Source organism: Apium graveolens, chromosome 10 (assembly GCF_009905375.1).
Source record: "Apium graveolens cultivar Ventura chromosome 10, ASM990537v1, whole genome shotgun sequence".
Classification (NCBI taxonomy): Eukaryota; Viridiplantae; Streptophyta; class Magnoliopsida; order Apiales; family Apiaceae; genus Apium; species Apium graveolens.
In genome coordinates, this window is record NC_133656.1 from 139,320,458 (window position 1) to 139,392,546 (window position 72,089).

At 36.7% G+C, this 72,089-nt stretch overlaps 1 protein-coding gene and 1 pseudogene across 1 annotated transcript; one reads left to right on the forward strand and one right to left on the reverse strand.

The window, feature by feature from the left end:
- Positions 1 to 14,042: 14,042 nt before the first annotated feature.
- On the reverse strand, positions 14,043 to 27,657 carry LOC141691063 (xanthotoxin 5-hydroxylase CYP82C4-like; annotated as a pseudogene).
- An 801-nt stretch (positions 27,658 to 28,458) lies between these two features.
- LOC141693051 (uncharacterized) lies at positions 28,459 to 30,339 on the forward strand. Its single transcript, XM_074498041.1, has 6 exons — positions 28,459 to 28,957; positions 29,042 to 29,241; positions 29,459 to 29,599; positions 29,686 to 29,766; positions 29,848 to 29,975; positions 30,100 to 30,339. Exons 1-6 carry the CDS (start codon positions 28,729 to 28,731, stop codon positions 30,146 to 30,148), a joined length of 828 nt encoding a protein of 275 aa, XP_074354142.1. The 5' UTR covers positions 28,459 to 28,728; the 3' UTR covers positions 30,149 to 30,339.
- The last annotated feature ends 41,750 nt before the right edge of the window (positions 30,340 to 72,089 follow it).

Below are 72,089 nucleotides of genomic sequence, written 5' to 3' on the forward strand. Positions count from 1 at the left end.
TCTAGATATTTTATAAAAAAATTTGTTTCGCAAAAAATGACTTTTTCGGGCCCCTTTGAGTGTTAAAAGCCCCACAAAAATCACATTTTTATTTTTATAACATTATGGGACTTTCAATCATTCCATTTCTTTGCATTTTTGAATTATTCACAATTTTTGGTAATTTTTGGCATATATATTGCACATATAAAATATTTAAAAATTAAAAATTAATACTCGAAAATTATAAAATTAGGGTCCAATTAATTTTAATAGATGTATAATTAGGGCCTTAATTTTAATTAGGTCAAGTTTCAAAAAAAACATGAACAATGGACCCAAATGTCACTAAATGAGTGAATAATGCCCAAATTGTCAGTATTGGATATTAAGACCCAAATTGTCACTTCATAACGACATATAATGTACCCTTTTTATTTTATAGTAAAACGGAAGTTCGTTTACCTTTTTATATTTTTCATTTAAAAAAATAAAACTCAAACGGAGAACCATCTACCGTTTTATGTTTTTTATTTTTACATTTAAAGGTGCAAAACGTTAGATGAACTAACATTTTTTGTTTATATTTTTTTCTTATTTGAGCTGCTTTTGGTGTATTATTTAGGGGCCCGGAAATATCACTTAATGTTATGTTTTTCGATATTTTTTTATTTAATATTTTTAAAATTTAAGATTATACCGAAATTTAACAATTTTTAACATTTAGGGTTCAACAATCCCCATTTGGGTTTTAGAAATATTAAAAAATAATAATAAATATTATACCGATTTAGGGTTTAGGGTTTAGGGCCTTGGGCCTTTTGGCCCTAAACCCTATGAACCAAAAATGTAAATTTTAAATTAAACAATTTTAAATTTAAAAGTGTAACTTGATTTTAATAATTTTTAACATTTTAGGGTTCACCAATCCCCTTTTGGGTTTTAGAAACAATTTAAATAATTTTTTTAGTATTTTAGGAATTAATAATTTTTTATTTGAGGTTAAAAATATTTTTTATTAAAAAAATGATATGTGTAAAACGCTAGATAAAGTGGTGTTTTGGGGTCAAAACGCTACATGATGTAGTGTTAGGAACCAAAACTCAACTTTAAGTAACGTTTTGCCACCTTTTTAAAAAAATCAATGTAAATATTTCTCGAAGGGACGTTTTAGGTTTAAAAAAAACAAGAACGTTACACGATTGTCCGTTATGAGGTGACACATAGGGCCTCAATTTTCAAAGGTGACAATTTGGACCATTAATTTACACATGGTTGGTAAATGCAGTAAAAAATTTCTCCGTGCAGTAATCAGTAACTACTATTATGTCCCTCATCTTTTTCAAATCAGTTAAACATTAAATCACAAATTGTTCAAAGTTAGACCACGATGGAGAGGACAGACCCAGCAGTAGTGATAGACTTCATCTTCAGCAACAAAGATCTAGTAGATGAACAAGTTCTAGGAAGAGTTGTGCAAGGATCGGACAGGAACACCACGGAAGCACTTTGGCAGATCCATCACCGGAGTCTACCTAGGAAAGACAAAAAGGTAATGGATATGGAGGAAGAAGTTAGGGATGGTGATCACCTTGCTAAGCTTCTAGGAGATCAATACAGGATCACTTTGCCTACTAAGGAGAATCAATGGTATGTAGCAGGAAAGAAAGGTCATAAATCAAAACTAGGCCCGGGGGTAAGTCCAGTTATCATCCCCCCATGCAAGGTCTCATATGATCAAGGTAAGTCCAATTACTTACAACAACTCAAAAGTAAGGAACTACCAGCTAGAAGATAAGTTGGGGGCTTTCAGATCTTATGCAGAGGTGGTTAACGGGGCTCCATCACCTAGGACGGAATACCAGCCTAATTAGAGTCCTTACCCAAACAGGAGCAGTCAGCACTCTAGCTTGCCCTCAATTTTCATTCATAAACTTCCGCCCAGGGCCTCGGTTATAGAGGTTAGAGCCTTCTTCTCAAGAAAATCTCACTTCAAGGATTTAGTGCTACCTCACAAAAGGGACAAACTCAACAAGAGATATGGATTCCTGATACTTTCTAAAAAGGAGGAAGTGGAACGTAATTTACAACTCTTTAATAGAGTTATTTTCATGGGCTACAAACTAACACTTCAAATAGCGAAGAATAAACAGGAGGTGAAGAACCTTCCTTCAACCAAGAAAGTCAAGGATTTGGTGAAGCAGGAGATTAAATACAAGGCCCAAGTTCCCCAAGCAAAGGATCCCAAATATGCTCCTTTAGATCAAACGAAGGTTAACAATGAAACCTCACTATTCACTGATAAAAAAGAGCATCTAAACCACAGAGTCCTCCGTCTAGCAGTAGAAGAGGAGGCGCTATCTGAAATGCAGGATAGCCTCATTGCATTCACAAGGCAAGAGGAGTCAACACCATCCCTGCTCAGGAAGATGCAAAAAGAAAATATTCATAATATTAAGGTTAATAGGCTGGGTGCTTAGAAATTTCTGCTTAGATTCCCATCAAGAGAAGCAAAATCAAAAATGGATCTGGGTTGGCGAGACCCATGGTTTTCATCCTTTCTAGAAGTTAACCACAAAGAGCTAATAGTTCCGAGGAAAGCATGGGTACATTGTGATGGTCTCCCTATCAGTCTATGGAACAAGATAAATAGGGAAAAGATAGCTAAGGAATGGGGTTCCTTTTTTCATATTGAAGAAGCAGATGTTTGGGAGGATTCAATAACTCACCCCTTAATCTGTATCCACACTCATCAAGTAAAAGAGATCAAAGAAATTTTCAAGGTTCTAATTGGGGATGAAAGTTTCTGGGTAATAATGAAGGAGGTGAGTTACTGTTGCTCGCATTAAGTGAAAACAAAGGGTAGTAAGGATATTGTTTCTAATAGACCTCAAGAAGACCTATGTTATCCAAAAGAAAACTCATCCAAAGGAAGCCCACCCAAGAAGGGAGATTCAAATGAATCAAATCATCTGTCTCACATCTCAGAGTCCAAACAGGAAGTAAATGATCTTGACCCAAAGGTTTGGCTCACAAGAGACAGAGATGATTCAAAATCATTTTCTAGTGTCAACAGTCTAAAGCTAAAGGAGAATCTTAATAAGTCTCTTGAAACTAGCTCACTCCCGGATTTTAATGAAGGGGATTATGGTTCTAACAATGAGCTTGACATTGACATTAATAAGATAAAGCTGGGAAGGAAAATGGGTAGACCAAGGAAACATCCCAAGGTTTCCAAATTCTTTGATTTCAGGGGCAAGCTTAAAAGTAAAAACATGAAGCCCAGGAAGAAAGCTCCAATGCTAGCTCAAGATAACAAGACCGACAACTCTTTGACCATTGTTCCTAGTAACAATACGGTTTTCATCTCACCAGGTGAGCAACAATGTTTGGTTGATCAAATAGTGGAAGCAGGTGAGCTCATGGGACTCATTAAAGCTGGAGAAAGAGAGCATGCAACTGCAATTATCTCTAAGAGTTTATCTGGATAATTTTCTAGGTATGTTTTCAGAACTGTACTTAATTATAGACTAAGTCTCAATTTTAAATTGGAATATTATAGGAGCAGGGAATTATTCAGCAAGGAAAAATCTCAGTGAATTGATCTGAAAATATCATCTAAGTATGATAACAATTCAAGAAACTAAGCTGGCAACTTGGAATGATACAATGAAAGATGCTATTTGGCCAATCTTGGGTCATGATTGGATCACTACAGCCTCTATCAGTCTTTCAGGAGGACTAGCAACTTATTGGAACAAAAGTATAATATCCAAGATCGAAGATTTCTCTACTGCTAGATGGATTTGGATTAAAGCAAAATTCATCACTCAAGGGAATATTTTTAATATAATAGATGTTTAAGCTGCTCACGGTTTATCAGATAAAAAGTTGGTTTGGCAACAGATCAAAACCTTGATGAACTTTAGGCCGGGTGAACCCTTTTACCTCATTGGTGATTTTAACTGCATCGGTAATGAGCAGGAAAGAGTTGCATGCACCTACAAGAAAATTGACTCAAAATTCTTCAACAGGTTCTTAGAGGAAGTGGGTGTCTGGGAAGTTCCCTTGGTTAAAATCAATTTCACTTGGCATGGTCCAACAGGTAAGAAAAGTGGATTGGACAGGGCTTTTGTCAACAATGATTCGCCAAATGGTGCAAGGTGGAGGTTAGAACGAGTTAGCAGGAAATCTTCTGACCATAATCCGATCATACTCAACAATAATCATATTAACTGGGGTCTGGTTCCTTTCAAAGCATTCAATTTCTGGCTAGAGGATGAGGGTTTCAAACAATGGATCCAAGAAAAATGTTGAATCATAGAGGTGCTAATAACAATGGCAATGTTGCTTGGAGAATTGTGAGAGACTGGTTTAAGGAATGGAGTGCTCTCAATAAGATGGACATAAGTCACCAGATTAGTATATTGGAAAGTAATCTTGAGGAAGCTGAGTTAGAAGATAGTTTAGTTGAGGAAAAAATGACTCTTCACAAGGAACTATTGATCAAGTACAGGCTCAGGGACTCAATGTCTAAGCAAAAGGCTAGATGGAAGTGGAGTTTAGGAGGAGAAGTCAACACCAAATTTTTTCACAAATGTGTTGAATTCAGGAGAAGGAAAAATACAATTCAAGGTTTATTTCACAATAACAGGTGGATTGTACAACCTCAAGAACTGAAGAACCATCTTCAACAACACTTTGAAAACATTTTCACGCCTAAATTTCAAATTTTGAAAGTACATCTAGATGCAGTGGAACCTCAAAAACTCAATGTAGACCCTGCAAAGGCTTTAATCTCTCCATTACTGTCAAGGAAATAGAGGATGCACTTAAACTTATGGATAACTCCAAAGCCCCGGGGCCTGATGGATTGATGGTGCTTTCATTAAAAATTGTTGGAGTTGCATTAAAGATGATTTCATAAAGATGATGGATAAATTCCACTCTGATGGAGTGCTGCCTAAGGGACTCAACTCTTCTTTCATTATCTTGATCCCTAAGACTGAAGATCCTAAAATGGCTGATGATTTTAGACCAATCAGTCTAATAAATTTTACCATGAAAATTCTCCTAAAGTTGTTAGCACTTAGACTGAAGCCTTGCACAAAAACATTGATTTCAGATCATCGGTCAGCTTTCATTGGAGGAAGATCTATTGCAGATAGCATTCTGGGTGCTAATGAGGTAGCACATAGTATTTTGACCAAGAAAAGCAAGGGTATCATTCTAAAAATAGATTTCGCTAAAGCTTTTGATTCCATTAACTGGGAATTCTTACAGGATTTTTTGAGAAGTATGAAGTTTCAGGATAAGTGGATTCCTGGATTAAAGCAATCATTTGCTCGGCAAGGCCTTCGGTGCTAGTTAATGGCTCTCCATCCAAAGAATTCTCAATGAAGCAGGGATTAAGGCAAGGAGATCCCCTATCCCCTATGTTATTCAATATAATAGGAGAGATGTTCCACCTATTTTTGGTTAAAGGTCACAATCTGGGCACTTTCCAAGGTGTTGACATTAGTGAAAATAGTGTTATCACTCACCTTCAATTTGCAGATGATACTATTCTATTTTTGAAAGATAATTCACACTCGATCAAGGGGATAAGGACAATTCTTAAATTGTTTGTGTTGGTGTCAGGGCTTAAGATAAACTATAGCAAAAGCTTTATCTATGGGACTGTAGAAAATACTATTAGGTTAAGGGAATGGGCTTCATTTCTAGATTACAAGGTAGGGGCCTAGCCCTTGCAATATCTGGGTGCAGGATTGGTGAATCAGCTTTAAAAATTAGCTTATGGGATCCGTTGTTGGCCAAGTTCCATAACAAGTTAAAGAAATGGAGAAACTTGAACTTGTCAATATCAGGGAGGCTAGTAATTCTGAAAGCAGTGCTCTATAGTCTACCAACTTACTGGCTCAACTTGTATAGAATTCCAAAAATGGTGATCCATAAAATAGACAAGATTAGAAGAGATTTTATGTGGAATGGGACCTCCATGGAATCATCAAAAATGCACTTGATTAATTGGAAAACTCTATGCATGGCAAAAAACAAAGGTGGTCTAGGTGTTTCTACTATTCAAAGCAAAAACCTAGGCTTGCTAAATGGTGGTGGAGGCATTGGTCTGAGCCAAAAAGCTTTTGGAATAAAATATTAACAAGCAAGTACGGTGACTGGTCTTTGATGCTCAACAATTCTCGTAGAATTGTAGTCTCCCCGGTTATGAATAGCATCATCTCTTCAGCAAAATTCAATGATCTAAATCTTTTCAACAGGGACTAGTTTAAATGGGTTTTGGGCAATGGCTTGAAGGTAAAGCTATGGTTAGATAACTGGATAAATGATCAAATCTTTAAGTATACATATCCAAGACTATTCGAACTTTGCTTGATCAAGGAGATCTCAGTAGCTGATTTTTTGGAGAAACTAGAAACGGATAGAAACTTCATTAACACTATTTGGAGAAGACAACTCAGAAATTGGGAACATGAGGATTTTCTCAACTTCCTTGCTTTTTTTTCCAACATATCACTTAGAGCTTGTGAAGATCAACTAGTTTGGAAGGTCAACAATAAGCAATATAAAGCCTCAGAAGGAATTAAAATCATTTCATCTAATGAAGGCAGAGATGATGAATGTTGGAAACTCATTTGGAGATGTAATGTGCCTCCTTCAATCAAATTTTTCCTATGGAAGGTGCAACACAAAATTTTACCTACTAAAGAATTCCTAAGTCTTAGAGGAATGCATGTCAATCAGATTTGTTCTTGGTGTGGACAAGCTAATGAGGACATGGATCATTTATTTTGGAGATATATTCTCGCTAAAGAATACTGGTCACTACTCAGCTTATGGTCCAGTACCAAAAAAGTGTCAATGCCTAATGACACCTTCAGTTTATTAGTGGCTTTAAATTCGGGAGTACCAAAGACAGCACCAAGCATTGGCATGTGATGATTGCAGCAGTTTTATGGGCAACTTGGAGAACAAGAAATACATGCACCTTTAACATGCATAAATGGAATGCTAAAACTAAAGAATTCTTCTTGAAATCTTTAGTTTATAACTGGATGTTAACCAAAGGTTGGATTTAGTTATAATTCAAGAGGGCTATACAACATATGGTTCAATAATCCATGGGGCTTCATTAAACTCCAAAATATTATTAAGAAAGACTCTCTCAAGATAATTTTGAGCAACAACTATGACTGGATAGCTTACATAGACGGGGCTTGGTTCAAGGATCAATCAGGTTTTGTCAAGGATGGAATATGGGCATTCTTTTCAACAAAAATCGAGACAAATCTTTTATTTTCTCTGGCCCAGCAAAGGTTGATACTCCTTCTGATGCTGAAAAAATGGGTTTTCAATTTTTATTGGAAGTCATTAGGAAAAACAATATGCTGAGCAATAAAATTATTATATGCACAGACTCCTTTCTAGGGATGGCAAAATAATCCAATCTGACGGATACCGATCCGAAACCCGAAATTTTGGATTTACCAAACCTAATTTTTTGGATTTGGATTTGGATATGGATTTAATTTTTAAACCCGAATTTTTTTGGATTTGGAAATTAGGTACACCGATCCGAAACCCGATCCGAAATCCGAAACTCTATCTGAACCCGATCCGAACCCGAAATCTGAAAAAACCCGATTTATTATATACATTAATTATATATATATAATTTTATAATTTTATATATTACACATTATAATATTACATGTATATATTATATAATATACATTATACATATTATTATATAATTTTTAGAACATTTATTTTTATATTTATGTTAAAATTAACTAATTATAAAGTTTAATGAAATATATTTATTCAATCATTTAAACAGGTGAAAAGGTTTATAATGTTAACAAAACATCTTTAGTGATAAATCTAAAAAATTGGATGTCAATTGAGTTGAATTTTAAAATATTAGCTATACATATAATAATACAATTAATGATGTGGTGAAGTGGTTGAAGATGACACATTAAAACACTTTCTATGCAAGTCGCGTGTTCGATCCCAAGCACTTGTATTATCAATAATTATATAAATTTTCAGATTTCGGTTTCGGGTTTCGGGTTCGGGTATGAATATCCAATTTAAAAAAAATCGGATTTTGGGTATACCCGAATCCGATATGAAAACCGATGGATCAGGTTCGGGTATTCATTTTCGGGTATTTTTTGGGTTCGGGTCGTGTTCAGGTATGGATATAATTTTCGGGTTTGGATATGGATTCTGCAATACCCGACACGATTGACATCCCTACTCCTTTCAGCTTCAAGAGGAGTTCTTTCTTTGGAAGCATCAAGATAGCAAGTTGACAGAAATTTATGTTCTTCATTGTGTTAGAGAGATTAATCTGGAAGCTGATTTCCTAGCCTCTAAGGGATCAAATCTGTTAAACATATTAACAGAATGGAGATAGTACTTATGCAACAAATCTTGTGATTATCTCACTCGTTTATCCCCCCGATGTTGTCCCCTGCATGTTAACCTCATTTTATAGCCTAATTATAGCTACTTTCTCCATCATTAGAGTTATTCTCTCTCCCTGTCAGGTTTTTAGCCGCCTTAACATGCAAATGAGGATTCCTAGGCTTCAAGCATGCTCTCTTTATTCTAAGTAATTAGGATCTCCAGGCCACTCTCTCTACAATCACTTGATCTTCCCAGTGTTGTGGGTGTATATACCCTTGTAATGCTTTCCACATTAGCATCTCCCCTAGCCTTTCTTGTTTTAGCTTTTATTATGTAGTCATGCAATACCATTGGGTTCTACCTCCTCAAGGCACAGTCAAAATCAATGTGCATGGTGCCACCCCTTTCATCCCTTTTTTCAATGGTAATCTGCATGGGCTAGGCATAATAATGCGAGATTGTGAGGGAGATCTCATCAAACTACTTCTAGGCTATGTCCCGGCTTCATCAGCTCTAGAAAACAAGCTCAACGCTATATTGTTGGGTCTTAAAAAGGGTTTTGAGTACAACTACAAGAGTATCATCCTTGAGACAGACAATCTTGATGCCTTCAAGATAATCAAAAACTTTCCCCATGGAGTGCCTCAAGAAGTAGCCGAAGTTGCTAAACAGATTCATATCAGGCTTAACGATAAAATGTGGTTTTGTGCTATTGCTTTTGTTTTCTCTGAGCGTAACCAACTAGCAATCTACCATGCTCGTCTTGGAGGAGACAAACATATATAAATGCTCAAAATAAGTAAGAGGTGAATGAGAAATGATGTTCCAAAGTTTTACCTTTTAATATAAAAAGTGGTTTTGTACCATATCGAGAGTAGCACAAACCTATTCCTTAGTTTTTCTTATAAATACCATGTACCACATCGAAAAGAAATATAAGTCCTTTCAAGCCTCTCTTTATAAATAGAGTCTTAGGGCACCAGTTTTATTAAGTCGAGGAAATAAGAGTCATCTCTTTCATTCTCGGTCTTTTTAGTCTTAAATTTTTCCAATATTCCTGTAATAGTTCTCGGGCCCAGTTCAAGTTCGCTGAGAGTATATTCGATCTATCGATTATACTAGTATCTCGTTTTATCCTGGGAAGCAGGTCGCTAAACAAGGATGGTGCAGGGCGAAACTGCTTTAAGGAGACAGTTTTCTGGACTCGAGATTAAATACAATCTCTGTTTGTTTTCTCAAACCCTTCTCCTAATTTAATTATTAATTCTTATATGCTTATGTGATTTAAGAATTAGCAATGTTCTTGTGAATTAGTTATATATTCAATATATATATATAGATAATAATGTCTTTATCGTACAAAATTGATAACAGGTTCTTGTATGGGCTCTTTTGTTTCCTTTCCAGACTTCTCAATCTCCATGATGTAATGGGTCATGCCTTTTTATATTAAATGAATTTGGCTTTTCAAAAAAAAAGTTATACATTAAATACATACATGTAACTTATCAATTCCCAATTTCACATACACGTCCTTCTATGTTTGTATAAGTACTTCTTCGATTTTATTTTTTATAAGACATTTTCACTTTTGTACATATATTAATATTTTAATATATTTTGAGTGATTAGTTAAAAATATAATTTTTAAACAATATTTAATAAATTAAATTATATACATATTGTCTATTTTATTTACAAAAAAATACTAATAATATTTTTAATTATTCAATAAAAAATATTAAAATACGTGCAAAAATCAAAACTCATATAAAAAATGTTTTGTTTTTATCTACTCAAGGTAGTTCAATCTTTTTTACCTTCTTCCTCTTTTTTTAAGTATATATTTTTACTTTCTATAAGCAATTTTTTCTATTATTTTATTCCGATTACAAACATAGTTTACTAAATTTTGTGACCTCACTTTTATATGTTCAATTTTTATTTTATAATTATTATTATTATTTGAATTAAGTATAAATATTTTTTTAATTCAATAATAGTATTTCCATATTTTTTTAAATAATTTTATTACATTAAATTATTATTTTATCAAAAATTTAGTCAATAAGACAATTTCAGTTAACAAATCAGTGCAATTTGATTAGTTTTGGTTAATAAAAGATTACAAGATTAGTAATTAACTTTAAAAAAGCAAAACATATGTCCTCATTACCGGCCTATTTAATGTTTGCAAGATTACAAGAATGCTATTTAATGTTGGGAGGATTAGAGGTGAGGGAATTGAATCCCTGCTGGAGCCTGCAAGTGCTAGTGGGACTGGCAGTTGCCTTACAGCATGTACAAGTAACATCCAAAATTGTTAGTTATAATATGATTAGCTAAAATTTTATTTAACTTGTAAGCATTTTTGCTCAGCTAGCATTAGCTATAATCATTAATTATATTAGCTATATTGGTTATATATATTCATTAATATTATTTTTTACTATTTTCAGATAGTTAAAATAAATTTAGTTTATATTAATTAAATATAAGTAAAAATAAAATATATTTATTAAAATAGTGATTTTAAAATATATTACAATTGAAATATAATAATATATTTATATATGACCAAACACAATTAACAAACATTACTTATATATCTACTATAAAATATATAATTATATTAAAGTATATTTATATAAATTTTTAATGTATATTAAAATAATTATTAAAGTTACAAATATAAAATATAAAATAAAAGATTTAAAACATATATATATTAAATGTAATATAAGTATCAGTATGTATTAATGTGTAATCACATTTAGGTTTAAATTAGGCAAAAGCTGACGTGGATATTTTAGCTAATAGTTAGAGGATCAATAAATATAAAAGACTTATAGATGATATGTAAAAATATTGCTAATAGATGCCATGGTTGAAGGGACATATTTTTTAGCTAATATATATATGATACAAAGTAAGTATCGATTCTTGTCCATAAAAATTGATTGATACGGGAAGCACACAAGTTGAGCAACATGAGTTCATATAAAAGTTACGACTAAATATATGAAAAAGTAATTCAAAGAGGACTCAGAAAATGTATGAATATAATTTGTACCACCAGTGTTGCCTTGACAACATCTCTACTTTTCCTCTGTCGCCTGACCTTAGATACCCCTCGACTTGATTATGCTAATCGAGACAAGAACATATAACAAAGTACAACTCCTTTGCCGTTCTCTTCATGACCTGCTGATGGGTTTTGAAGGTATAAAACGCAGCGGATAAACGTAAATAAAATAAAAATTTAGAAATCCAAAAACAGGATCCATGTATAATTATGACAGATTATGGAGATAATGAATCATATCTTTCAAGAGCTTAACTTTCACGAACTCAACGGAGATCCTAGCTATCACGTTTTGTGTCTACCTCTCGGAGAAACACCTCTATGGTATCCACACGAGCACCTTCAAGAACGTCTCACGAACTTGACTACGGAATGGATGTAATAGCCTCCTTCTTGACGATCTGAATTGCCTCTGCCTCTCTTTACTACTAGGGTTTTCTCCAAAACGTACACGCCTCTTTAACCTATCATTATATATTTATAATGGCTGATTTAAAAGGCCCATAACAGCAAAGCCCAACCCTAGTAGGTATTGGATTAAATAATAAAAACGAATTTCTATTATTTAATTAATAACTAAGTCATACTTAATTATTATGGGCAAAAATATTCCTTTTAATTCGAATTTATATTATCTCAATTAAGTCTTACTTAATTATAATAAAATTCAAATAATCATCAATTAATTTAAATCCATAATTTAAATTAACTATTCCATTAAGTGCTCTATTTGTGTGACCCTATAGGCTATTATTTAATTGGCAATAATTTTATTCTCTAATAAAATTGTAAATAATGAGCGGTATGTAGTAATACATCATTGTTACCCAATTAAACAATAATTAAATCGTGATTAGGTAAAACCTTTCGTAATTAATGTTTTTCGTGTAATATAATCCCTTTAACCATACATATTATAGATTAAACTCGAGGCATGTATTTAGTCATCGTCTTCAACATTTAATCCGGGTTTACTTGATCCATGAGTAGATTATCAAGACAAATCATTATTTGAGCATGGTCATGCTTTTATAATTTCACTCAATCAAGAGGCCAATAATATCTCTCCTAATTATAGGAGGGTTAAATCATTTATCTATCATTCATATTTCTCGTATGACTCATGATATACCCGATGTCCACTTTTATCATCACCCGATCAAAAGTAACTTTTAATGTAGTCAAAGTATATTAATCCTCGTATAGAAATATAATGATTTCAAGTCAAAGGATCGTTACACCATTATCACTGTGAGTCTTTCTTATGACTTTATTAAACATGAAGAATCTCACTGTGGGTCTGTCCAGTACCATGTACTCTCACATGTACCTATGTATTGACTTTAGTATCCCCATACTTATAACCAATGAGATGTGGTTATCTTGTCAAACAATATACTAGTCTATCTATATATTATTATTGTCCTATATAATAATACTCGACTAGGGACCTTTAAGAATATGATATATTATATAATCTCAAGTTCAAGTCATGTACTTAAACTATACAATTTGTATCATGATTCTAAGGACATTTATTATGCTAACAAAATATCGCATTAATTAAGGTCATAATAAATACATTTATTGAATGATCAACTGATATAAAGATTTAAAAGAATAATGTATTGCCTCTAGGGCACCTACACTAACACCTGCAATGTCCTTGCATCTCTTGCCTCCATAAACTTAAATATGCCCATGTTCGTGCCTATAATAGCAAATCCAATCTCCATTAACTCTAAGGCTGTATATGGATGGGGGTTGGGAGGGGTGGGGTGGGCTGGGACGGGGTCAAAATAATCATGTTTGGGAAAGTTTGTCAAAGTAGGGGTTGAGTTTTGTGAGGGTTCATCAATGATTGAAAGGGGTTAATTTGCAATACAAAAATTAAACTTTTCCAACACCCCAATTTGGGGTGTTAGCAGCTTACTTTTTTTTATTCATGCTCTCTCTCTCACTTTCTCACTCACTCTCTCACTCACTCTTTCTCTTTTTCTCTCTCTTTCTTTCTATTAAAGTTTTTTCATTTTTTTCTTTTTGAAATTTTTTTAATAAAAAATATTTTAAAATTTAGTTAAAATTTGTAGATAAATTTAATTCACTAGTTTTTCAATATATAATTTATATATGATAAAAACCAACCTTACTCCAACCCCAAACCAATAATGTCAAGGGTTCAACCCCTACTCACACTACACATACATCCAAATGAGTTAAGAGTTCAACCTAACCTAACTCAACCTAACCTAACCCAACCCAACCTAGCTCAACCCCTCCCTCCTCAACCCCCAATCCAAACAAGACCTAAAGAGAAAAAGCATTCAGGGTACAAGCCTTTATTTAAACTAGTACATTATAGACTTTTGGCATTACATAAACTGAATTATGCACATACCCGTCCTATAGCAGCAAACTCAATTTATTTTTACTCTGTCACTAGGAAGTAAGCAAATCATTCATGTTACAAGTCTAGGGGTCCATTATGTTTCATCTTGAAATATATTTTAGAACTTGAACCCTGCATTGGAACCCCCTTAACCTATAGAACAGGGCTATCCAATGCGCTGGATGCTTCATCGTAAAGTTTAGTTGGGAGGCGTGGAGTAAGCACAACTTCTAATGGATATTTTTTATGAGAAGTCAATCTTGCTGCTTCAGTCATATTAACTGGTTCATTCTCAGGAGTACATAGAACAAATCCCTAAAGCAGACGAGCTACAGTTAGATGCATCATCGGCATAGCAGCTGTCACTCCTTGACAAGATCTCCTTCCCGAGCTAAATGGAATGTACTCAAACCGTGGAACTCTTACATCAAGTCCTCCAAGGACAGATAGAAATCTCTCTTGTTGGAATTCATTAGGGTCATGACTCTGAGTCTCGATGCAGTTTCCAGATATTTACTAGTAATTGAGTTCCTTTTGGGACTTAATAACATGCTATGGTGAAATCCTCTAAGGCCTCACGAGCAAGTGATAAGGGAGCTGATAACTTTGTTTCTTCTCGGGTCTTCTCCTCTCTCATGTATGCTAGAGCCATGTCCACGTGGCAGCCGGTGTGAGGTTAACCTGCTAGGTAGGGGACTTTACAAAACAGAACCGGAGGGGGGGCTGTTTCCCACGGCAACTCTGGCGTGAGAATAAGAATGGGGTTTCTTGAAGAAGAAGAAGAAGAAGAGGGAAGAAGGAGCTATTCAAAATATGTATAGTGGTGTGTGTATAGGTGTGTAGCAGTCAAATATTTTTCAACCCCTAAAACCCTCTTTTTGGGGCCATTTATAGGTCCCAAGATTTAGGGTTTTTGAGTTTTGTACCTCTTCATCCTAGCCTTTGATCATTCTTGGTTGGTGAGTGATTGGACGACTTGGATGGACTGTGGGGTCAAGAGTCCTTCTTCCACCAGTGTCGCCTTGGAATCTTTACACATGGACGGCTCGGATGCAATTGTTCCATTTTGGGTAACATGAGACAGTTGACACTTTAATCCTGTGCCACGTGGCCCCGGGGACCACCCCAGTTTGGGCCTAGGGTGTTCTCTTTCTGGGCTTCTGTTCTTTTATTTGGGCTTGATTATTTATGGCCTATCATTTGCCTCCCACTCCCTTATGCGGGTTTTCCCAGATGGGAGAGTAGTCTTCTTTTTCGGGGCGTGTGTTATGAGTTGCGTTATTCAGAATTTTTTCGCATTTTTCCTTTGATTTATGACCTCTAGACCCGGGGTGTTGTTGGGTACAAGTCCCCGGGGTTGTGTTTGGGCAGGCCTTTTGTTTTTTGTCACTTTGGAATTTTTTTTGTATTTTTCTTTGATGTGTGGCCCCTAACCCCGGGGTGTTGTTGGATACAAGTCCCCGGGGTTATATTTGGGTTGGCCTTTTGATTTTTGTCACTTGGAAAAAATTTTCATTTTTCATTTGATTTGTGGCCCCTAACCCTGGGGTGTTGTTGGGTACAAGTCCCCGGGGTTGTGTTTGGGTAGGCCCCTTGGTTTTTGTCACTTGGAATTTATTTTTTTTCATTTTTCCTTTGATTTGTGGCCCCTAACCCCGGGGTGTTGTTGGATACAAGTCCCCAGGGTTGTGTTTGGGTAGGCCCCATGATTGGGCTGCTGGGTGCAGATGTGACAGGTGCATAGTATTTTGGCATTTTTCCCGGAGTGTCAGGTGGCGGTTGAGCTTCCTGTATGAATATATGTGTACATATGTATATGTACGAAACATTGCAGTTTTCCCCCCTTTTTCTCCTCAAATGCCGCGCCTGTTAAATAATTACAGTGATGTAATCATTAACTGCGGTGATTATTTTCTGGACGCTCATGATTGTACCACGTGTCTTCATCTGACGGACACGATCGTGTGGCAGTTGAGTGGGTTACTACTTCGTTTGTGCCTATGAATACTCCTCCTTTGCCACCAAAAACTCTCTGCAACTTTTCTTCAAGGAAAATTTGGGAGCTTTTCTCTTTGAAGCTGCCTTATTTCTCCTGTTTTTTTTTAAGTTTTCGAACTTTTCTTCTTTCTCTGCTTTCTCGTGATTGTTTAACGAATATTTGTAATCTGAGTTCTTAGAATGCATGTGTGTCCAAGCATCTGAATCAGTTTACTTTTGTTGTGTCGAGTGTTGGTGAATCGAACAGGCTGTTGTTTATTATTTAGATTTACAAATTTTGTTTGCATAGAAACAGTTGATGTTTCTTGTGAATCCGGGTTTGTGTTTTGGTGTCTATATGTGTACGAACAAGAGGTTTAATTTATGCAAAAAACTGGGTTTGTTCTTTGTTTTTTGTTTTTGTGACTGTTCATGATTTGTGTTATAGGCGTATATATGTATGTATAGATTGTATGACATATCTTGGTGCTTTAATTCTAAGGTTAATTGTTTCTGAGTAGCTTTTTGTGTTTCTTTCTTTTTTCTTTTCTTCCCGAAATGGCATAGACTCCTGGGTTATATGGTTAGGAGAGGTAGAGTGAAACAACTAGCTAACGTTAAGCGTAGGCCCGACCGTCCCCACTTCGGATTGCCTGATCATTCTTCTAGTGATTCTACCCCGGAACCTGTGAACATGCCTCCCCGTCTCCATCCTGTAGTTGAGGAGTTGCCCACTTTCCTTCTAAACCCCAGGAAGACTTTGGGTAGAAGAGACGGGTCTTGGGTAGATATAGATCACTATTTTGTTCAGACCCGAGAGAATAGTCCCCCGCACGATTACTATTTTAGGGACCTTTCAGCTGCTTATAGGCCAGGGGGGATAGAGCCTTATGACGGGGCTCACATGGATCAGCTCTTCTATAACGCTCCCGGGATGGGCTATGTTCCAGCCCCCCGTCATCCCGACCTTTCGGAATATACCTTCCAGCAAATAGATGACTTAGTGAAAGCCGTTTTCCACTTCGGGGATGATAGGGATTGGAGGTGGCCCGAGCCTCATGAGAGGGTTTATCACCGTCCTGTGGGAGGTTGGGTAGCTATTCCTTTAGAGCATCTTCATAGCATGAGGCCCAACCTTCACCAATTCACCAAGTCATTATACCGTGATGTCTACGGGATACCCTTTACTCAGTTGGCCCCGAATTCTGTTAAGTGGGTTTCTTGGTTCCTTGTTGTTGTCATGTGAAGAAGTACCTTCCTACCTTCAATCTTTTCCACTATCTTTTTAAGATTAAGAAGTCCACCCTACCTCCCCTTTTTGAGTTCACGTTCAACATAGATGGTTGCGGGTTTCCTGCCGATGCCAAAAGTGCACCCGTCTTTATGTTGAACTCGCTCCGGGGCTGGCACCATGAGTTCATCTTCGTCCGGGGTGGGGACCTGGAGTTTATGCCTGTGTATAAAACTGCTTTGAAAAATAACAGGTTCCCATCCGAGCGGCTCGGTGGAGATTCCCTGGTGAAGATGTATGACTTTGTGGTGGCTCTGGGTGCCCAGTGGACCTGGGATACCTTTTTAGATAACCAAATGTTGTATAATATTGGCTGTAAGTGCTTTACTTTAACGGTTGTTTCCTTGTACTTTTTCTTGATGTATATCTTTGCTCTGATGCTTTCTTTCTAAACTGTTGCTCTTTGTGCAGGTCTTCCGTTCCTTAACCCTTTCCATCACGCTATGTCGCAACAGTTCAAGGATTTGGCCGGAAGGTTCAAGAAGATCGGTGGAGCTGTGTAGTTAGACTCGGGAAAGAAGAAGGCTGGTGTAGGTAGTGGTTCTCAGGCCCGGGATGCTGGTTCTTCGGAAAATAGCGTAAGGCAGAGTGCTCCGGTGGTTACTACGCCTATTATCCCGGAGCCCGAGGAGATTGAGGTGTTGGAGCTGGATGAAGAGGAGGTTGGAGCTTTGAACCCTCGCAAGAGGAAGGCTGCGGAAGAAGCTGTTGGTGGCTCCAGAACTCCCTAGCGTAGAAGGGTTTCTACCTCGGGCCCTACTGAGGAGGAGAGCCAGAAGCTGGTGGCAGAGGATGCTTTAAAGATCCTCTTGGCCCGGATGACTTTGGATGATCGTCGGAACGAGATGTTCGACAACTATGCCTCCCCTGCTGACTTCGAGTGCTATGCCAAGGAGGATCTGGATACCTTTCTTGATCATCTTGTTCGGGATGTTTCAGAGGTGAGAGTGTTCCCTTATCATCTTTTTTCTTCTTCCCTTTATATTAGTATTGAGTCATTTCTTTTCAGACTAACGCTCGGATCAGCGGCTGCTCTACCATCCTTCACAACTACCTTATAAGGGAGGCTAAGAATAAGGCCGCGGTGAAGGAGTTGGCTAGTGAGAAGGAAAGCTTCACCAAGTACCGGGAGGTGAAGGAGAGAGAATCCCAGGAGCATAAGAAGGCTGTTGTTGAAGCGGTGAAGGCCCAGAGTCTGCTGAGCAGTTGGTTGGATCCCTCCGAGCGGAGGTGGAGAACTTGAAAAATGAGCTTGCTTCTAGACCTCGGGCAGAGGAGGTCCTTGAATCCTTCCGAGGTACCCCAGCTTACTACGAGGAGCTCAACAACAAGATCTTTGAGAAGGTCAACATTTGCTGCGACATTGTTTCTGCTTATCTGGCTGAGAATCCGGGCGGTGATATGGACGGGTTCATAGAGCTATACCTCACAGAAGAGCTCCGTCGTAAGGAGGCCAAAACTGCCGGAGAGGGCACCTCCGGGACGCAGTCGCCTCCGCCTCCCGAAGAGGTCCCTGAGAAGACCCCTCCTCCTCCCGAGAACTGAAGAATGAAGATCCAGGTTTCGTGCCTTGTGATTTGTTTTTTTAGTTTGTTATCGTTCCAGACTTAGCCCTTATGGCTTTTAAACTTGTTATTTGAATTTCGTGCGACTCTGGTTTGGATTTGGTCCGGGGCTTGGTTTGCCCTGGGCAAGCATGTAAATATATTTCCCTTTCTGTATCTTGTTTTTTCTATCATTCGTTGAAATTTTTCTAAGTACACTTGGTTGTGTGTCGTCCCCGGGATGGGCTGAGAACTTTTTTAAAAAAAATTAACTGGGTAAAATTTTTCTAAGTACACGTGGATTGTGTAATGGTCCCCGGGGTGGGGTTTAAAATTTTAACTGAATAAAATTTTTATAAGTACACATGGCTTGTGTAATGGTCCCCGGGGTGGGGTTTAAAATTTTAATTGAATAAAATTTTTCTAAGTACACATAGTTTGTGTAATGGTCCCCGGGGTGGGGTTTAAAATTTTAATTGAATAAAATTTTTCGAAGTACACATGGTTTGTGTAATGGTCCCCGGGTTGGGGTTTAAAATTTTAACTGAATAAAAATTTTCTAAGTACACATGGTTTGTGTAATGGTCCCCGGGGTGGGGTTTAAAATTTTAACTGAATAAAATTTTTCTAAGTTATATGGCGACAATAATCAAATGACATAATAAAATTACCTTGAGCTATGGGGTGCTTAAAGCGAAGTTTTTCATTTAAATTAAAATAAAATAAAAGTTACATTCTGGGGTGTATGAGGAGAGAGTTTATATCAGGCTGTCATAGCATAAAAGTAGAGGTGGCCCCAGAATGTGCAGCTTGCCCTTATTGGTAGAACTTCCTTAGGCGGGCTCCATGCCAAGTATTTGGGACTTCGGACCCGCTGAGATAGCTTAGCTTGTAGGTCCCTGGGCGGAGCACTTCTTTAACCCTATAGGGCCCTTCCCAGTTGGGTTGTAGCTTCCCTTGGTTGGTTGAGTCCGAAGCCTCGGTGTGCCGAAGTACCAAATCTCCCGTTTCATACTCTCTGATTCTTTCTTTCTTTGCGAAGTAGAGCTTTGTCTTTTCTTTATAGTCTTCCATCTTTTTTACAGCCCGCTCTCTTACTTCATCCAAGAGCTCCAGGTTGGTCTTGAGGCCTTCAATGTTTGAGATTTCGTCAAAGTTGATGACCTTGTGAGAGGGGGACCCGGTTTCGATTGGTATGCGGGCTTCGGTACCATAGGCAAGTTTGAAGGGGGTCTCATTGGTTCCCGTCCTAGGGTTGTTCTGTAGGACCACAGGACTTTTGGGAGCTCTTCTGGCCAAGTTTTTTTGGATTCTTCCAACCTTTTCTCCAGGCCCCGGAGTATGGTTCTGTTAGTCACTTCGACCTACCCATTTCCTTGAGGATGTGCCACCGACGCCCTTTTGTGCTTGATTCCGAGTTCTTTCAAATACGCTTCAAAGTTGGACCCGACGAACTGTGGCCCGTTGTCGGAGACTAGAACTACCGGGATCCCGAATCTCATGACGATTGAATCCATAAATTTGATATAATCTTGTTGATTGATTGTTCTCATGGCCTTAGCTTCTTCCCACTTTTTCATATAATCAATGGCTACCAGAACATAGTGAATATCACCTTTTTCCCGGGAGAAGGGTCCCACGATATCTATGCCCCAAACGGTAAATGGGATTGGGGATAACACTGACGCTAGCAGGCTGGGGCTTTGTCTGGGAACGTTGCTGAATTTCTGGCACTGGGGGCATTTCTTAACATAGGCGATGGAGTCGGAGTGGACTGTGGGCCAGTAATATCCTTCCCTGGTGACTTTATAAACCAGAGCTTTGGCTGCCAAGTGGTCTTCGCAGATGCCTTCATGAACTTCTCGGAGATAATAATTTGCCTCATTCGGGTCTACACACTTCAGGGTGGGTCCTGAAAAGGTTCTTCTGTATAACTGACCATTTTCCAGGAAGAAACGAGCAGATTTGTGCTATAGGTATATGGCCTTGTTCTGGTCTTTCGAGAGTGTTCCGTCCCTTAAGTAAGCTATGTAGGGAGTTATCCAGTTGTCCGGCCTGTCGATACACAGGACCTCGGATCGCTCTGTGTTGGGTGCCTCAAGTTCTTTGAAGTATACCGAACTGGTGAGATCCGACGTATTCTGCACGAGCTTGGATAGCTCATCTGCCTTGGAGTTCTCTTCTCTATTTTTCTGGAGGATGGTGATGTCAGGGATGGTTTCTAGGATATCCCGTACCATTTCCTGAGACTGTGCCAATTTTGGATCTTTCGTAATATACTCTCCACTGGTTTGCTTGACTATAATCTGGGAGTCGCTATAGATGATCATCTTCATAATACCAAGAGATTTTGCTAATCTGAGCCCAGAGATGAGTGTCTCATATTCAGCTTGATTGTTCGTTGCCTTGAAGGCAAAGGTTATTGCTTGTTGAATGGTGAAACCTTCTGGGATGATTAGAATGAGGCCAGCTCCGGACCTTTCGGCCGTAGATGACCCGTCCACATAAAGCTTCCAACAGTATATGCCTGGGTTGGCTTCTTCCTGGGAAATCCCGCTGGAAGCGGGTGGTTACTGCTCTGGGAAGGTGCATTCCATGACGAATTCTGCTAGGGCATGGGCTTTTATCGCCGTCCGTGGCACAAACTTGATGTTGAATTGGCTTAGTTCAATGGCCCAGTTGACTAGCCTTCCAGAGGCGTCCGGCTTGTGTATGATCTTTCTGAGCTGCTGATCTGTGACCACTCTAATCTCTCGACCTTGGAAGTATTGCCTTAGCTTCCTGCTGGAGTGTATGAGGGCCAAGGCGAATTTTTCCAAGTTTGGGTACCGAGTTTCAGCATCTTTGAGGACTTGGCTGACATAGTAGATGAGACTCTGTATTCCTCCTTCTTCCCGGGCTAGGGTAAATGAGACAGCCTTGGGGCCAGCGGCGATGTAGAGGGACAAAGGCTCACCGGGATTGGCTTTTGATAGCACCGGGGGGTTCATCAAATGTTGCTTGACTTCTTCAAAAACTGTGTGGCATTCTGGAGTCCAATCTACCAACTTCTTGTTCCGGGCACCTTTCAGTAACTCGAAGAATGGGAGACATCTTTCCGCCAGCGTCGATTAGTTGATCGATGTTGGGAAGGGGATAGGAATCTTTGGGGCATGCATCATTGAGGCTCGTGTAGTCGACACACATTCTCCACTTTCCATTCGGCTTCTTGACTAACACCACATTGGCGAGCCAATCGTGGTACTTGATTTCACAGATGATGTCGGCCTTGAGCAACTTCTCTACCTCTTCGTCTATAGCCAATTGTCGCTCCGGGGTGAAGTTTCTTCTCTTCTGTTTGATCGGTCTCTTTCGCGGGTCCACATCCAGACTGTGCATTGCTACGGACTGGTCCACCCCAGGCATGTCCTCTAGTGTCCATGCGAATCTGTCCGCATATTCTTCTAGCAACAGGATGAGCTCTTCTTTGAAGGATATTTCCAAGCCCTTTCCAATTTTCAACTTCTGGGTGGGTTTCCCCGGCTCCAGATCTATCTCCACAGTTTGTGAAGCAGGTTATACCTTGGTCCTTTCCTTTACTTCCACAAATTTCTATATGCGGGCATCAGCATTGGTTACGCCATACCCCGAATCCTCTATCATGTTGACGTCCCACCTTGGCTTTTTGCTGAAATGTTCACGATGTTTCTTGTGGCTTTGGCCCTTGGGTAAGGTCATTGCCTTCTTCCTGTTCTCCGGGTCAGTTTCGGCCATGACCAGGTCTTGCCCGTAGCATCTCCCGGATATGCCCCGGTCCCCTTTAAGTTCTCCGAAGTGAATTATTGATGGGATGGCCCGGAGCTTGGTGATGGTGGGCCTCCCCAAAATCATGTTGTAAGAGGATGTAGCACTGATCACGTAGAACTTCATGACATGAGAGACTTGCCGGGGTGCGGTCCCGAAGACCATGGGGAGGTATATTACCCCCCGGATCGGGATCATATTATTCCCAAATCCATAGAGGGGGTCTTCGAGGCATGGATCCATGCGAAGGTGTCCCAACTTCATCCTGTTAAGTGTGTGCTCAAAGACAATGTTAGCTGAGGAACCATTATCAACCAAAATTCTTTGTACCTCATTATCGGCAATGTCGAGAGTCACGACCAGGGTTTGGTTGTGTTCGGGGTCCAGGCTTTCGTAATCGGCATTAGAGAAATATATGGGTTCATCTTCAGCTGGCTGGATCATCATGATATCACTATCCATATCTGGGCTCCGGGGAGGGGAGGAGGTTCCCCCGAAGATCACGTTGACCATGTGCTTGCTGCCGCTAGAGGGCTTATCTTTGTCATTGTGTCTCCTTTGCAGGTACTGGTTCATGTTTCCCTTCTTGATCTGATCTTCAATGAACATTTTGAAAGAAAAACGGTTCTTCGTGGTATGGCCGTGATCCTCGTGATATCCGCAATATTTTTTTCGCGCCCTGTTCTCGGGGGGTGCTAGCAGCGGCTTTGGGGGGTAGTAAAAAGGTTTCCCCTTGACCTCTCTTAAGATGTCAGACAGCTTTGGCTCCCTTTTAGGCTTGGGCTTTCTTTCAATCCTTTGAGGTCTAGAGTAGTCATCCCGGGGTGGGGTTCCCCGAGACTGCTGTACATAACTGGTTTGCCTGTCTGCTTCGTGTCTCTTTTCTTTTCTGTAGGAGGAGCGGCGTTCCGGAGACTCATCATCATCCCGGATTCGCCTGTTCATCTTCATGGATGTGAGGAAGTCATTTTCCTTGATAAACTTTGAAGCTATCGCATAAGCAGAAACAAGGCTTTGGGGCTCTCTATGGATCAGGTCTTTTACGTAGCCTTCGCATGAAACCGGGTGGAGATTTCGCCGAAAAATATTCACAGCTTCCTTCTCCTTAAGGTTGTAGAGCTGGTTGACCGATTCTTGAAACCTTTTGATGAATTTTGGTAGAGTTTCTCTGCTTCTTTGTTGAATGGTTTCCAAGTGGCACATCTGGAGCTCGTTCATGCGGTTGGCCCTGAACCTCTTTAGAAATATTTCCCGGAAGTCTTTTCAAGAGTCGATGCTCCGGGAGGAGATTCTGCTGAACCATTTTTGTGCTCCTCCCTTTAGTGTTGAAGCAAATAAATGACATTTGGGGAGGTCGTTGTAATCATATATGTTTGAGATCTGTTCGAAGTAGTTCAGATGTTCTTCAGGGTCGGCGAGCCCGTCAAAAGAGTCGAAGTTGAAGTGTTTGAGTGTAGGTTCCCTGGGTGTGGATTCCAATTTTTTGGTGAAGGGTGTGGTCGCCGCTCCGACCTCCACGTCCCCCTCAACTTTTCTTTTGAGATCCCGGAGAACCCGGGCCATCTGCTCCTGTTTAGATTCCTTCTCCTGATCTGAATCTGAAGAGATATGAATTATGTGTGTCTTCTTCCTTTGTTTCGCCTCCTCCTCTTGGATCCTCTTTTCAATGTTGGCCTTGGCCTTGGCCTCTTCTTCCTTCCGGATGCGGTCCCGAAGTGTAGCCCTCTTGATCTCGTCCCGAGCATCTTCTGATGGCCTCTTAGTTTTGCCAATCCGATCCAAGACTGAGCCCCGAGATTCTTCAGAGTGCTCCTCCTGGTCCCCGGGACAGGTCTCAGGAGCCTTGTTCTTTTCCTTCCATAGATCCATAGCCGCTTGAATCTGCTCCGGAGTCATGTTTCCCCAAGGCTTTGTTGAGGTTTCTGCATACTTGTGGGCTGCTTTATCTATAGTTACGCTCTCTCGTCTCCGGGCTGGAGCTGAGATGAAGCACGACTTATGGGGGGCTCCTCTTCTATCTCCTCCATCTCGCCATCCCTGGGTGGGACAACGGTGGGTTGAATAGTTCCCGAGACCGAAGTTTTGCTCTTTCTTGTGGCCATTTTTTCAGAACAGTGTATGGGAAACGGTAGCAGAGGTACAACAGGGTGTGTGACTGTTTTTGGAAGGAAGGATAAGAAAAATGAGTGGTGAAGAGAGTGAGGGTCCTGTTCTTACTTGGGAGGGGGTTTTCTTGGCTCTTGGAGCTGTGTAATGTAACTGGAGATGCCACCACACCACCGGGGGTTCGAGCCCTCCTTCTAGCGTCAATGATAACTCTGTTTCTTTCCGGGTCTTCTCCTCTCTCACGTATGCTAGAGCCCTGTCCACGTGGTAGCCGGTGTGAGGTTAGCTGCTAGGTAGGGGACTCTGCAAAACAGAACCAGAGGGGGGGTTGTTTCCCGCGGCAACTCCGCCGTGAGAATAAGAATGGGGTTTCTTGAAGAAGAAGAAGAAGAAGAAGAAGAAGAAGAGGGAAGAAGAAGCTATTCAAAATATGTATAGTGGTGTGTGTATAGGTGTGTAGCAGTCAAATATTTTTCAACCCCTAAAACCCTCTTTTTGGGGCCTTTTATAGGTCCCAAGATTTAGGATTTTTGGGGTTTGTACCTCTTCATCTTAGCGTTTGATCATTCTTGGTTGGTGAGTGATTGGACGGCTTGGATGGACTGTGGGGTCAGGTGTCCTTCTTCCAGCAGTGTTGCCTTGGGATCTTTACACATGAACGACTGGGATGCAATTGTTTCATTTTGGGTAACATGAGACAGTTGACACTTTTATCCTGTGTCACGTGGCAACGGGGACCATTCCAATTTGGGCCCGGGGTGTTCTCTTTCTGGGCTTCTGCTATTTTATCTGTGCTTGATTATTTATGGCCTATGAGGAGCAGGTCTAAATGTTTCTTTACAATGGCTTGGAAATATACCAAATGTCTGATATCTGATTCTACAACGCACCGTTCTTTTCCAACATGGATATCAATCTCCTGTTGCGCTCTTTGTAACACTTTCTTGTGCTTTAAAAGTAATGCAAGTGCCCAAGAAGTGGCATCTGCTCCTGCGAAAACAATAAATAGTCTACAGAAAAAAATAGTAATCAAATTCTCATTATTAGGCTGAGGTACACGAGCTAAGATATAAGTTTTCCCGCTAAAAATTTAGGCAAGTTATAATGAAATAGGCATTGGGATAATTGTATTTAACTTACTCCTTGATGACATCCACACTTTTGCATCCATACGTCTCTCCATCCGATTCTGCAAACAGTGAGATCATGACATCAATAAAATCGCGATCCTCATTTAAAGAACCTTGTATAGCCCTTCTCTGATTGTGATCATTAAGCCAAGAAGTCATAAAGTAGTCCAACTCCTTTTCATGGCCCTCCAATTTCCTTGTAAATCCATCCATTCAGTAAAAGGTACCACATTTTGACAAATCAAAAGCTCCCACCAAGGCAAAAAAAACATCAAATGCTTTTCTAAAACGCCTCGATTCCATTTCCATCGGACCTTCGCTAAAACTGCTATACCGCTTACTAGCAATCATTTGTATCATCATATTGATAATCACTTGTTGAAACCATGTTGTCATGTCGAACTTGACCGAACCTACTATCCCATTCTTACGGCAGACTGAGTACAATTCCTTGATGCATGTAGTCACCTCCATGGCTCTCACAGGTTTAAACAGATCCAGGCGGCTCTTTGATAAAAGGTGAGAGGTGGAAGTCTTACGCATCTTCAACCAGAGAGGACCATAAGGGGCTAGTGCAAATAAAGCACCGTTATAACCCATATATTGTAAGGCAAGAGATTTAGGACGAGACAGGAAAGTGGTGTCATTAGTGGTGAACATCTGCATTACTGCTTCCTTGCTACTCACTACCAGTGCATTATGCAAACCAAGCTGAATTCTGAATACAGGACCAAATTTATCAACAATGTCTGCCAAGATCCTGAAAGCAGCATCTATACCTGCAAGAAGTGGAAGGTGGCGTAAGATTAGCCAAGCCCCATCTTATCACCGCTATTGTTTGTTTGTGACCGCCATAAGCTATAGAATACAAGAAATGCAACAAAAACTAAAGTTTCTTGAAATAGGAGTATTGCATCCATACTGTGTATTCCGGATATGGGAGCTTATGAAATACCAGCTAAACTGGAACGATATATTTATGGTCCGGTATGATTATATTCTAAACTCATTATGTATTAATTTAGTATGAACTCGTTTAGAATGAATATAGCTTGAAATCTTGGATTAAGTTATCACTAGTGCAATAGACTAAAATGACTAAAAATCAAGATAAGTGAACTAAACTTACTGTGTGTGCAATATTTTCTCTGGAGGGGTTCTAATTCCATCATCTTATAAGTAGTACATTTCATGTTCATTGTTTGAAATTCGGAATTAATTTGTGAAAGCCCGATTTTAGCAAAGTACAATGGTAAAAAATTCTATTCATTAGCGTAACTTTCAAGTCATTAGTTACATCCAAAGTAAAACATACTCATGACAGGGATTAACAAGTATACAGTATGTGCAACTAGTACATATTATGTAGCGAAGAATACCAAGTCACATTTGGATCACCTGAAAGTAGCAAGCGAAAATTAATCACAAAATCAATATAAGGGAAACAAATTTGAAGTGACATCGACTGACAATTGTTAAACAAGGCCGCATGTACAAGAGATTGCTTCACATGTGTTAGTTTTGGTAAAGCTTCCTTGGGAGGCGTGGCGTGAGCACAACTTCTAAAGGATAATGTCTATGCAGAGTTATACCCGGCGCTTCAGTCATATCAATAGGTTCATTTGTGGGAGTATTCAAATCAAAGCCTTGAAGCAGACGAGCTAGTGTCAAGTGCATCATCTGCATGCTGGCTGTCATTCCAGGACACGATCTCCTTCCCGAGCTGAATGGAATGTATTCAAACTGAAAATTTTGAAAATAGGTTCTGTGCCTCCAAGAAGTTGAAGGTGGCCTAAGATTGGCCAGGCCCCCTTCGGTTTCGGGGCTTGTGTGATCTTCCTAGCACCATATTTACTGAGTTTTGATGACCATAAGCTATATAATAAAACTGCTGCAACAAAACTTGCGATCGCTTGTAGTAGGACTGTCGCATCCATTTTGAGTATTTTGCGTCTTTTGTTTACTAACTAAACTGCAATTATATATACTCCTACATCATAAGAGTACTCGTGGACAACTCAAAAGTTTTTCGACTTGCCTAACGTGGCATTAAACTATTTGAACTGCCATGTCAAAATGCTTAAACTTCAACATCAGTGAGCTAAAACTAGTGGTGTGTACATTCTGTTCTATTTGGTGTTTCAAAACTGGTATTTTTATAGGCAAAAAATATCACTTTTGTCTTCTCATCCAGCAAGTCAGGCTGGCAGTGTGACAGCAAGATCAATATTCAAAATATATGCAAATGATTACAAGTTGTAATTCATAGTATGAACAATATCAGAAGATCAATAATCACAATTTTTCGAATCTTCCTCAGATATAAACTAAATGTGCGAAAAATGTAGAGTGAAAAATACTGGAGTCTACAGTAATAATTTTAATAGGCTAGTATTAACTTTGGCTTATTGATGGAAGTGCTTACATATAGAAGATATTAATTTTTCTTGGTGCATTATAGAATCGAAAATCAATATATAAAAATAGGTTGAAAAGGATCTAAAATGTGTGTTGTAGGTTTACTTTGATTGACCCTCCAAGAATAGTGTTAGAAAAGAAAGAATGGAGCAGCCAAGAAAAGGAAGAGACTTAAAAATGGAAGGACGAAACATAATGCATTTGAATGTGTGACTTTACGCACTTAACTGTATGGTTCTAATGAATTTCACTAAAAAAAGATATGCTCGAATGCATATATATTCAAAGTCTCTCATCTTCCTCAATGCTAAGCACCAATTTGTATCAAACACAAAACTAAAAAGCTTAAGCTCTTTCTTGAAGCATTATTCCTTTTTGTTCTCGCTCTCCTTCGACCCCTTCCTCTCTCTAAATCTTCTGTTTCAAGGGGACTAGAGAGACAATTCGGAGGAGCCGAGGAGAGATTACAAAGCATTTATTGCTTTGAACCCGTTTATCGTATTTTCAGACTACTCGATATATAGTCTGTTAAAGTTTTATACGCACAAACGTCGTTAAGTGATCGTAAAAGTTGTGTGTGTATACTTAAAATGGGGAGAAAAAGGGAATTATCGGAGTTGAATAAAGTGTTGGGATGGATGAGAAGGCAACCAACGAGGGTGAAAATAATAATTGTAGTAACGGTTGTGATTGTGCTGTTAGCTGCTCTTAATATGTTCGTGGAGGATCATAATCACTTTTTTGTTGCCTCTGAAGGTATTCACGTTGCTGGCATTCTTGTTTTGATTCACAAGCTCAACACGAAAAGAAACTGCTCAGGTATGATTCCGTTCCTTCTATTAATTTCAACCATACATGCATATACGATAAAGGTATGTAAACCAACCACTTCGCTTAACGTAGGTCTGTCGTTGAAGACTCAGGAGCTAACGGCCATATTCACAGCTGTGAGATTGGGTTGTAGTTTTTTCATGGAAGGCGACATTCACACCGTACTTGATGTATTAACACTTGGGTTTACTGTATGGGTTATTTACATGATGAGGTTCAAGCTAAAATCTACGTATATGGCTGAGTTGGACAGCTTCCCTCTTTCTTATGCGGTAAAACTACTCTCCTTGCTCTGTTCTGAAAATTTTATGTTCTCTTTCTACCTTCATAATTTTCGAACAAATTTAATCTTCTTCTGAACTGATCATCCATTAATGTGTATGCGCGGGGTTAGGGACTGCACATTGATGCGATATTTCTGTAATTTAATTGAGAATTTGTTAAGCTATCTTTGGCATTGCTATTAACAACTGTATATTTGATCCACAGTTGGTGCCTTGTGGTGTGCTCAGCATACTTGTGCACCCGTATACAAGTCATTATCTGTTCAGCCGAATTCTTTGGGCTTTCTGGGTGTACCTGGAATCCATTTCTGTGTTGCCTCAGCTTCTTATGATGCAGAAAATTCAGGTCTGTAACACGAAAGCATTTCTTCTTAATTTGTTTCACGTACGATATTACAGAGCTAAAACAACTTACTCTCAACTGTGATACAGGTGCTTGAACCATTTACGACCCACTACGTGTTTGCGCTTGGCATTGCTCAATTTATGGGATCTGCCCACTGGATGATCTCGGTTAGTTTTAATCATACTACATAAATTTATCTACATTGTTCAATACAAACACGATTAAGTCGGATTTGCTATCTGATGTAGGTTTATGATACTGCTGGAAAGTATTTGTACTTGCTCGGAAGCGGATACGTTTGGCTTCCAATGGTCCTGCTAACTGAAATTGTTCAAACTTTCATCTTGGCGGACTTTTGTTATTACTACGTAAAAAGGTTAGCGTTAATTCATTCAAATATCGTTCATAATTTGTATGTTAGACTTCCGATAAAGGGAGCGAGTTTATTTGTTACTACTTTAGTATCTTAATGTGAGTGTTGGTTTCATTGTTATGTGCAGTGTTTGGAATGGGCATCTTCTAGTCAGCCTGCCTCGTCCTCGTGTTTGATATCTTACTTTGTTTTTGTACAACAGTTTTGATTGTTTAACAATTAGATTACAGATTTTTGCGCCTTTACAGTTTTGTGAAGTGCTAAGAACTAGTTGACTTCATTTTTGTTGTTAAATCAATATGTTTACCGTCTTTTTGCTGTATATCCACTTGATTTATTAATGGAAATTTACACTTTTTTAGTGAAATACCTTTGTTGATTAAATTGCATTATGTTCTCCTTGTAACTTCAATAAATTATTTTGATAATTACGTGATGGTTTATGAGTTGTTACCGGATAATCCCTTCTTTTTTACTAAATAGATAATCCCTTTTGGTTATAGATTGTTTTGTCTTTCAAACTTTATTTTGACATCAACCCATAATTTCATATATAGAATCACATCCTCGTAAAGAAGCTGAGGATGTAAATTTTCTCGTTGAAGAGAAAATGAACATTCGAGTATTACATAACAAAAAAATACTAAAAACACTCTTAATTAAAAGCGGAGCAATATCGGGAAATCTAACACCATATTTAAATTTAACGATTGACTCACCTTAACCACGTGAGAGTAATCACGGCTATGAAATCGATTTAATCAAATATATAAGTCAGAGAATCAGAATTCCCAAAAATATTGGTGCTTCAAAACATACATAACCTACTAGGGGTATATTGACCTAAGATTTTAATATATTATATATAATTCATAGATTTTTAATGAATTATATCAGATTTTGATTTTACGCGGATTCTTGATAAAATGTCGTAGAGTTGATGAAAAGTCTTTGGGATTTAAACCCAATCCTTCAAAATCTCATGAATTATGGTTGGATTTCCAAAGTTATAAAATACATTAAATAATACCATAAAATCCATCATTTTATGAAGTCCAAAAAAATCCGTCAGCACCTGAATACTATCAGATTTTATTGTATTTTAAATAATCTCAGTTGAATATCTTCAGATTTTTAAGCATAATATCACCAGATTTTGTAGCATAATTTAAAATCCTAGTTGAATACCATAAAATTCTGATACATTTTTTAAAATCTCAGTTGAAACTGGATTTCATGAATGAAAAAAAATCCCTTAGAATCCTAGTTCAATACACCCCTTTGAAATTGAACAAAACATTCGAATCTTGATTACTAATCCATGCTTGAGAGCAATCGAAAGAAATCCACTCTAAAATCAGCAAATTACCAAGCCTTCAAGTCGTGCGAAATAGCGAACAAAGGAACAGGAATCGTGATAAACTGAAATGGATATGTAGACAATCTCATAATACTATATTATAATATATCTAAAATTTATATGTACATATATGAAACAAACCTCCGATCGGTATCACCACCGCCGGAGCAGGTGAGGAACTTACTCTCCTGGGTGAGTTCTTAGTGAGAAAGGAGGAAAGGATCTCTCAAACTTTAACACATAAAATTTAAACATATATAACATAATTTGTATTGTTATAGAATTTATATTATGCAGTACAACTTTAATTCACTATAACTGAAAATTAGAGGATTATTATTTATTAGGATTAGTAACAGATCAAATGAATATGGAGCTAACGATAATTTTTACAAGCGGGGAGATCATAATAGCCCTTAAACAGATGCATACTTCAAAAGCATCAGGAGGACCTGATGATTGAAGCAGGTGTTACCTAGCGTGATTAATGAATCTCAAAGTGCCTTTGTCCCAGGAAGACTTATCGCTAATAATGTTCTAATCACATATAAGATGTTCCATCATCTTAGAAAGAAAAAAGGGTGTCAAAGGATTCATGACAATGAAATTAGACATGAGCAAAGCATATGACCGTATGACCGAGTAAAGTGGCACTTATTGAAGGTATGATGCTGAAATTGGGATTTGCATCTGAATTTGTGAGTCTGATTATGAGACGTGTGTTGTAAGTTTCTTACTCAATTTTATTTAATGGGTTTCCGTCACGATAATTCACACCTGCTAGAGGATTACGTCAAGGTGATCCCATATCACCTTTCTTATTCTTGATTTGTGTAGAAAGCTTTTTAACATTTCTCCCAAATGCCGAATCAAAAAAGATGATTCTCGGTGTAAAGTTGGGCAGAAATATTACTCTTATTTCTCACTCTACTCTTTACCAGGGCGAGTGAGGCAGAAGTAGATGTCATTCTGGACATTTTAATAAAGTCATATGAAGCCGCCTCCGGCCATAAAATTAATATGGACAAGAGTTGGCTGCTAGTAGTAATGAAGATGATTTCTTAAGTTGAAAGTACACAAAAAATGGAGAGTTTATAGTTAAAATTTCTTTACCATCAAGAAATGCAAATTGAGCATGAGGCTACCGGGTCATCAGATTCCGAAAAAGAAATATGGCTTTGGAATATAATCTGGAAATCAGAAGTTCTTGAGAAAGTCAAAAATTTGGTTTGGAAAGAAATCAGTAATGGCTTGCGTATCGTGGCATCAATGTGGATAGGATATGTCCAAGATGTGGTGAAGACTACGAAACAGTGATGCACATGATGTTAGTGTGTAAGGAAAGTAAAATTATATGGCGCTTATCTCCCATTCGACTAGAACAAATGGATTTGCCAATTGATCTGTTTGAATGGTATAATGCTTTTGCAAAAAATTGTTGTATTATAAAGTCTTGGGAGACCACTATAATGTTCATGCAGCAAATTTGGTGTACGAGAAATATTTAGGTGTTTGAGAATAAGAAAATTGATTTGGTGTTGTCCTTCTAGAGAACAATGAGTTATCTTGGTGAATTTGAGGTGGCTACAACTGGTGATGTTACCCCAAAACCTGATGTTTTATTTTCTGTGGAAAGGCCAATATGTGATATAATCACTTCCATCATGCGTCTGATAAAGGGCCGAGATCACTGAAAGTTGAAGCTGATTGCTTAAATCTTGCAGATTTACTTCAATTAAGAGTTCATTTTAGGACACCTAAGCAAGTAATTGTTAGGGGCCATTTGTTTACCCCTGAATTATCTGAACAAGTTCTATCTGAGCGATTCTTACCATTCCATTCAGCCTGTTTGGATAATATATGTTGTAACTGAGAGAATCATTTAACTCCATGAATGATTCATGTTAGGTCACACACACTGTAGAAGGGGGTTGAATACAGTGTTTAGCACAATTAAATCGAATGTAAGAACTCAAATAACAGAAAACAGATTTTATTCAACACAATAAACTCTGTTACAATATGGAACTGTCCTCTCTCGGTGATGAACAAATTATCACGAGAGCTGCTAGAGTTACAAAGAATAATAACTTCGATGATCGTAACACTTATAGTGTAAACTCTATGCCTGTGTTTATATACTACACAGTTACAAGATAATCTTATAATTGATATGGAATATAATTCTGCTTCCTAAAATATATCAACTAGTTATCTTTTCTTCAAAATTTTCTATTCTTCATAGAATTCCTTCTTCATGCACAATTCTTTCTGTCTTAGTCTCGATCTTCTTTCCTTTCAATCAACCGCCTGCCTTATCTGAAAGTCATCTTAAGTCCTGATATATTTCCTGATAAATATCTTCTAAACCTTAAGTTCTAATAACTTAAGTTCTGATATCTTAAGTTTTGTCTTCAGTATAAGTGCTGATTTCCAGTTAAGTATTGATCTATCCTGTTATGTAAGATCTGAAAACTAAACACAAATCATATTATACATGACATTATCAAATATATCTAACAATCTCCCCCAACTTTTGAATTAGCATAATATACAAGTTCAACAGATATTTGATGATGTCAAAAATATTAAGTACAAATGCATGAGAATTTGACTAGATAACTACAACTTACAGCCCTTTTAGCTTTACCAACTTTAACTTTTGATAACCGCTTCAGTCTGTATAAACATCAGAATTTAAGTAGTTGTAGATCTTTGACTTGGCTTCAACTTTCAATTTCTTCTGATCTCTTTGATATCAGGAGTTTTCCTGAGATAGTTCTTCAACAAACATCTCTCTGCATATTCAAGTTCATTGACCATCCTCCTTTTAGCATTTATCAATTCAAATGTATCTTCTCTAGTTTGAAAAATAGCTGCTCTGAGATCATTTATCTTATCCTTTCTTATCTCATGATCTAGTCTAATCAGATATGCCTTGTCAGACTCTAGATTGAATTCCACAACATTATAACCCAGAAAAGTAGTTATAATCCTAGCAGAGTTAGGCTTCATATCGATAATATCACCCTTGTGATCTCTGTACTTGGGACAGTATGTGATGTCAGACTTTACAGAATAAAGCTTCTTCTGTCTTTGAATTTGAGACTTTAAATACCCTGCAGCACTGTCTGTTAATCTGTCTTTCACTTGAAGTAGGAATAGAACATGTTCCAGTTCTTCAAAATACTTCAGTGGTATAGCATTTTTCTTAATCTGGTATACCATTCCATCTGTCATAAAATTTAACAAGATATGTTCTTTCAAGAAGGTATGGTAAACCATTTGTACAGATTCAAGTCGATTCAATCTTTCAGGAGTTGCTCCAACACCTGGTTCACTTAAGGAAGTTGGATCATTGGTAGTATTATGTACTCTTCTTTCATCAGAACTACCCAACCCAGATTTATCTCTTGCTTCCTTTCCCGTAACAACTCTTGCTTCAAAACCACTTGTTGCAGTCTTCAAAGGTTGAGCCTGTTTATCTTTGGTAAATCCTGGTAGGAGTATCTTTGAAGGTTTAACATGAGCAATGTCAGAGGTTTTCTTTTCTTTATCTTCTTATATCAAGCCAACTTGAGCTATGTCAGAGGTTGCTTGCTTCATTGTTATATCAGAAATTACTAAATCTTGACTCTGAACAACATGAGCCATGTCAGAGGTTGTTTGAAAAATCTTCTTATGCATCAGAGTAAGATTAGCATCTGCTTCATCAATTATTTCTTCATCCATGACTGGCATATAAACCTTTATAGGTTCATCAACTTTTTCTTTGCCCTTGGACCTTGGATCAATTTCCATTTGTGATTTGGCCTTGATTGCCTCAGTACTTGTTCTTTCCTTTATCACAATACCCTTAGGTTTTGGAAATTTCTTTTCAACAACAGAAGCTTCAGATTTTATCTTGACACCTTCTGCTTTGAGTCTAGCTTCTTCTTCCTTTAGACTCTCAAAGTCCATTCCTAGATTTTCTTTAAGAAATAACTGCTTTGAAATTTCTTCATCAAGTTCTAGATATCCACCATAACTTATCCTTTTACCAGTATCAGAACTTATTTTTCTCCCAGTATCAGAACTTGTTCCTCGACTTGTAATTCTAGCTTTACTTGACAAAAGTCCTTTGCCTTGACCTTGACCTTGACCTCTACCCTTATTAGAGTTTCCCTGGTCATCATTTCCATCATCATTTCCTTTCAGTGTCTGAATAGATTTGTATTTGGACTTAATCACGTTCTCCCCCTTTTTGGCATCAGCAGGTAATAGAAGAGAGACAAGCAATTCCACTGAGGATTGGATCTCATTGAGTTGACTTTGGTGAGAAGCCTGATTCTGCCGAATTTCTTCAATTTGAGCTTGTTGCTTCTCCTGAGCGTTCTCAATGTAGGCAATTCTGTCAAAGGCTGGCTTGAAAAATCTGTTCTTTTCAAGTTTCACATTCATATCTTGTTGGATTAGAGCTTCCTGAATTTTGTTCAACTTGTCATGAGTTATTGAGTGTTGACCTTGAAGGTGCCTTGTACTCAATGCAGTAACTTTCAGTTGTGCCTTGAAATCATCATTTATCAGCATTTCATCAGCTTTTGCAAGATGCTCAGCAAGAATCTTTTCAGAAGGAACAAAACTAACTGAGTTCCATTCTTTAGTCCACTCCTTTCCTCTAGGAGTTTCACTCCAGGGTACTGGTGTTTCCCCTATAACAAACTTCTTGACTATCTCAGTTTTATGAACAGTTTGTTGAGGTGCATGTCCTGATGGACCAGCTGCATCAGCATGTAAATTACCAGCAGCTTCACCAGTAGTTTCTTCATTAGCAGCATCAGAACTTGTAGATCCTGCACTATCAGCATCCTCTGATAGAATAGCAGTATGTGAGGCTATAGAGGCTTCCAAGTTCTGATCTGCAGCCAGGTTCTGATCAACATTCAAAAGTGATGTTGTTGGTGGAGTGAGTTGAATTGATGGAGCTTCCAAGTACAAAACCTCAGGTACAATCAGGTTATGAATATCAATTTCAGCACTTGGACCTGGTTCTTCAGTATGTACTGGATCAACTATAGGTGACATAGAAGGTGTAGGTATCTTAGCTTGAGCAGTTTCTGGTTGTGAAGTTTCTGTTTGTGCAGAAGGAAGTAATTCAATAACAACTGGTTTTGTTGAGATCAGAGATTCCTGATCTCCTTCCTTATCTGCTTCCACTACATCTGAATCTGACTCAACTATGTCCCTATGAGCTCTCTGTTTCTTTAATTTCCTCAAAGGTGGAGACACTGTAGGAGCTTTATCATCAAAATTTAATTTTCTAAGCCTTTTGAGGGGCCTAGAACTCCCAGTTACAGTATCTTTCTGAGAAGAAACCTTCTCAGCTTCTACAATAACAGGTTCTGATATAGGAACCTGTTCCTCAGTTGTTTTCTCAAATCAACAGAATTTAATCAAAACATCCATCACAAAATAAAGTTAAAAGTCGATGAAGTAAAGATTGATAAATTGCAATTCAACATGCACAGTCACATAATTTGAGAAACAAAGAACAAATCTTACAATTTAAAGAAAATTTCATTAATATATCAGATGATTACATTCGATGAAATTTATCAATTACATGCAAAAATTACAAGAGAGTCCTATTCTACGATTCCTAACATCAACAGCTTTAGTCCTAGTCTAAGAAGCCCTAACGACTAATTTCTTCTGCTGCTGACGAAGAGCACTGCAAGACGGATGATCCGTTCTTGCTGACGGAGAGCTTCTCTCCTTTCCTCTTCCAACCTATCAAGATGGAGATGATACTCCATTGATAAGAACAAGAGTTATGTGTGAACCTCTTGTGGAAGTGAGTTCCAAAGTTCGTCAGGAATGGCGGTGACATACCACTCCTGTTGCCATTCATCACAACTCAACTCGATGTGAAAGGTTTCATAGTTCAAAAACATGTTGAAACGGACCATTTTTGTTGGTATGAATGAAAAGAGAGTGAGTTTGAAAGAAAAAAAATATTTTGGCTGGAATGAATGGTTGGTTTAAATAGCCAATGGAATACCAAGGGACATGAGAACTGGTTAAACACTACAAGTAAAAACAATGACCCCTCGACTCCCTAGACTGATGTGTAATAATAACAGTCAGTAAAAGATCTAAAGCCAGAGTTAATGGGCACGGAATATTATAATAATTACTGTACGCATGCAGGTTTTTAAGACACACGCTAACCATTAACCCATAATGATTATGACTGTTTTATCTCACATTAACCAATTTTCTGTAAAAATATTATCGTTCAAGATGACTAAAAATAAACCAAGTAAATAAATATTGTCACGACAGCATCAAGACTTGATTATTATCAGGATTTCAAAGTCATCGAAATATGGCTCCTTAACTCGAAAAGTGAATGTGTATTCCTGTAATGCTTCACACAAATACTGATATGGTTTCATCAGAACTTAATCATCAGAACTTTCATCAGAACTTGTCCTCAGAATTTATGCAATCTGACACATAAACTGTTCATCTAAAACAACATTGATCACCACAGTAATTTTCATTATTCATATGGAGTGTAAGTGTGTGTATTAAGCTAAATATCAGACAAAGAGTAAAGTCTTATTCACTTCAGTACATCTTATAAATAAGGCATAACTAAGAACTTTACTTAAAATCTGTCATTATTCTGAAGTCTACTTGAGAATGAGTTCATGTATGAGTCCACCTCAACTATTTTGTGCTCATTTTATGCATCTTTTGAAATTTTATTTTACAGTGGCTTCCCAGTGTAAGTGAGTCACGACTGCTTATCATAATTTATGTTGTTATCAGAGTATTTCTCCAGTAATCATAGAGTGTGAAAAGTCTCCAAGAAAATTTTATTTAGCTTTTCTAATGCATATTACTTAATACCAGCAATGCACTTGGGTCGTCCCTTCCACATTTTTTACTCTAGATCTCAAAGGAGTACCTGATTTTTATTTCTTTTCTTTTCTTTTTCTTTTGATAAGTGAGGCTTATCAGCACTTAGTACATTCACCAGATTTACTAACATTAGAACTTAACAAATAAGAAGCACTATTCTAGTTTTTGACTTAGTAATATGATACACAAAGTAAACTTAACTAAGCTCAATATCAGAATTTGCTTGTATTAATAGATTTCCACATAAATGATTACTTCAAACATGGGATCTTTAGTATATTAAAGATTACTAGGTCAGCATCTAACACAATTATTCTCATTGGATTGAATAGTCACATAAATATTCATATCACTATCAGAGTTTAGAATTTCACATCAGACAACAATCAGCACTTAAGTAATTTTCAATTTAAGCACAGAATACACAAAAATAGTAATATCTGTAAATACTGATCATAAAGTCTGATGTATCAGAACATAAACTAAACATATTTAGATAAAGAACCTGAAACCATTCCAAGTTCATTTACCAATCTTATAAAAGTAGCTTCACATAGTGGTTTTGTGAAGATATCTGCTAGTTGTTGATCTGTAGGAACAACATGCAATTCCACTGTACCTTCATCCACATGTTCCCTTATGAAGTGGTACCTAATGCTGATGTGCTTTGTCATTGAGTGCTGAACTGGATTACCTGTCATAACAATAGCACTTTGATTATCACAATAAATAGGGATTTTAGAAAATTCTAACCCATAATCCAGTAATTGATTCTTCATCCAAAGAATCTGTGCACAACAGCTTCCTGCAGCAATGTATTCTGCTTCTGCAGTTGATGTGGAAATTGACTTCTATTTCTTGCTAAACCAAGAAACCAATCTGCCTCCAAATAATTGGCAGCTTCAACTTGTGCTTTTCCTGTCAATTTTGCATCTTGCAAAATCTGCATCTGAGTAACCTATTAGCTTAAAGTCTGATTCTCTAGGATACCACAATCCCAGATCAGCTGTACCCTTAAGATACTTAAAAATTCTTTTCACAGCTGTTAAGTGAGGTTCTCTTGGATCTGCTTGAAATCTTGCACAAAGACATGTAGCATACATGATATCAGGTCTACTTACAGTTAGATAGAGTAGAGAGCCAATCATACCTCTATAATCAGTAATATCTACTTATTTACCAGTATCCTTATCCAACTTAGTTGCAGTGGCCATAGGAGTGGATGCACTTGAACAATCCTGCATTCCAAATTTCTTCAACAAATTTCTGGTGTACTTAGATTGACAAATAAAAGTTCCTTCTTCATTCTGCTTGACTTGAAGGCCCAGAAAATAGTTAAGTTCTCTCATCATACTCATTTGATATCTTGACTGCATCAGTTTGGAAAACTTCTAACAAAGTCTATCATTTGTAGAACCAAAAATGATATCATCTATTGTTAGTCCCTTAACAATATGACAAGAATTACAGAAGGGGGGTTGAATGGAATTCTTGAAACTTTTTCTTGAAATAAAAATATTCTAACTCGAATATAAATATAAGTATATTGATCAGCACAATGCGGAATAAAAACTTAAGTGAATCAAGACACAAGTAATTAAAAACAAGAGTCTTTAGAAACTTTTTGGTGGATTTGAATGATTCCACCAGAGATATATATTATATATCGAGAGAACCCTGTGTGCAGAAATGCTCACAGTTGCTTACAACAATTGAACTTCTAAGACTACAGAGAAATGCTAAGAATCCTGCTTACAAATGTTTTTCCTGCTTTCTTGCTTAGATCGATAGTGTCTTAGTTGCTATTACTTGGTTTATATATCACCAAGATTACAAAACAATAAGACAAGATAATAAAATAAAAACTATCTAGTCTATTACAATGCTACTTCATTACTCTATTCCAGCATCTTTGAATATCTTCATAATAGCATGGAAATGGCAATGCTTCTTTGTTCTCGAAAACCCAGTTGAATAGGCTACCATATTCCATTTGCATCCACTCGACGCATGTGACTGTGTTGTCACTGTCAACAAATATTTGAATTCTTTATCCGTCAGGTTCATGATCATCCGTCGAGTCATTGATCATCCGTCGACTTCATTGTAGGTTATCCATCGGGTAGCAAACTGGCACTTGACTTCATTTCATTTATGCAGAATTATAAGACATCATCTATGTACAATTAATCAACCTATTCTGCATATCTAGTTAAAGTCAACATGACTTGAATACTACTTATAGAATCTATACAATGGTGAATGCAGAAATGTGCTACAGACTTATTGTTATATAAGCTACTCACTCGATGGATAATAAGTCATCATCCGTCGGGACTATAATGAGTCATCCATCGGGACTATAAATCTTATCCGTCGAGTGCTACATTATTTCACTAGGTAAAATCTACTAAGGTATTTTGTTCATGAAATCATCAAGTACACAATAAATACACAACAATCTCCCCCAATTTATGTCTACTGGAATTGTAGCCATAAATTAAGAGATACTTGATGATAACAAAACACCCTAAGAATATAACTTTAAGAGAAAGTAGATATTACTGAAAAGTGCTTCAAATAACATAAATGTACAAAGTTTTGCTCACAATCATTTTTCAAGATGCTCCTCTAGCCTGAGCAGATTTTTCTAGTTTCTTGAAGGTCTGGATCTCTTTCCAAGCTTTCTGTTGTTTTCCTCAATCTAATTTTGGAGCTGCCTGTGGAATTCCAGTTCATCAGATTCTGAGAGATTTAGCTTTCCTTGCATTTCTAAAAGAGTCTCATTGCTAGAGATGCTCAATTGGTCTTCTAATCTGAAGAATCTTCTCACACCTTTGTCATCTATGAACTCCATCAGCCAGTAGGGCCTTAGATGCACTATTCTCCCTGTGTAAGGGATGATTAGATTCTTTGGGAGTGCATCTTTAGCTCTAACACTCCTTAGTTCTTCAATCTTCTTCAATACCAATCTTCTTGCAGTAATGTTGAACTCAAAGTTCTTCTTGAAAGATGAATAAACTTTAATCAGTACAACTTGGCTTTCTTGAAGGATCATGTGAAGAGGCCACTGAATCTCCTTTCCTCCTTTGTACTTGAACACTAACCTTTCAGGTAGGTTTCTTTATGCATCAATTCCTCTCACTTCATCTAGTTCATCCAGATAGAGGTTTAGGTCATAAAATTCTTTGATGTCACACAAGTACAGATAGTCTCCCTTACTGACTTTAGAATGAGCTTTGACTTGAGACTTGGATTTGAGAGGTGACAGCTTCACTTTCTTGACTGCTCTTGACTTTGTTCTTTTTGGCTTGCTAAGGATTGGTAGATTGAAGTCGGGAATTGGTATGTTCTCCCATTCTATTGGCTCATCCTTGGGCACAATAGGTTCCCCATGAATATTCCTGTAAGGATCCACCATCCTGATATCTTCAAATATCACAGAGGGCTTTGATGCTTGAGTTGTAGATGGTGTGGATTCCTTAGGAAATTGATCTTCCAATTCCTTATCAACAATATCCAGTTTCCTTTTAGTTCTTTTAGTCAATTCCTTATTTCTTGGAGATTTCTTCAGTTGTTCAACTTGCTTCTTTGATTTAATAGCTTCAGATGGTTGAGAAGAAATTTGTTGTGATGAATTTACAGCATGTAGCTTGGCCAAGATAGCAATCTTCTCTTTCTTTTGTTTAGTCTTTTTAGCATCCAGAGCAGCTTACTTCTTTTCCTGCTTCAATCTAGCCTTTTCTTCTCTCTTTGCTTGAGCAAATTGAGGATGTCCAACCACCACACAAATTTTTTTCCCATTTTTGAAAATCTTGGCAATTCTCCTTTTGGAAGCTGAATCAGCTGGATCTTTGTATAAAGCAATTGATCTTGACAGAAGCTTCTTCTCTTCAGGCTTAGGTGTCTCATACACAGTGTCTAGAGTATTTTTTAATGATGATTTTGAGTAGTTTACCCTTGGTTTAAGAATTGTTTCAGCCTTTGGAGATTTGATGCAGGAAGGTTGTCATCTTTCCAGATAATTCATGCTCATCTCATTCACACTAATTTGCTTGACTTGAGAGTGATGGATGGCTGACTTAACTGGCTCCTTGACAAGTTCAAACTTCTTATGTATTTCTTCATCAATCTTCTCCCAGTTGACTAAACTCAACTTTTCCTTATCAGCTGCTCTTAAGTTGGCTGCTGCTGCATTGATCAGATCTATACTATCTGTAACTGATGGCTTTGAGATAGTAATTGAAGGTACAATTACTTTAGTGATTTGAATTTGAAGCCTCTCCCCCTCACTTGATCCTCTCTCCCCCTTTTTGTTATCATCAAGTTGAGCAGAGGAGGGGGTTTGAGCAGCCACCAGTTTTTAAAGTAGATCAGTCTGTTGGGCTTGATGGAGATGAATGGCAGTTAAAGATGCTTCCATGGCTGACATTCTTGTGTCCAAGGCATCTATCTTGGTTGACATATCAGATTTTTTCCTTAATTACCTCTTGATGTCAAACATTGTAGCCTCTGGAAGTTTAGAATCTATCATGTCTGAAATAGCCTTTTTCATCTCCTCAATATCATTATTCATAGTATTCACATCTCTAGCATGTTGGAAGCCTTAGATTTGTTGAAGTTGCAGGGAGGCTAGATGTGCCTGAAGGAGCTTCTTGGTGCTGGCATTGGTAGTGGTTTGAAGAGCAGTATTGGTCTGATTGATTAATTGGATCAGGGTTGTCTTGAAGTAATGCTCATCACAGTGCTTTGAGAATGCCCATGATGGCATACCTGACCTTGAACTTGAGCCTACTTCTCCCCCTATGTCCATTGATTCATCTTCACTATCCCCACTCCCATCTCCAAAGAAATCAGCTGAACCACCAGTCTCATAATCCACATCACCAGCTGTAGAAGGCAAAGCTGTGATGACATCCTTAGCTCTCATTATAGACTATGTGGTATGCACCAAATTCAGCATCCTTTCTGCATTGTCATTGCCCTGTTCAGTTAGAAGTTGATAAGCTGGAACAGGGTGAGTAAATGCCTCAGCATCAAGGGAAGTGGAATCTATAACAGCTTTAGGATGCTGAAATAGTCCTTCCCTGTATGCATCCTGGACATTCATTGACTCACTAGCAATGACATCCATCCTTATTGCTCCAGTACCTGTATTTCTCTCATTTTCTCTCTTTTGTTGCATCAGGGTCTCACCCTGGCTCCCCACCCTCACACCATCATCTTCACCTACTAAGGTGGGACTCCTCTCACTCTCTTTTTCCAATCCTGAAGAAATGGATTGCAGATTTTTCACTCATTTCATCTCCTTTTTCCTGGGAGCAACCCATACTCTCACTCAAAACACTCTTCTCTCTCAATCCTAAGAGTGACTGTACAACCACTAAATCTTCTGCACTTGAAATAATTAAAGTTTGAAATTGTGCAGAGATACTCGATGGATGAGTGATATCCATCGAGTGAGTGGTTTTGCTATCCGACAGATAACTGCTGTTAGGCTTATCTGTCGGGATACAATCACTACTCGACGGATGAGCAATATCCGTCGAGAGATTAGAAATGAATGAGCTGGGAATATAAATTATTGTTGACTCTGTGCTGATTGAAGATATTTTAGGCACAGATGACACAACAGTTCCTGAAAGAATTGACAAGTGAGCCAACAAATCATCTAAAAGATGATGCTCACTTGCACTAGATTTTGGCTTCCCTAATAGAGTTAAAGAAGGGGAATCAGGAATTGATGTGTTTATCATATCCACATCCAGAGAATTTGTTGGTGAGTTTGGTGTTTGAGGTGCTTCTATAACTAGAGATTTTGGCTATGACTCCACAATTATTGGAGCCACATCAAACTGAATTTGTGAAGGTGCAGTGACTGTGTCTTTAGCACCAGTTTGCACAGTGTGTGTACCCTGTGCATCCCCAAAGGTTTTTGATTTCTTCTTTCTGGCATAAGTTTGGGGTGAGCTTGTGTCCCTAACCCTCTTGGCCTGTGCTCTTGGTTGAGAGCTTTGTTCAATAGCTACATCCTTTTGGGAGGATGCATCTAGAAATGAGCTTTTGTCCTTTTTAAGCACTACAGTTTATTGGGAAACTGCAGTGTGGCTAGGTTGGGTTCATTCAACTCTCCAACCTTATTCTTGGGGTTTCTTTTATGTTCACCCCTTCCCTCACCTAACTTACCCTCCTTCACACTCCCCTCTTTGGCTTTAGTGGATTTTTCAACTGGCATCTTTTGGGAGATACCAGAGGGGGCTTTCTTTGATTTGGATTTTGAAATAATTGAAGGTTTGGCAGCTTTGGTAGGCAACTGTTTGGTCATTGACACAATTTCCATAGCCACACTTGAAATCAAAGAAATTGTGGAGGTTGGAATAGTTGTAGGGATAGGTAAACTTACCTCACTTACCTGAGGTGCTTGCATTACAGGAAAATAGAACATTAGCACATCCTTGTGATGATTGGCCCTGTTCAAATCTGCAATGAGCCTTCTCTCTTGAACCCAACAATCTAGTTTGTTGTTAGGGTTCTCAAGCACAATCTCTTCACAGAGGTGGTTAGCTAATAACATAAGAAATCTAGCATAATACACATTCTTACCTCTTTTATTTAACTCTCCTAATTTAAAACCTAACTCAAACAAGAAAAGATCACTGAAATTGTAGAATTTATCTGTAACTAGCATGTAGAGCATGTTAAGCATGGAAATATTCACTGAATCAAAATTACTGATCTTTCCTGAGAAAACCTTTGTAACTATATCACACAAGAAACTCCACTCTTTCCTAAGACCCATTCTCCTAATATCACTCAGTTTAGAAGTAGGAAATTCATAGTGCATGGAATTAAGCATATTGATTATATCAGTGTCAGTGTGTGGTGAAGTCACATTGTTATCAGGAATTTTGAAACATGCTTTTATCACATCACTATTGATACATAATTCTTTACCTTTAATGGTTAGAGTGATGGTCTTATCTGTAGAGTTGTAGGTAGCAGTGGTCCACATCTCTTCAACAACTTTACAAAAGATTGTGGGTGATTCCAGCATGGCATAGCTGAGCTTGCAATTCTTCACAAAGTCCAACATCTTGTGATAGTCTCCAGATTGCTGAATACCCTTATTCACTAGTGCGGTGAAATTGTTCTTCTCATAAATGAACCCAGTTTGAGACATAATCTTTACAACAGGTGCCATTGTTAGAGAATAAAATCTTGAAGAGAAAGAGAGTAAGTGCTTTGAGAGAGAATGAAATTAGAGCAGTTGAATTGAGAATGATAAAAGAAAAGCAATTGTAATGAAATAAGCTTTTATACTATCTCAAAAATAACTGAAAAAATAATAAAGTAAAATAAAGTAACCAATAGAAATTGCCTAAAATAGCCGTTTAAAAATAAACTGTAAAAATTCCACTCATTATCCGTCATGTTATGCTTACAAACTATAAGTATACTCGATGGATAATGTACAGGGAATTAACGGCTGAGATTAAGACAATTTGACGAATGAGGAAAAAACGTTATCCGTCGAGACATTAAATATTCCAGAAATATATTTGATTTTTGTTAGCAAATAGTATATCGATGGATGATCAAACTCGATGGATAAGGATCATCCGTCGAGATGTAAATTTTGACTAAGCCAAAATCTCATCTATGATAAATCAATTAAATTTATGGCTGCATTTCAACTTGCAAAATAACTCAGATAGATTTAAGAGTAATTAAGCATACCTAACTCACTTACCAACCTTGAAAAGGTGGATTCATCAAGTGGCTTGGTAAAGATATCTGCAAGCTGCTTCTCACTTGGAACAAAATGTAGTTCCACAGTACCATTCATTACATATTCCCTTATGAAGTGGTACTTGATATCTATGTGCTTTGTCCTTGAATGTTGTACTGGATTTTCAGTGATGGCAATTGTACTTGTGTTATCACAGAAAATAGGAATCCTTTCAACTTGCAAACCATAGTCTAGCAAATGATTTTTCATCCATAATATATGTGCACAGCAACTACCAGCAGCAATATATTCAGCTTCAGTTGTAGAAGTGGAAACTGAATTTTGCTTTTTACTGAACCAGGACACAAGCTTGTTTCCTAGAAATTGACAGGTTCATGTTATACTTTTTCTATCAATTCTACAACCTGCATAATCTGCATCTGAATAACCAGTTAGATCAAAACCAGAATCTCTAGGGTACCAAATACCGAGATTTGGTGTTCCCTTGAGATATCTGAAAATTCTCTTAATAGCTATTAAGTGAGATTCTCTAGGATCAGCCTGAAATCTAGCACATAAACATGTAGCAAACATTATATTTGGCCTACTAGTTGTTAAGTACAGAAGTGAGCCAACCATGCCTCTATAACTTGAAATATCCACAGACTTTTTAGTAGTATTTAATTCAAGCTTAGTTGCAGTGGCCATGGGAGTTTTTGCAGATGTGCAATCCATTAGATCAAACTTCTTTAAAAGATCAAAAATATATTTAGTTTGACTAATGAATATTCCATCACTAACTTGCTTAACTTGTAAGCCAAGAAAGTAAGTTAGTTCTCCCATCATACTCATTTCATACTTACTTTGCATCAATTTGGCAAACTTTTTACAAAGTTTCTCATCTGTAGAGCCAAAAATAATATCATCTACATAAATTTGAACAAGTATACAATAGCCCTTAGCAACCAATCTAGCTTTGTTCCTGACTACTATGCCATTTTCATCCATCTTGTTTCTGAATACCCATTTGGTATCTATTGGATTCTTTCCTTTAGGCTTGGGCACCAGCTTCCATACATTATTCCTTTCAAATTGGTTTAGCTCCTCTTGCATAGCTAAAATCCAATCAGGATCCAACAAAGCTTCTTCTACCTTCTTTGGTTCTTCCTTTGAAAGAAAGCTGTTGTATAGACATTCTTCCTGAGTTGCTCTTCTTGTTTGAACTCTAGAAGACACATCACCAATGATAAGCTCAAAGGGGTGATCTTTTGTCCATTTCCTTTGTTGAGGTAGATTAGCTCTAGATGAAGAAACTTCATTGTTGTCTTGATGTGTGATTGAGTTTTGATTGTTAGAAACTCCCCCTGAGTTTCTGGATCTTTGATTTGAGAATGGGGCACTTTCTATAGGTGATCTATCTTGACTTCCTGCTCCTTTTGATAACCCGACGGATGGTGAATTTTGAGTGCCGACGGATGAAGCTGGTTGTCTCCCGACGGATAACACAGATTGCCTCCCGACGGATGAAGCATTGTGCAACTCAATAGATGTTGAGTTTTGTGCTTCATTGGTAGTAGATTTATCTGCATTATCCTTAGACACTGTTTCTTGATCACTTTCATCATCACTATCATCATTAACCATCTCCACATTGTCGAATTTGAGGCTCTCATGGTAATCTCCATCTTTCAGTCCTTCAATATTTTTATCATCAAACACAACATGTATTGATTCCACAACAATGTTGGTTCTTAGATTGTAGACTCTATATTCTTTACCAACAGCATACCCAACAAAAATTCCTTCATCTGCTTTAGCATCAAACTTCCCATTTTGATCAGTTTGATTTCTCAGAATATAGCACTTGCAGCCAAAGACATGAAGAAAATTTAGAGTTGGCTTCTTGTTCTTGAACAATTGATAGGGAGTCATGTATCTGGCTTGATTAACCAAAGAAATATTCTGAGTGTAGCATGCAGTATTTACAGCTTCAGCCCAGAAATATGTTGGCAGTTTAGATTCTTCAAGCATTGTCCTTGCAGCTTCAATAAGTGATCTGTTCTTCCTTTCCACTACTCCATTCTGTTGTGGAGTCCTTGCTGCTGAAAACTCATGCAGAATCCCATTTTCCTCACAAAATGCTCTCATGACAGAATTCTTGAACTCAGTTCCATTGTCACTCCTGATTCTTCTAACCTTGAAATCAGGATGATTATTGACTTGCTTATGTGATTGATGATGATTTCACTAGCCTCATCTTTAGACTTTAGGAAATATGTCCAAGAGAACTTTGAGAAATCATCTACAATTACTAGGCAAAATCTTTTTCTTGAGATGGACAATACATTGACTGGTCCAAATAAATCCATGTGAAGCAGTTGCAAAGGCTCTTCAATTGTTGAATCAAGTTTCTTCCTGAATGATGCTTTAATCTGCTTCCCTTTTTAACAGGCATCACACAGTCCATCCTTAGAAAACTCCACTTAAGAAATGCCTCTAACCAGTTCTTTCTTCACTAGCTCATTCATGGCTTGAAGTTTAAATGAGATAGCTTCTTGTGCCATAGCCAAATTTCATCCTGACTTGCCTTATTGAGAAGACAAGTTACAGATTCTGCATTGGATGAGTTGAAATCAGCTAGGTACACATTTCCTTTTCTCACACCAGTGAGAACCACTTTGTTGCTTCTTTTATTAGTCAACACAGGGTTCTGAATTGAAGGTTACTGAGTTGCCTTTATCACAAAGCTGGCAGATACTCAGCAAGTTGTGTTTGAGACCATCCACTAAGGCAACCTCCTCAATGATGACATTGTCCTTTGAAATCAAGCCATATCCCACAGTATAACCCTTGCTGTCATCTCCAAAAGTAATACTTGGGCCAGCTCTCTCCTTAAACTCTGTGAGCAGGGTAGAATCACCAGTCATGTGTCTTGAACAACCACTATCCAAGTACCAAAGATTCTTTATGTTTCCCTGCACACATCAAAATCAAATCAAGTTGATTTTGGTACCCAAGTTTCCTTGGATCCTGCCTTGTTAGCTTTCTTTTTCTGTTTCTTAGGCTTTTTCTCATTTGACTTAGGAATTTCTAATTCATCTTTAGTCATTTTAGTTGGGCCTTTGAAACCATTCATTCCAACAGAATTATCATGCATATTATGAATAACAGGAAATGACATGCTATGTGCAAACATGTTATTCTAGTAAGGCATGCTAAATGGCATTTGTGGCATACTATATGCAGCATAATAAGGATTAGGTGCAAATGGCATATTAGCAAACTGTGTATTCATGTTCTGTGTAGACATAGCATTAACAGGCATGGGAGGCATGGCATTCATGTTAAGAAATTGAGGTTGCACAGACATGGAAGTAGGCATGGCAGACTTGCAATTAACAGATAAATGATTTACACTACCACACTTGACACAGAATTTTTTAGGAGCATATTTATCAGGTGTGTAGTTATTGTGTTTGTTAATCCCTACTTTACCATTCCTATTGTTTTTCTTTTTAGTTTCCTGTTTTCACCTCAATTTTTTCAAGTCTGTCACTTAATTGTTTGACAGTCATGCGACCAACATTAGCCTTTTTCCCTTTCTTAACTTGACTCGATTCTCCTGAAACAAAGTTCTTGGAAACAGACCCATACTTCTCATTCAGCTTAACAAGTTTGGCTTTACTGATAGGATTGCTCACAGCCGATGGATGAGGATTTTCATCATTCAACGGATAACACTTTTTGTTATCCGACGGATGATCCTCATCATCTGTCGAGTCTACATCTGTAACCACTCCATCTACCAAATTAGGTTCTAGTTTCTCTTTGTTCTTTTTCCAGGCTTCATCACAGAAAGACTCAATTCTTTGAACTTTGGTGATTTGAGCATGGACATCCCTAGATGTTTTCCAAGCTTTAATCACCTCTTATTCACGCTCGAGCTGCTTCTTTAAAATTTCCTCTTTCTTCAAGGACTCAGTTAATTCCTCCTTGGCAATTTTACACTCAATTCTTAATTTTTCAAAATCAATAAACTGAGACTCAAGCACATTATTTCTCTCACTCATTACAAATTGTTTTCTTTGATTTTAGCATTTTCTTTAGTAAGAGACTTAAGTGTAACACGCAAATGATATAACTCTGTAGACATGTCATTTATGGCATCATTACACTTAGCTTTAGATAAATGTGCAAGGTTTGTAGTAATTACCTGATTACTTGAAGAGCTTGTTTATGTCTCATCAGACTTGGCCATTAGGGCTAGATTGACATAGCTGACATCTTCATCTTCATCTAGACCATCTGTTGCCCAGTCATTTTCTTGTGTTATGAAAGCCCTTTCCTTTTGTTTGAGCAGCTCAAAGTATTTTTCCTTATAATCCACTGGCTCAAACTTTTTCTTACTGGAATCTGACTTCCTACACTCACTGGCAAAGTGCCCTGCCAAGCCACATTTGAAGCCTTTGAATTTTGATTTATCCACCATGTTTCTATTTGGCTTGGTTGTTCCAAAGTTCTTCTTGAGCTTGGAAAATCTCCTGGAAAGAAATGCTAGGTGTTCATCAATGTCTTCCATGTCATCTTGGCTCAAAGAATCTTCACTTTCTACTGCAAGCCCCTTTCCCTTGTTCTCACAGACCCTTGAAGTTGATTCAACAGCTTCCATCTTCACTTCCTTCTCCTTTTCCAACTCAGCAACTAGTGCAATGGATCCTCCTTTCTTCTTTCCTCTCTCCATCCTTTCATCCTGCTCTATTTCAAGCTCATAGGTTTTCAGGATACCATACAGTCTCTCCAAAGTAAACTCCTTATAATCCTGTGAGTTTCTTAATGAGACTGTCATTGGTTTCCATTCCTTTGGAAAAGATCTAAAGAATTTCAGATTGGAGTGTTTTGTCTGATAGACCCTTCCATGCAACTTTAGAGCATTTAGTAGTTTTTGAAACCTACTAAAAATGTCAATGAGAGACTCACTTTCTTTATTGTGAAAATGCTCATATTGCTGAATCAAGAGCTGCATCTTGTTTTCTCTAACTTGCTCAGTGCCATCACAGATTATCTGTATTGTATCCCAAACATCCTTGGCAGTTTTGCAGTTGATAATGTTGTCAAACATATCTCCATCAACTCCATTAAACAAGATGTTCATGGCCTTTTTATCCTTCCTGACTTGTTCAATGTCAGGATCAGACCATTTATGCCTTGGCTTGGGGACTGATGGCTCATTTCCTGTTGCTGCTCTCATTGGAACATGAGGGCCTTTTTCTAAGCAGTCAACATAAGCCTCATCTTAAGAAAGCAAATTAAGATGCATCTTTACCTTCCAATGATGGTAATTATCTTATCCATAAAAGGGATCTTGACTCCAACATCCTTCTTGTTCATCTTGTTGTATTGTTTTGATCTTTAAACTCTTTGTAAGTTAAGAGCTTGCTCTGATACCAATTGTTAGTCCCTTAACAATATGACAAGAATTACAGAAGGGGGGTTGAATGGAATTCTTGAAACTTTTTCTTGAAATAAAAATGTTCTAACTCGAATATAAATATAAGTGTATTGATCAGCACAATGCGGAATAAAAACTTAAGTGAATCAAGACACAAGTAATTAAAAAAAAGAGTCTTTAAAAACTTTCTGATGGATTTGAATGATTCCACCAGAGATATATATTATATATCGAGAGAACCCTGTGTGCAGAAATGCTCACAGCTGCTTAAAATAATTGAACTTCTAAGACTACAGAGAAATGCTAAGAATCCTGCTTACAAATGTTTCTCTGCTTTCTTGCTTAGATCGATAGTGTCTTAGTTGCTACTACTTGGTTTATATATCACCAAGATTACAAAGTAATAAGACAAGATAATAAAACAAAAACTATCTAGTCTATTACAATGCTACTTCATTACTCTATTCCAGCATCTTTGAATATCTTCATAATAGCATGGAAATAGAAATGCTTCTTTGTTCTCGAAACCCAGCTGAATAGGCTACCACATTCCATTTGCATCCACTCGACGCATGTGACTGTGTTGTCACTGTCAACAGATATTTGAATTCTTTATCCGTCGGTTTCATGATCATCCGTCGAGTCATTGATCATCCGTCGACTTCATTATAGGTTATCCTTCGGGTAGCAAACTGACACTTGACTTCATTTCATTTATACAGAATTACAAGACATCATCTATGTATAATTAATCAACCTATTCTGCATATCTAGTTAAAGTCAACATGACTTGAATACTACTTGCAGAATCTATACAATGGTGAATGCAGAACTGTGCTACAGACTTATTGTTACATAAGCTACTCACTCGATGGATAATAAGTCATCATCCGTCGGGACTATAATGAGTCATCCGTCGGGACTATAAATCTTATCCTTCGAGTGCTACATTATTTCACTAGGTAAAATCTACTAAGGTGTTTTGTTCATGAAATCATCAAGTACACAACAAATATACAACATCAACATATATTTGCACCAAAAGTAAGTCCTTTCCATGGTTGAGGTAGAACATTGTCTTGTCAATAGTTCCTCTGTTAAATCCACTTTCCAGAAGAAACTGAGCTAAAGTCTCATACCATGCTCTAGGAGCTTGCTTAAGTCCATAAAGTGCTTTATCTAGCCTGTAGACATAATCTGGATATTTGGAATCTACAAAGCCTGGAGGTTGTTCAACATATACTTCCTCCTCCAATTCTCCATTGAGAAAAACACTTTTTACATACATTTGAAAGACAGTAAACTTTTTGTGAGCAGCATAAGCCAAAAATATTTTTATGGCTTCCAATCTAGCAACTGGTGCAAATGTTTCATCATAATCAATTCCCTCATGTTGAGAGTATCCTTTTGCAACCAGCCTTGCTTTGTTCCTTGTAATTATGCCATCACTGTCAGTTTTGTTTCTGAACACCCATTTTGTACCAACAATTGATCTGTTCCTTGGTCTTGGCAGTAGGGTCCAGACTTTATTTCTTTCAAATTCATTTAACTCTTCTTGCATTGCTTGCACCCAATCAGCATCTTGAAGAGCTTCTTTCACTTTCTTTGGTTCAGTCTGAGAAAGAAAAGAATGATAAAGACATTCATTTGATGTAGTTGTTCTAGTTTTGACACCTGCATCAGGAATTCCAATAATTTAGTCAGGTGTAGGTGCTTTAGTCCACTTCCTTACAGATGGAAGGTTTTCTCTAGAACTGGATGCTCCCCCATGATCCATGTTGTCTCCATCAACATTTTCTGATGCACCCCCTGCAATTATGCTGAGTTGGATCCTTCATTATTTGAGTTTCCAGAAATATCAGAACATGAGTTTCCAGAATTATCAGAACTTGGCCCATCAGAACTTGAAGAGCCTGTTGTAGGTTCTGATATTTCTTGAGATGTGGTTGGATCTTCAGTATGCTCCCCCTGCACAGGTGCATTCTCCTTAGGCGAAGTCACCACAGTTTCAATAACATCAGAGTTTAATCCATCAGAGTTTGCAGTATCAGGATTTACAGAATCAGAATTTAAAACTTCATTTTCGAATCTCAGCTGTTCATGATCATTGAAATCTTCAAGTCCAATAATCTTCTTATCATCAAAAGAGAGATTGATAGATTCCATGGCAACCCTTGTTCTTAAATTGTAGACTCTTAAGGCTTTTGTAGAAAGTGGATATCCAACAAAAATTTCTTCATCGGCTTTTAGATCAAATTTGGATAACTGTTCGGGATGGGTCTTAAGAAAAAAACACTTGCATCCAAATACATGAAAATACTTCAGATTTGGCTTCTTTTTCTTCACCATCTCATATGGTGTTTTTCCATGCTTGTTAATGAGTGTTGCATTCTGAGTAAAACAAGCAGTCTGCACAGCTTCAACCCAAAAGTAGGTTGGCAACTTTGCTTCATCAAGCATAGTTCGTGCAGCTTCAATACGAGTTCTATTCTTTCTTTCAACAACTCCATTTTATTGTGGAGTTCCAGGAGCAGAAAATTCCTGCTTTATTCCATGGTCTTTGCAGAACTCTTCCATGATCAAATTCTTGAACTCAGTGCCATTATCACTTCTTATGATCTTCACAGAATCTTTGACCAATTTATCCAGTTGCTTGACATGATCAATCAAGATAGATGCAGTTTCACTTTTTGTGTGCAAGAAATACACCCATGTGTATCTGGTGAACTCATACACTATGACCATAGCATATTTCTTCTTTGCAATAGACATGACATTAACTGGACCAAATAGATCAACATGTAGTAGGTGATAAGGCTCAAGAATTGATGATTCGGTCTTGCTCTTGAATGAAGATTTTCTTTGTTTTGCCTTCTGACATGAATCATAAAGTCCATCAGGAGCAAATACTGATTTTTGCAATCCTGTCACAAGATCTTTCTTGACTAGTTCATTTATATTGTTAAAATTTAAATGAGAGAGTTTCTTGTGCCAATCCCAGCTTTCTTCAATTGATACTCTACTCAACAGACAGATTGCAGAACCATTAGTACTTGTTGAAAGCTTGGCTTCATAAATGTTACCATGCCTGTATCCTTTTAGAACAACTTTTCCTGTAGATTTGCTTACAACTTCACAGTGTTCTTCAAAGAAATCCACATGATAACCTAGGTCACAGATTTGACTTACACTCAGCAGATTGTATTTAAGTCCTGAGACCAGAGCTACTTTTTCAATGATGATATTCCCAAGATTGATATTGCCATATCCCAGAGTTTTTCCAATGTTGCCATCTCCATAAGAAACACCTGGGCCAGCTTTCTCCATAAAGTTTGATAGCAGGGCTTTATTTCCAGTCATATGTCCTGAACATCCACTGTCCAGAACTAGGATGTTCTTCCTGTTGCCCTGCAATCACAAAGACCACTAATGATTAGTTTTAAGGACCCAGACTTGCTTGGATCATTTGGCCTCTTTAAGTTTCTTAACATTTGCAGCGGATTTAGCATCAGAGTTTATGTTAACAGTTTTATTATTAGAATTTGCAATATCATACTTTGCATCAGAACTTACACTAGAAGGAATAATGCTAAATTTCTTTACCGGAGGTTTTATTTGATAATAATCATAGTACAAACTATGATATTCCTTACAAGTATAAATAGAATGCCATAAACTACCATAATGAAAACAAGGATTTTATGGCTTATATTTAACAGACTGACTCTTAACTCCTGATTTTGAAGGTAAGGAGTTTATATTCTTATTCTTCCTGCAAAAAGAAGCTAGATGGTTAGAATTTCCACAGTTATGACATGTTTTTCTAGGAGTATTAGGAACAGGCTTATAATTTTTACTTTTGTTCACACCTTCCTTTCCATTCCTATTTTTCCTAGGTGGCTTTACCTTGTTTACATTCTTAACGTCTTTCAGCTTATGCTTAAGCTGCTTCTTTGTCTTTAAGCCTATGTTAACTTCAGTTGGCTTATCCTGTTTAGGTTTGTCAGAAGTTATTTTCTCCTTAACTTCTGATTTATCAATATCAGACTTTGCAGTTACAAACTTAACAAGATTTACCTTTGGTTTTGTTTAACAACTATAGGCTCAGTTTCTACAGTTCCCTTACTGTTCTTACCATCTCCATAACATAAGCCCTCTTTCCAGTTTCCACTACTAAGAATATCCTGAGTTGCTTTACCAGAGTTAGTCCAAGTCCTGATAATCTCTCTTTCATTTTCTAACTCAGTTTTTAGAGATCCATTCATTTTTAACAATTCATCCCTAACATAAAAGGCACATCTCTATCTTTCTGAGTTTGATGGAACATGACTAACTCCTTTTCTAAATAATCATTCCTCCTTTTATAAGCAAGATTTTCAGAAGTTAATCTTTCACATATTAAAGTTTGATCTTTATAACTAATGAACATGGTTTTAAGATATCTTCTCAACTCAGTAATATCATCAGTATGAAAGGCATAAGTATTTTGAGGTACCTTTAAGTCAGCAGTATCAGAATTGCTATCAGCATTTGCCATCAAGGCATAGTTTTCCTCATCCTCAGAATCTGAAGCATCTGACTAGCTTTTCTTCTTTGTGACAAGAGCCTTTTCTTTGTCACTTTTCCCTTTTCTGCAATCTGGAGATATGTGGCCTTTCTCACCATAGTTGTAGCATTTAACATTTGAGTAATCTCCTCTGTCAGACCTTCCTCCTTTGCCTTCAGATTTTCTGAAACCTTTCTTTTCAGAACTTGCACCTTTCCTGGAAAACTTCTTTCCTCTTCTGAATTTTCTATACGCAATCTTTGTGATCCCTTTCACCATAAGAGCACACAGCTTCATCATCTCCTCATCATGGTCCATCTCAGGTATACTTTCAGTTTCTGAGTCATCATCACTATCAGAACTTGATGACTCAGTATCAAACTTTGTGATGAGAGCTTTTTCCTTTCCTTTTCTTGAGGCAACTACTTTGGGATTTTCCTCCTCAGCCACAAAGGCAACTGTTCTTGACTTTCTTCCATTCCTCTTGCTTCTTTGTTCCATCTCATGTTCATGAGTCTTGAGCATCCTATGAATTTTATCAAGAGTTGTTTCATCAATATTATAGTTATCTCTTATTATTGTGGCCTTCAAATCCCATCTTTCAGGAAGAGCTAACAGGAACTTAAGATTTGAATCTTCAATATCATACTCTTTGTCAACTAGTGACAAATCATTCAAGAGTTTGACAAATCTGTCATATAAATCAGTTAATGACTCATCAGGCTTTGAGTCAAAGTGCTCATACTCTTGAGTGAGTATTGTCTTCCTGTTCTTTTTGATTGAATCAGTTCCCTGACACCTTATTTTCAAAGCATCCCATATCTCTTTTGCAGTCTTGCAATTAATTACCCTGTTTGACATGACATTGTCTATGGCACTATGCAGCAAGTGTCTTACCTTTGCATCCTTTGCAATTGATGAGATATCTTCAGCAGTGTAATCACTTTTATCCTTTGGTACAGACTTTGTTGGCTGAGCTGCAACTTCCACAGAAAGTTTGGTTGGCATATGTGGTCCTTCATAAATCCTGTCGAGATATTCTGGATCTGTAGCTTCCAGAAACATAGCCATCTTCACTTTCCATATGGAATACACAGAAGGTTTCAACATGGGAACTCTTACAGTCTCATATCGACTATGAGTTACAGTTTTTGGAGGATCTTCAGTTTTGGTGGGCTTGGTTGGAGTTTCTTCTTCAGACATGATTGATTTTGGATCTTAAACTATTTGTGTGTTAACAGAAGGCTCTGATACCACTTGTTAGGTCACACACACTGTAGAAGGGGGTTGAATACAGTGTTTAGCACAATCAAATCGAATATAAGAACTCAAGTAACAGAAAATAGATTTTATTCAACACAATAAACTCTGTTACAATATGGAACTGTCCTCTCTCAGTGATGAACAAATTATCACGAGAGCTGCTAGAGTTACAAAGAATAATAACTTCGATAATCGTAACACTTATAGTGTAAACTCTATGTCTGTGTTTATATACTACACAGTTACAAGATAATCTTCTAATTGATATGAAATATAATTCTGCTTCCTAAAATATATCAACTAGTTATCTTTTCTTCCAAGTTTTCTATTCTTCATAGAATTCCTTCTTCATGCACAATTCTTTCTGTCTTAGTCTCGATCTTCTTTCCTTTCAATCAGCCGCCTGCCTTATCTGAAAGTCATCTTAAGTCCTGATATTATCTCCTGATAAATATCTTCTGAACCTTAAGTTCTGATAACTTAAGTTCTGATATCTTAAGTTCTGTCTTCAGTATAAGTGTTGATTTCCAGTTAAGTATTGATCTGTCATGTTATGTAAGATCTGAAAACTAATCACAAATCATATTACATATGACATTATCAAATATATCTGACAATTCATTTCCAAAAAGTTACCTAAACTCGTTCAGGTGTTTGCCTTGCATATACAACATATAAAATTGGTACTCTAGTTCACGTACGCACTTCAATGGGAAGTTTGTGACGCCCTCAATCTCGGGGTTAGGAAATGAGGACTCATACACCTCTATTCTAATAATTAAATATGCATAAACCCCGATTAACTACTAACAGGATCAACAGGATAAAGTATGAGACAAGATTACAACTAGCAATCATAAAATATAACTTACAAACCCAAAATATTATTAAATAAACAACATCGATTCCGGCTGGGAACCGACAGATAACCCATTGTATCTTTATACACCTCCTTCTAGGCGCGAGCTCACTCATAAAAACCACTACCTGCTCTGGCAACCGGAAGCCCTCAACACGGTAGGGACCACCAGGTACGCTCTTACGAGCAGTGCGCCTAAGCCTGGCCATCTTCTTGCTTAACTGCCATGGTTAGATTAAGACAAAACAAATGAGTATAAAACTCAGCAAGTAACTATATAGCAGTTCTACAATATCAAATCTCCATATGCTTGAACAGACTAGGGCATTCTACTTTAATTAATCTAGGTGGCAGATTTCCATTTTTTTTTTTGGATAAGGAAAGGTATCTAAAGAATAGTAGGGCTTTCAAGTAACAAGGCTCGAAGCAGGACGAGAGCCGACATTCATCACAAATCATTATAGGATCAAAATAGATCTTTCGATAGAGGAAAGCAACAGTATTTCAAGATATAGAATCAATCATATGATCAATAATTTCAAGAATCAGGGTTCTCAAGCCTTAAGCTCCACAATGATATAATCAACTCTTTTCAAAGCAATATAAACCATTTTCATTTCCAAAATCAATTTACTGAATAAAAGTTTCAGTTCCCTTTTAAATATTCAATTAGAACCCTTGATTGGATCACTTTATCTTTCCATTTCATTATATACGGGTGATCAGCCCGTATCGACCTCCATTCCGGTCTTTAAGGTACCAATCGACATAATTTCAGCCTTAAATTGGACTAGTCCCACTAGCCTCTTACCATGACTGGACTAGTCCCACTAGCCTCTTACGTCTCAATCCAATCCATCAGGAATTCATTTGGAAAACCTTGAGTTGGAAAAGCAAATAGGTTTTCAAAAATCCATTTTTATCATTACCAAACATTTGAAATCATTCGGACTCTTTCAAGTCGAAACTCATTGTTAAATCAGATTTTAAAGAAACAAGGTTCAAGGAGTGAATCAAAGATACGCAAGGAACAATTCGCAAGAATTCTGTATCAGGGACAACAAGGCACTAAATTAGAAGGATCAGCATTGAATTAGGGATCAATAGGGTGATCAAGAGAAACAGGGTATCATTAAACAGAGTTAACCAAGATAATCAATAGGTTCAATATGATTCATGGCATTATAGGTAACTTGAACAGAAAGACAGATTATCAAAGGGTGAAATCAATAGGATTATCAATAACAGGTTATCAAGAACAAGGGTACTTCAAATCATTATCAGGGTTTCATAAAGCAAGGGTTTCATATTTTAACAGTTTAATACTCTACATGGTGTGAACAACATTTCCTTAATCATTTACACAAGTAATCAGAGTTACTTGCCTGAATTTGCTTTCCTGAGGGTTGAACTACTGCCACCTAGTAAATCCTTTCCTTTCCTAGCCTGAATGCCCTCACGCTCCGAATCTACAATAAAACCAAAATCTTAATCAGATTCTCAACTCTCGTTCCCGGAACGATCACACTATACGATAACTCGATTATATCCTTGACTCGAGCATACGAATATAACTTATACATATAAGCACATAACATTTAGCACATAGCACATAGCATATTCCTTTCTCGTAGCTTTTATATCCTTATATACTTAGTAATCAAAGCGTACTCGCTTGACCTTGGCCATTTCTCAAATCAAACTAACACGACTCTTTTACGAGTACAAGACCTATTTACAACCAAACATTTACGTTCATAACTATCACTTATATCAATCAACTTAGTTCCCTTTTCTTTTGCTCCTTAATTCGAGCCACATACTATAATCAAGCAACAAATTCATAAATATTTACTTATACACTTCCAATCATCCTTTTAATCATAAAAACCAAGTAATTTGACTTTCATTCTTTATGGCCTATTCGGCCTTATCACACAAAATTAATCAAATTCTCACTTTAACTCACATACATACACACAACTCATTCAAAGATATTAAAGTATCATCCTTCTTCATAAAAATCCGAACCAATTCATACATACTTGCGCGCATACAATTCAATTTCAACTTATCACGATATCAAACACTTTATCTTTATCAAGTAAGCCAACTAAGTTCCTTAACACAATTGATTTTCACCTAAATTACAACATGCATCTATTCATTCATCAAATTAGTCCCTTTTAACTCAATTTCATTCGGCAATAACTCAAATTCACATCTCAAGGACAAATCAATGACATGCATATCTTGATCCTCTTTAAAACTAACATGCAAACACTTTTAGGCTATTTATACTTAGTTTTACCAAGATTATCTTACAAAAATCGATTTCCTTTCTTATTAACACAAAAATTCGAACCTAAACTTAGCATGCAACAATAATTTCATTCCTTTTCAATCTAATAACAATCCATCATCACTTTAAACAAGTTTACTCAAATCAAACAACTTTAAAGATTAAAACCATTCGGCCTTTTTCAAAAACAAAACATGCAACTTGATATTCTTACTCCTTGAATCACAAATCATCCTATTTTTTAACATCAAATCATTAAATCATGCATTTTACCACAATCAACTTGATTTCCTTAAAAATGATAATGGTCATTCGGCCCTTTTTAATCAAAACATCACATGCAACTCAAATATATGGTCTTAAGGTTCTAGAGCTCAATTTTTTAACATCATAGCTCACCACCGGTTCACCGGAGTTCATCACCGGTGGCGGTGGCATCTCGGTGGTGCCCTCATTCGAGGGTGTCCAACCACGAAGCCCCCGATTCCATCAATTACACAAAAAGAACTAACATGCACATCTTCTCTATCATTTGTTTACAAAGAATCAAGCTTAACAAGATGATATCAACAACAAATAGCAAGAACCATGTGGTTCTCGGGTGAACACACACACCGAGCACCCACAACACACACACACATCGACATGCAAGTGGGTATACACACATACACACACTTCTACCTACAAATAAGTGTTTAACAAGAAGATTTAGGGATGATTGGTGTGTTTGATCAAAGAAAAGAGAGGTATACTGAGAGAGATTGAAGAAAGCCGAGAGAGAGAGTGAGAGGGTTCGAGTGAGAGAAGGGGAGAAAAGAGAGAAGAGAGAAATGATGTCACGGGAGCAAGAAGAAGAAAGAAAAAGAAGGGAGTGAGGTTATATAGCACTCAAAAACAAGGGCACTTTGGTAAACTTCTAATTCCTTTTTCATTCTTACTTGTCCATCTTTTTACTAAAATAAAACAAAGACTAAATATAAAATATATCTCTCTCGGGAAGTCAAGAATTATTGAAAATGACATTTTTAACGCGTACCGGGTCACGTTCAGCCTGACGGCCCGACGTTCAGCATTACGATTAAGCTTCTCATTATCTTTGCCAATCAACACGCCTCTTAAGACAAAATACTTTATTCATTCACTTCACATATAATTCATATTTTATATTATTTAATTCCATATTAGGACGGGTTCCGTTCTACCTGACGGCCCGACACCAAGCTTAATTTCTAAGCTGACTCTTAAATTGGAACGTTTTTATCCACGATCATTAACTCTTGTATACAGATAAGACAAATAATCACCACTTAATCTCATAATTATAATCTCATCACATAACACATACTTTACTTTCTTAATTACGACGCAAAATTCTCGGTCGTTACAAAGTTAATGGTTATTATTGTTATTTTAAAAAATATACAGAAGGTTGTCATAAAAAGTATATATTTATATAATAATGATGTCAAAAATTAATGACATTGCCACATTGGTTTTGACTGATTTGACATTCGATTTTTTTGATTTTAAAAATTAATTTTTAAATGTTCAAATATTTATTTCAATTATTTACAAAAAAGAAGCATGCACGCATTTTATTGAAATTTATTATATGACTCGAGAATTAAATTTATTTTAAATTTGTATAAATTAAATAAATAAAATTGAGTAAAAATGACATTCAGATAGTGTAAAGTTTATTTGTTAAATAACATTATTTATTCATAGTTCAGATTATATGATTTATTCATATATTCAGAAATATTAATCAATCAGATATAAATCACTCATATTTGCCAAATGACCCATTATTTGAATTTTGTTGCTTCAAATTTGCTAGGAGGAAGTGTAATAGTGTAACTCATATTTTAGCTAAAGTTTATTTAATATTTAAATTAAAAAATATTGTTGGTGAGAATTGAACTTGAGTCTTTCAGGTTCACCTATAAATTCTCATATCACTACAACATATTGTCCTTTGTGTTCTTTATCATACATATATTATGTGAATGTCATAAATTCAAACATATTTTATTTAAATTCAAACATATTAACTAGAATATTTATAGATTGAATTTTAAAAACTTGAATTAAAGATATAAAGTTAAGCATAGCACATACACGGATCATTACTGTATTTACTAAATAATTTTTAGTTTAAAAAATATGTATCGTACGTTTTTAATATAAATTTTGTATTTTAAAAAGCAAATAGATTGAACATATAATTAATTTTTTTCTTAAAACTATCAAAAAAAATCACTTAAATAATTATTCTATATGTGTACTAAATATTTAGATATACTAGTATTATAAATAGTTAATGTATTTTGGTTTATTTCGAATTAGAATTCATAACTTGACCCATTTTTTAAGAAATACTCGAAATTTGACTACATGATCCAGCCGAAAATGCATCTTCGTTGTCTAGGTTTAGAAAATTTAAATTACGAGTTCGACGAGAATATAGCAAAATTTTGTAATATCTTTTACTAATAAAAATCAATCTCTTGGAGGTGTTTATAATATTAAGTCAATTGATAATATATATATATAAATATATATATATATATCAATTGACTATTGTAGCATTTGATTTATTCATTTTATGCTATTTAAAGTAAAATATTATATTGGTCGATAATTTGAAAGGATTTATAAAATTTTATCTAATGAAAAAATATTTAATTTTAGGAAAATAATATACAATGTTATCAAATTATTATAAAAAGAAAAATTAGAATCATAAACGAAGAAACTTGAAAACAATTTGAATTATAATATTAGGACAAATCTCCTTCTAGGGAGATTTCAACAAGTACTGATGGTTTTGCAATCTGTCTGTTGAGTAGGGCATCAATTGAAGAAAGCTGGGATTGGCACAAGAAACTCTCTCATTTAAATTTTAATAATATAAATGAACTAGTCAAGAAAGATCTTGTGAGAGGACTGCCAAAATCAGTATTTGCTCCTGATGGCATTTGTGATTCATGTCAGAAGGAAAATCAAAAAAAAATCTTATTTGAAGAGAAAGACTGAATCATTAATTCTTGAGCCTTATCACCTACTACATGTTGATCTATTTGGTCCAGTGAATGTCATGTCTATTGCAAAGAAGAAATATGTTATGGTCATAGTGGATGAGTTCACTAGATACACATGGGTGTATTTCTTGCACGCAAAAAGTGAAACTTCATCTATCTTGATTGATCATGTCAAACAACTGGATAAATTGGTCAAAGACTCTGTAAAAATCATAAGGAGTGATAATGGTACTGAGTTCAAGAATTTGATTATGGAAGAGTTCTGCAAAAACCATGGAATAAAGCAGGAATTTTCTGCTTCTGGAACTCCACAGCAAAATTGAATTGTTGAAAGAAAGAATAGAACTCTTATTGAAGCTGCACGAACTATGCTTGATGAAGCAAAGTTACCAACCTACTTTTGGGTTGAAGCTGTGCAGACTACTTGTTTTACTCAGAATGCTACACTTATCAACAAGCGTGGAAAAACACCATATGAGATGGTGAAGAAAAAGAAGCCAAATCTGAAGTATTTTCATGTATTTAGATGCAAGTGTTTTGTTCTTAAGACTCATCCTGAACAGATATCCAAATTTGATGAAGGAATTTTTGTTGGATATCCACTTTCTACAAAAGCCTTCAGAGTCTACAATTTAAGAACAAGGGTTGTCATGGAATCTATCAATGTCTCTTTTGATGATAAGAAGATTACTGGACTTGAAGATTTCAATAATCATGATCAGCTGAGATTCGAAAATGAAGTTTTAAATTCTGATTCTGTAAATCCTGACAGTCTAAATCCTGATACTGCAAACTCTGATGGATTAAACTCTGATGTTATTGAAACTGTGGTGACTATCCCAAAGGAAGATGCACCTGTGCAGAGGGAGCATACTGAAGATACAACCACATCTCAAGAAGCATCAACAGGCTCTTCAAATTCTGATGGGCCAAGTTCTGATAATTCTGGAAACTCATATCCTGATATTTCTGGAAACTCAAATTCTGAAGGATCCAACTCAGAGAGCATAATTTCAGGGGGAGCATCAGAAAATGTTGATGGAGACAGCATGAATCATGGGGGAGCATCCAGTTCTAGAGATAACCTTCCATCTGCAAGGAAGTGGACTAAAGCACATACACCTGACTTAATTATTGGAAATCCTGATGCAGGTGTCAGAACTAGAACAGCTACATCAAATAAATGTCTCTATCATTCTTTCCTTTCTCAGACTGAACCAAAGAAAGTGGAAGAAGCTCTTCAAGATGTTGATTGGGTGCAAGCAATTCATGAAGAGTTAAATGAATTTGAAAGAAATAAAGTCTGGACCCTAGTGCCAAGACCAAAGAACAGGTCTGTTGTTGGAACAAAGTGGGTGTTCAGAAATAAAACTGCCAGTGATGGCATAATTACAAGGAATAAAGCAAGGCTGGGTGCAAAAGGATACTCTCAATAGGAGGGAATTGATTATGATGAAACATTTGCACCAGTTGCTAGATTGGAAGCCATAAGGATATTTTTGGCTTATGCTGCTCACAAGAAGTTTAAAGTCTTTCAAATGGATGTGCAAAGTGCTTTTTTCAATGGAGAATTGGAAGAAGAGGTATATGTTGAACAACCTCCAGGTTTTGTAGATTCAAAATTTCCTAATCATGTCTACAGACTTGATAAAGCATTTTATGGCCTTAAGTAAGCTCCAAGAGCATGGTATGAGACATTAGCTCAGTTTCTTCTGGAAAGTGGATTTAATAGAGGGACTATTGACAAAACACTGTTTTATCTCAACCATGGAAAGGACTTACTTTTGGTACAGATATATGTTGATGATATCATTTTTGGTTCTACAAATGACAGACTTTGTAAGAAGTTTGCCAAGCTGATGCAGTCAAGATATCAAATGTGTAGGATGGGAGAACTTAGCTATTATCAGGGCCTTCAAGTCAAGCAGAATGAAGATGGAACTTTTATTTTTCAATCTAAGTACACCAAAAATTTGTTGATGAAGTTTGGAATACAAGATTGTACAAGTGCATCCACTCCTATGGCCACTGCAACAAAATTGGATAAAGATACTGGTAAATCAGTAGATATTACTGATTACAGAGGTATGATTGGCTCACTAGTCTATCTAACTGCAAGTAGACCTGATATCATGTATGCTACTTGTCTTTGTGCAAGATTTCAAGCAGATCCAGGAGAACCTCACTTAACAGCTGTGAAAAGAATTTTCAAGTACCTTAAGGGTACAGCTGATATGGGATTGTGGTATCCTAGAGAATCAGACTTTAAGCTAATAGGTTACTCAGATGCAGATTTTGCAGGATGCAAAATTGACAGGAAAAACACAAGTGGAAGCTACCAATTTCTTGGAGGCAGATTGGTTTCTTGGTTTAGCAAGAAACATAAGTCAATTTCCACATCAACTGCAGAAGCAGAATACATTGCTGCAGGAAGTTGTTGTGCACAGATTCTTTGGATGAAGAATCAGTTAGTGGATTATGGGTTAGAATTTTCTAAAATCCCTATTTACTGTGATAATCAAAGTGTTATTGCTATGACAGGTAATCCAGTTCAACACTCAATGACAAAGCACATCAGCATTATGTACCACTTCATAAGGGAACATGTGGATGAAGGTACAGTGGAATTACATTTTGTTCCAACAGATAACAACTAGCAGATATCTTCACAAAACCACTGTGTGAAGCTACTTTTACAAGATTGGTAAATGAACTTGGAATGGTTCCAGGTTCTTTCTCTAAATCTGCTTAGTTTATGTTCTGATACATCAGACTTTATGATCAGTATTTACAGATATTACTATCTCTGTGTATTTTGTGCTTAAATTGAAATTTGTTTAAGTGCTGATTGTTGTATGATGTGAATTTCTAAACTCTGATAGTGATATAAATGTTTCTGTGACTATTCAATCCAATGAGGATAACTGTGCTAGATGCTGACCTAGTAGTCTTTAATATACTAAAGATCCCATATTTGAAGTAATTGTTTACGTGGAAATCTTTTAACACAAGCAAATTCTGATATTGAGCTTAGTTGAAGTTTACTTTGTGTATCTTATTACTAAGTCAAAAACTAGAATAGTGCTTCTTATCTGTTAAGTTCCGTTGTTTGTAAATCTTATGGATGTACTAAGTGCTGATAAGCCTCACTTATCAAAAGAAAAAGAAAAGAAAAAAAATAAATATCAGGTACTCCTTTGAGATCTAGAGTAAAAATGTGGAAGATACGACCCAAGTGCATTGTTGGTATTAAGTAATATGTATTAGAAAAGTAAAAAAAATTCTTGGTGACTTTTCACACTCTATGATTACTGGAAAAATACTCTGATAACAGCATAAATTCTGATAAGCAGTCGTGACTCACTTACACTGAGAAGCCACTGTAAAATGGAATTTCAAAAGATGCATAAAATGAGCACAAAATAGTTGAGGTGGACTCATGCATGAACTCATTCTATAGTAGACTTCAGAATAATGATAGATTTTAAGCAAAGTTCTTAGTTATGCTTTATTTCTAAGATGTACTGAAGTGAATCAGACTTTACTCTTTATCTGATATTTAGCTTACTGCACACACATACACTCCATATGAATGATGAAAATTACTGTGGTGATAAATGTTGTTTTAGATGAACAGTTTAAGTGTCAGTTGCATAAATTCTGAGGACAAGTTCTGATGATTAAGTTCTGTTGAACCCATATCAGTATTTGTGTGAAGAATTACAGGAATAAACATTCACTTTTCGAGTAAAGAAGCCATATTTTGATGGCTTTTAAATTCTGATAATAATCAAGTTCTGATGCTGAGGTGGCAGTATTTATTTACTTGATTTATTTTTGGTCATTACTTGAACGATCATATTTTTACAGAATATTGGTTTATATGAGATAAAACAGTCATAATCATTATGGGTTAGCGGTTAGCTTGTATGTCTTGAAAAACTGCATGTGCACAGTAATTGTTATTATATCTCATGTCCATTAACTCTGGCTTTAGATATTTTATTAACTGTTATTAATATACATCAGTCTAGGGAGTCGAGGGGTCATTATTTTTACTTGTAATTGCTACACATTCCTCGTGTCCTTTAGTATTCCATTGCCTATTTAAATGATTGATCATTCATTAGTAAAATCACATATGTGCATTTCTCTCAAAGAATGGCACATTTTAGTTGGTATTATTGTTATGGCACAGAAACTGACTATCTTTCGAAATGGAATTCCGACTTCATATCCTATCAACAACATTCCATTCGTCATCTGGATTCAACTTTCAAAGAACATTAAAAATGATTTGTTGTCTTTCCAAAGAGAAGTTCATCTTCGTATTCTTAAACAGCAGGAGCAAATCATTCATCTTGCTATTCTCTTTATTGAAAGTAGGAAGAAGAATTAATTGTCATCCATCCGTTTCTCTTTACCATCAACTTTGTCACGCTTCTTAGACTAGGACTAAGGCTGTTGATGTTAAGAATCGTAGAATAGGCCTATCTTGTAATTTTTGCAAGTAATTGATAAATTTCATGAAATGTACTCATCTGATATATCAATGAAATTTTCTTTAATTGCAAAATTTGTTCTTTGTTTCTCAAATTATTTGACTGTGCATGTTTAATTGCAATTTATTAATCTTTACTTCATCGATTTTTAATTTTATTTTGTGATGAATGTTTTGATTAAATTATGTTGATTTGAGGAAACAACTGGGGAAAAGGTTCAAACATCAGAACCTGTTGTTGTGGAAGCTGAGAAGATCTCTTCTCAGAAAGATACTATAACTGGGAGTTCTAGGCCTCTCTAAAGGCTTAGAAAGTTAAATCCTGATGATAAAGCTCCTACAGTGTCTCCACCCTTGCAGAAAATGAAAAAGCAAAGCTCACAGGGACACAGTTGAGTCAGATTCAGAAGAAGAGGAAGCAGCTAAGGAAGGGGGTCAGGAATCTATGATCCCAACAGAACCAATTGTTATTGAATCACTTCCTTCTGCTCAACCAGAAACTGCTCAAGACAGAGTGCCTACATCTAATGTGTCACCTATAATTTAACAAGTACATACTGAAGACCCAGGTACAAGTGCTGAAATTGATATTCATAAGTTGATTGTGCCTAAGGTTCTGTACTTGGAAGCTTCAGCAACTCAATTCTTTCCACCAACAATACCAATTTTGGACGTTGATCAGAACTTGGCTGCAGATCAGAATTTAGAGGATGATGTTGAAGTCTCTATAGCCTCACATACTGCTATTCTATCAGAGGATGCTGATACTGCAGGATCTACAAGTTCTAATATTGCCAATGAGGATATTACTGGTGAAGTTGCTGCTAATTTAGATGCTGATGTAGCTAGTCCATCAGGACATGTACCTCAACAAACAGTTAATAAAGCTGATTTAGTCAGGAAGTTTCAAGAAACCTTGATCCAGTAAGATATGAATGTGAAACTTGAAAAGAACAGATTTTTCAAGCCAGCCTTTGACAGAATTGCCTACATTGAGAAAACTCAGGAGAAGTAACAAACTCAGATTGATGAAATTCTAAAGAATCAAGCTTCTCATCAAACTAAACCCAATGAGATCCAATCCTCAGTGGAATTGCTTGTCTCTCTTCTTTTACCTGCTGATGCCGAAAAGGGGGAGAAAGTGATTAAGTCTAAATGCAAATCTATTCAGACAATGAAGGGAAAGGATGATGGAAATGATGACCAGGGAAACTCTGATAAGGGTAGAGGTCAAGGTCAAGGCAAAGGATTTTCATCAAGTAAAGCTAGAACTTCAAGTCAAGGAACAAATTCTGATACTGGGAGAAGAATAAGTTCTGATACTGGTAAAAGGATAAGTTCTGGTGAACATCTGGAACTTGATGAAGAAATTTCAAAGAAATTATTTCTTAAAGAAAATCCAGGAATGGACTTTGAGAGTCTAAAGGAAGAAGAAGCTAGACTCAAAGCAGAAAGTGTCAAGACAAAATCTAAAACTTCTGTTTTTGAAAAGAAATTTCCAAAGCCTAAGGGTATTGTGATAAAGGAAAGAACAAATTCTGAGGCAACCAAAGCCAAATCACAAGTGGAAATAGATTCAAGGTCCAAGGGCAAAGAAAAAGTTGATGAACCTGTAAAGGTTTATATGCCAGTCATGGATGAAGAAATAATTGATGATGAAGATGCTAGTCTTACTCTGTTGCAAAAGAAGATTTCTCAAACAACCTCTGACATGGCTCATGTTGTTCAGAGTCAAGACTTAGTAAACTCTGATATGACAGTGAAACAAGCAACCTCTGACATAGCTCAAGTTGACTTGATATCAGAAGTTAAGGAAAAGAAAACCTCTGACATTCCTCATATTAAACCTTCAAAGATACTCCTACCAGGATTCACCAAAGCTAAAAAGACTCAAGCTTTGATGACTACATCAAGTGGTTTTGAAGCAAGAGTTGTTACAGGAAAGGAAGCAAGAGATAAATCTGGATTGGGTAGTTCTGATGAAAGGAGAATACACAACACTGCCAATGATCCAACTTCCTTAAGTGAACCAGGAGTAGGAGCAACTCCTGAAAGATTGAATCAACTTGAATCTGTAAAAATGGTTTACCATTCTGTTTTAAAAGAACATATCTGGTTATATTTTATGACAGATGGAAGGATATTGCATATCAGGCAAAATGTTATTCCATTGAAGTATTTTGAAGAACTGGAACATAATCTATTCCTACTTCAAGTGAAAAATAGATTAACAGATGGTGCTGCAGGTTATTTAAAGTCACAAACGATAGAAGAAGCTTTACTTTGTAAATTCTGATAACCCATATTGTCCCAAGTACAGAGATCACAAAGGTGATATTGTTGAAATGAAGCCTAACACTGCTAAGATCATAACTACTTTTCTGGTTTATAAGGCTGTGGAATTCAATTTAGAGTCTGACAAGGCATATCTAATCAGACTAGATCAGGACATAAGAAAAGCTAAGATAAATGATCTCAGAGCATCTATTTTTCAAACTGGTGAAGATACAGCTGAATTGATAAATGCTAAAAGGAGGATGGTCAATGAACTTGAATATGCTGAGAGATGTTTGTTGAAGAACTATCTCAGAACAAATCCTGACATCAAAGAGATCAGTAATTGAAGCCAAGTCAAAGATCTACAACTGCTAAAATTCTGAAGTGTATACAGACTGAAGCTGTTATCAGACCTTAAGATGGTAAAGCTACAAGGACTGTAAGTTGTAGTTATCTAGTCAAATTCTCATGCATTTGTACTTAATGTTTTTGACATCATCAAATATCTGTTGAACTTGTATATTATGCTAATTTACAAGTTGGGGGAGATTGTTAGATATATTTGTGATGTCATGTGTAATATGATTTATGTTTAGTTTTCAGATCTTAACTAAGGACAAATCAGTACTTAACTGGAAATCAGTACTTATACTGAAGTCAGGACTTAAGATATCAGAACTTAAGCTATCAGAACTTAAGATATCAGGAGATATTTATCAGGAGATAATATCAGGACTTAAGGAGACTTTCAGATAAGGCAGGCGGCTGATTGAAAGGAAAGAAGATCAAGACAAACGCAAGAAGAAATATGCATGAAGAAAGAATTCTATGAAGTATAGAATACTTGTAAGAAAAGATAACTGATTGATATATTTTAGGAAGCAGAATTATATTCAATATCAATTAGAAGATTATCTTGTAACTGTGTAGTATATAAACACAAGCATAGGGTTTACACTATATGTGTTATCATTATCGAGTGATAATTTGTTCATCACTAAGAGAGGACAGTTCCATATTATAACAGAATTTATTATGTTGAATAAAATCTGTGTTTTGTTACTTGTGTTCTTTAATTCGATTTGATTGTAGTAAACATTGTATTCAACCCCCTTCTACAGTGTGTGTGACCTAACACTGTAACCATCCTTTATCTAGTTAATCTTGGCCCTTGATCTTGTATTCTCCCCAACTACTTTGAAGAATTTTCAGTCTAGTTGATAGATCATATGTTGACTGATAATCTTAAATCTTCACTTGTTTACATTCTGTATTTGAGAGGCATGTCGAGATCTTCAGTTTGTTCAATAGAGAAGTGACATCTCGATAAGTCTAATGACTTATCGAGATCTCTGAGTTCTTCATAGGTATATTTGACTTGTCGAGGTCTCTTGATATTTGCATGCTAAGTGACTTATCGATATATCTGAGATCTCTACATGTAGAATTGACTTGTCGATATCTCAGAGATCTCTATATACATTTTGACTTTTCGATGTCTCTAAGATCTCTAATGATAATTTGACTTGTCGATATCTTTAATTTTCACATTTTCATTTTGACTTGTCGATATCTCCAATCTTTATATCTTCATTTGACTTGTCGATATCTCTGAGATCTCTCGAAAAGCTATTTTGGAGTTCTCGATAAGTCATTCTGGAGTTCTCGAATGACTTCTCTATATTTCTTGATCTATGACTTGTCAATATCTTGACTTAGAACATTTTTCATAAAATAGATTTATTCAACTCCAAGCTTCTGTATCATTTCTATGAGGCATGATCTAACTTGATCTTCTTCAGATTCGTTCCTTAGGCTTGAACTGTTTACAGAAAAATACTCCAGTCTAATCTTCTAACCATTTTACAGACTCAAGTA

Bases quoted from the DNA above. Each gene is read 5' to 3' on its own strand.
- LOC141693051 (XM_074498041.1), top strand. From the start codon at position 28,729: ATGGGGAGAAAAAGGGAATTATCGGAGTTGAATAAAGTGTTGGGATGG. The intron at 29,767-29,847 runs GTTAGTTTTAAT...TATCTGATGTAG, and splicing joins CTGCCCACTGGATGATCTCG to GTTTATGATACTGCTGGAAA. The intron at 29,976-30,099 runs GTTAGCGTTAAT...TGTTATGTGCAG, and splicing joins TGTTATTACTACGTAAAAAG to TGTTTGGAATGGGCATCTTC.